The following is a 60,948-nucleotide window of genomic DNA, read 5'->3' on the forward strand; positions in this document are numbered from 1 at the left end:
GTAAGGAAACAAAATGACCTTTTTGGCACCTTTTCAAACTAGAATTTGACTTTTTAAGTCGCTGTAAGTTGTTCTGTTTGAAAAATTGTGAAGCAGATATCGAGTAAATAAGCAACTTTCTCATTGAAAATGTAACAATATCCTCATTAGATATTTAATCCATGTAAATGAATTTAGCTCAGATACTTTAGCTGAGTCGTACTGACTCAATATTTTTAGATTATATCAAATCAATGCTTTTACTAAATGTTAAACATTTAAACTATAGCTTTTATAACATTGTACCGTTTTATTTTGTTCAAATTTAGTTAATTTCTTTGATACATTATAAACAAAATCACATCACTTTGTTGGCATCATTTTTAAGGAGCTCTTGGTCACTTTTTAGGGCGTTCAAACGCCTGATTTTAGTCTTCTTTGGGTATTTTGTGCAGAAAATATTGGTCCAAATTAGACTGCAATGAGCTGATGGTGATGATGATGATGTTCATTGAAAGTATAGAGGGTATGCACCTGTGCAGGAACAGCACTGAAACGAGCTCGTTGCTAAATCTAATACAATGGAGCTTTTCTGTTATGACATCATTTTTTAAAAATACGTTTTCATGCATAAAAGAAAACGAATACTTCACTCCACGAGACATTTCAGGTATAAAAAACAGACTAAAGAGTATTTAAAATGTACTTTATGTGCCACAAATATCTTGTGTGTTTGGAACCTCGAGGATCTAAACGCCTAAATCTAAACATATCAATGCATCTGCAAGAACACATTACACAGCACTTAGAAAGGGAACACAAGGACCTTTACCTGGCCATGCTTTTATACTTTTGATTTTTCATTTAGGGAAAATGATCTGAAATGTTTTTACACGCACACAGAAGATTTCAACTTAATAAATTATCACCAAGGCACAAAGACTGAAAGTAGCAGAAATCACTTTTTACTGATGTGCTCTAAGTGTCATTAGTGTCACTGACCTTGTTACTACATTCATGTCACACTATATATATACAATCTACTATACTTTGCTGTAACTCAGTGGTTCCCAAACCTTTTTGCTGGCCCCCCTTTGTTTTACAAGAAAAATGTTCGCCCCTCGCCCCCCCGCGCGTGCACACGCACACGCACAAACACGCCCTCCAACCACACGCACCCATATTTTGCTCCATTGCGGTTTATTTCACACCTCAAACATTTAGTAAACAGTTAAACAAATACAAGTAAATAAATTACAGGTAGTAAGAAAATAAACTACTAACTCTTTTACGCTGCGTCCACACCTACACTTTTGAAAACGCAGCTGTTTCGTCCACGTAAACGGCGTTTCAAATTTTTTAAAACTCCTTTTTTGCGTTTCCGTGTGGACGAGGAATACAGAGTTCGTCACGCAACGTCAAAGGTATGTGCCTTTATTCACGTCACGCTGTGCGCCACGTTATTGTTTACAGAAGATGAACTGCAGAATGATAGAAAGTCAGATTAACAGTATTTTGTCTCTATCTGCAGGTTTTACACGCAGTTACTGTCCCTCTATTACAAAGGCAGAGGCGTCACGTGTGATTATTTTACTGTAGTTGTTTTTTCCTGTGTAATAATGTTCAACATTACTGTCAATACATTTTTCAAAAATGCCTCTCTGTGCAAAATGGGTTTAAAAACATAAACAGCTGTGGGATCCTGTTTGTCTGTGATTTAAACCGAGGGAACAAATCGCTGCAGGATCAGCCTGATGTTATTTGTATCCTGTAACTTTACTGTATAAAGAGCAAACATCTCCAAAATGTCAGGAGTAGTTAGTCATTACAACAAGTGTTTGTGAACTAAAAATCAAGAATGTGGGATACTGTTTGTCCGTGATTTAAACAGCCCAGCGCTGCTCCTGACGAAGGGAAACCAATCCTGCAGGGAGACCTACCTCTGCACCTGTGCAGGTGAAACCAAAGGGCAGATATGCTTCACCATATTTTCTAGTCTTTGGCTTAGAATGAAGTTGGTTTGGAAACATATTCAGCGACGCTTCATCTCCTGCTTTGCGTTTCTGTGGGCGCCCCGTGCTAGCAGTGTCCAAGCGTCCCCCCCCTTTCATACCCCCCTGCAATGGCTCTGCGCCCCACACTTTGGGAAGGACTGCTGTAACTAAACGTTACACGCTTTGAAGGTAACGCTTCAGGTGTGTAGCATCTGTTAAAATAACTCAAACATGGATGAGCAGTAAGCTTTACATGTGCAGCCGTGTTCTCGAGGACACAGAACCTCTGTGCTGGATTTGTGATCATACTCGATGCCTTCACACTACACAAATAGATTTTTGTTACTATTTCAGATTAACAGAATTTACGATACTGTTCAAAGCTTTCGTCCATTGATGGAGTTACTTGTTACATAGAATCGATATCAGAAATGCAACTGCTTAACAAGCTAAACAACCCAGTAACAAAGCCTTGATACTGAAACCACCAAGTCACCACCAAATAAAGATCTTGCAACTGTACAATAAAGACATGTAGGATTTTTTATACTGTTAAAGCTGAAACATCAGCTTCAGCAGTTTCCCCAGAGCTTTAACAAGCTGGTCAGTCTCTCATAGACAACCTATACCATATTCACTGCTTATATATACTAGAGGTGGGAATCACCGTACATCCCACGATACGATATTATCACGATACTTAACGCACAATACGATATTATTGCAATTTTTTAAATATTTTGCGATATTCAGATTCTGTACATAAAGGTAAACTTTATCAATATTCATTTTCTCTAATATCAAAGTCTCACACTCAGTCTTTCTCTCATTTCAGTTTGATTGTTGACAAACTGAACGGTTTGTATTACAGTCTAGTCCAACTTAACTGAATCAACCATCTGGTACAATTATAGCTATTCTGAACTATGCAGTTTATGAAAACTATGCAGCCCCTTCAGCAACTGAAGAATTTGAAAGTAAATTAAAACAAAATATAATTTTACATTAAATAAAAAAGTTTTAAACTTAATTAAAATAAAACATGTCTTAAATTAAAATAAGTAAACTGTCATGTTTATTAAACACATTTGGACAGTGAAGGAATGTCAGGATTCTTGCTCAGAAAAAGGATCAACATGCTCTGAAGTCAGAGCACAAAAACCTTTTTTGTAACAAAATATTGATTTCTGCTGTCCCTGTATCCATACATTATTAGCAAACAAAATATCACGATGCTACACAGTATCCATTTTTCCCCCCACCCCTAATATATACTGTACTAAAAATTAATATTAAGTAGTAACCAGTAATATTAATGTAAATGTGACTCACGGCACTCCAGCAGATGAGGTGGTTGGTGTCTGGGTCCTCAACCAGGGTCCACAGCTTAGTTAGAAAGGCTGGGACATTACTGGTGTAGCTGCCATCCACACCAACCGCACCTGGAGACTCCTGCATAATGGCACCTGTCCGCTTCCAAGGCCTCTCACGAGGGAACAGAGTGTGTGAATGTATAAGGGTGAGTGTGTGTTTGTCTATATATGTGCACGCTCCCAGACTAGTCCATGTTTGAGAAACTCCTCTTCTGATGATCCCTTACTGATAATCCCAAGGTTGTCTCAGTGTCTTCGAGTCCATCTCAGTCAGCCGTGCGTCTCACCGCGTGCTTCGTTTGTTTAAGTGTTTTTAAAATCTTCCTTCACCCTGTTTTTCTCCTCCACTCTCCTCTCACTGTCCTCAGTACCACATCATCCATCCAGCTGAAAGCCATCACAGAAGGTCCATGTCAGCACACACACACACGCACAATCCCGCCCCCCACCCCGGCCTCCCGCCCAGTCGAACAATACAACATCCACACAAAAGCTTCAATAACACAGCGCTGTCCTACCATCAAAAGGCTACTGGTAAAAGTGAACAGCGTGCAGTGTGCCTTTATGTCAGCCAGAAAAGACAGAATTGATTCATTTGTGAGCATATCTTAAATATCTTTGTGTCATTATTAAGTACACGTGTAACTCTTGTACAGTAAAACCACAGCAACAGACCAAGTTTTTAATCATCTGAGTGAATCACAAACGAAGGATGACTCGTGTCAGATATCTATCACTGCGGGTTTCATCTCAAGAGATTAAGTCCTTCTGTCTTTAAGTTCCAAAATCAGGCCAAATTTTTAAAAGTACACAAAAAATTATTAGCAGTTCACCAGCAGATTCCTATTTGACAAATGAGGAAGCACGCTCAGGCTCCCCAGAGCAGCCAATCATTCACCTCTAAACTATAATGTTGACCAAGCAGTAATGTCCAGGGCAGAAATATGAAGCCTACACAAAAGTGTCAGAAACTGCTGCTTTTTTTTTTTTTTCTTTGGCTCTCGGAGGAGGCGGACGCACTTTTTCTCCTCTCCCTTATCTTCCCTGCTTATGCCCTTGTCTAGTCTCGTGGTTTTTTTGTATTTTCCCTGGAACACTCTCTCACAGTCTGTTCTCTAAAACCTAAAAGAGGAATTATGGATTGAATCAACTGGTCCCTGAATGCAATTGACACCCCTTTCTCAACGAGAAGTTTGGGCTTGGGTGAGCCTGAGTGCTGAAGATATCTACCTATTTGGAACCATGGTAACAGGGTTCTGGCTGATCGGAGCTGGCTTGGCCCTGACTTATCGAAGAATTAAGAAAGCGGAACCGGCTGTTCAAACCCCCACAAGGCTGCCCGCTGGGATTGGAACGATGGGAGAGGCGTGAGTTTCTCAAAATGGGCTCTTTGAGTCAGCACGGATAAGATCTTGGAGAGGCTACGGCTGCTGTGAATACTCAGAATAAGATCTCTGACTGCAGACTGGATACATCTCGGAAGGGCTAGCCCGGAATAAGATCTCTGGGCGCAAAATTGGATGACATCTCGGGGAGGCACACTGCCGTGAGTTCTCTGAAATCGGCTCCTTGAGCACAAGAAATGACAACATCACAGAACGCAAGTATGGAGAAGCTCGCGGCTCTCCAACGGGAGATTAAGAGACCAGTGTTGGACTGTAGAACTGCTTTGAAATTCATATGAGCTGTTCGCACTAAAGTAAAAAAATAACATCACTTCATGTGGATACCCTCTCGGCGCCAGCTACAAGGCCGGAGCTGAACAAAACACCCTGATAACGACTGTGTTTAGTCTGTTCCTTCCCATTCCATGCAAGGCCACCTGGGTTGGCTGGAAGACTGTTTACTTAGCCTGGCAGGGCGAAGGACACTGTCTCAGCTGAACTATGGACACGCACACACATACATATACTGATACTGATAAGCACTCACCGACGCATCACCCTCCCTACTCCGGATCCAACGCCACCTCCAACGCTTACCTCCCCTCTGATGTGGACATCGGGTCAGTTGGAGGCGCAGTCGAAGATTGCAGCGGTCCCAGATCAGCTGTACACACTGGAACTCTTTCCCATGTTGCTGTCTGTGTTTATTGTGCTATGGTGTGTTGATATCTGTGCATTCCTGTATTATCCTTCTGTGTTACACATTTCGATGTTTTTTCCTCGCTACCTAGCCTGACCTGTCTCCCCAATGTGATGTTTGTGTATTGTATGTACGGTCGGCAAGGTCTGTCATCTCGGTTGTGGGCAAAAGACCTGCAACTGACAAATAAAGGCTATCTCATCTCATCTCATCATCTCATCATCTCACAAGTGTAGTCAACAGCTTTCTGCTAAACTTAGAAGTTTTTATGTGTGTGTGGGTTGCACACACACAGTTTATGAATGCAGCTTCCTACCCAGACTGCTAGCCGTAGTGGATAGCTTAGCACTCCATCCTCCTGTCCACATATAAATGGTAGTTTTATCTTTGTTTTGTATCTGAGTTTGTAGAATAAAGAACAGACTCATTAACTGATCAGTCACAGGTCAAAGGTCTTGACTATATTTGGTAACTTTTATCTCCAAAACCTCCAAAAAACAAAAAGTGCAGAGTCTACAAACTAATAGAAGACATCTTAGTGATCATGTCCTTCTTTCATGTTGAGGATGTAAAGGATACATTTGTTAATGCTCAAAGACTATTAGCTATTGTTTATTTCAACTTCACACCAATAACCTTGCAACAACCCACATGTAGCATTTTGTGAAACTGAAGGACAATGAAGGTAGCCTGTAATTTTCTGGTGGTTAGTGAGAACCAGAGAGACCATTTGACATCTTTTGTGCACCAGCACAGAAAGCACGAAGGCTCCTGGTCTAACAAACTCTCCACTGACACTGAGGAAGTTTTCAGGGTCAGTTTCCACTGCCCCTCCTCAAAAAGCACCGATGACAGGTTGGGGATGACGATGGTTCCCTAAAGAATACCAAGATGACCCTCATCACCTCACATATGCTTTCATACATTTTCCAATGCTGTAAATACACGTTATTGTAAAAACGATAACTGCTGCCCTCACTTTTCTCTCAGCTGTTTAGCACAGCAGTAACATTATGTCAAATGTTTTATTCAAGAAAATTATTTCTGTTTCTTTCATATTTAGCTTGGCTATCGAGTACGCCATTAACTCAGTGTCTTTAGTAGTGCGGTGAAAAATGCTGAGGGGAACAATATTAGTCATCCTCTGGACCTCGTGAATAACAGCCTGCATGACAAATATGACACTATGTTGTTACCACATCAAAGAAACAGCAGCATCCTTTTATAATACATTATTTCAGACTATGTAAATATTCAGGCTACATTTATTGTACCTGTTTGTCTTATTGGTGACTTTAAAGCAATGACAGGTTAATAGTCTCTCTAAATAAAGAATAAAGTTGAATCTACCTGCACACAGAACATCTTCAAAACTAGCTTGATCCTTCCCATCCACAGCTATGTCTATTTCCTGCTGACAATGCTCGGAGAAACACAGTTATCATTAAGCCGTGTATACAACCACAATTCCAAAGACGTTAGTAGCTGGACCTGGTGTCAACTTGTCCTGGCTGACCGACGTCTGTTATGGCCTCAAAATACTAATTACAGGCCAATTAAAGGAGGTTAGTTAATGAGCAGATCTCCTTGCTTTGCATTTGAATGCTATGTTGGTGGTGTCCGTCCGTCCATCCATCCGTCCGTCCGTCCGTCCATCCATCCGTCCATCCATCCATCCATCCGTCCATCCATCCATCCATCCATCCATCCGTCCATCCATCCATCCATCTGTCCGTCCATCTATCCATTCATCCATCCATCCATCCGTCCGTCCATCCATCCATCCATCCATCCATCCATCCATCCATCTATCCGTCCGTCCATCCATCCATCCGTCCATCCATCCATCCATCATCTATCCATCCGTCCATCCATCCATCCATCCGTCCGTCCGTCCGTCCGTCCATCCATCCAACCATCCATCCGTCCATCCATCCATCCGTCCGTCCATCCATCCATCCATCATCTATCCATCCGTCCATCCATCCATCCATCCATCCATCCGTCCGTCCGTCCATCCATCCATCCATCATCTATCCATCCGTCCATCCATCCATCCAACCATCCATCCGTCCATCCATCCGTCCATCCATCCATCCATCATCTATCCATCCGTCCATCCATCCGTCCGTCCATCCATCCATCAATCCGTCCATCCATCCATCCATCCATCCATCTATCCATCCGTCCATCCATCCGTCCGTCCGTCCGTCCGTCCGTCCATCTATCCATTCATCCATCCATCCGTCCGTCCATCTATCCATTCATCCATCCATCCGTCCGTCCATCCATCAATCCATCCGTCCATCCATCCATCCATCCATCCGTCCATCCATCCGTCCGTCCATCTGTCCATCCATCCGTCCATCCATCCATCCGTCCGTCCGTCCATCCATCCATCCGTCCGTCCATCCGTCCATCCATCCGTCCATCCATCCATCCATCCATCCGTCCATCCATCCATCCATCCATCCATCCATCCATCCATCCATCCATCCATCCATCTTCTTCCACTTATCCGGGGTGGGGTCATGGGGGCAGCAGCATACACAGAGAAGCCCAGACCTCCCTCTCCTCAGCCACCCCCTCCAGCTTGTCCGGGGGAACACCAAGGCATTCCCAGGCCAGCCGAGAGATATAATCTCTCCAGTGTGTCTTGGGTCTGCCCTGGGGCCTCCTCCTGGTGGGACATACCCGGAACACCTCACCCAGGAGGCATCCTCATCAGATGCTCGAACCACCTCAACTGGCTCCTTTCGATGTGGAGGAGCAGCTCTATCCCGAGTCCCCATCTCTAAGGCAGAGGCCAGAAACCCTTCAGAGGAAGCTCATTTCTGCCGCTTGTATCCGCGATCTCGTTCTTTCAGTCACCATCCACAGCTCAAACTGTAGGTGAGGGTGGGGACGTAGATTAACTGGTAAATTGAGAACTTTGCTTTTACACTCAGCTCTCTCTTCACCACAGTGGACCAGCACACATCACCAATCAGTCTGTCAACGGCCCGCTCCCTTCTCCCGCACTCAACAAAACCCTGAGATACTTAAACTCCTCCACTCCAGGCAGGAACCCATTCCTGACCCAGAGTGGGCACTCCACTCCTTTCCGGCTGAGAACCATGGCCCCGGATTTGGAGGTGCTGATTCTCCTTATCGTCTACATATTTTGTAAATCTGGTTTTCATATCAGCCGGTACACAGTGAATCCTTGCAGGTGCAGGTCTTTGTAGCTATTTTTGAACACCTTTCACCACGATTGTTTTAATCGATAAAGAACAGTACTGAACGTTTACAAGACTGCTTATCTATGAGGCAGTACCCATACATGTTTTTATGTTGTATACATACTGCAAAGCTTTTATAGACAAATTATGAATATTTAACTTGTATTTGGAGAAATTTAACACTTGGAGAATTTAACACATGCTAACAAAAAGCTATTTAAATAGCTCTTTACCATGTTTACCAAGCGTGATACCTCAAACTCACACACATCCCATCATCCCTGCAGGATTAGAGCTCTGCTGCCCGTATTATCACTACGACTCCCCCTACCCACCACATCACCCCTATCCTGAAGCAGCTTCACTGGCTAGCGGTTAAACTTTGCATTAATTTTAAAATACTCCTTTATACTCTATTATAAGGCTATTCATACCATACCTCTCTGATTTGGTACAGATCTCCATCCCATCCCGGTGCCTCAGATCCTCCTCTTCTCTTTTTCTTTCTGTTCCTTCCTTTCGTCTTCCTTTCACCATGGGGGGCAGGGCTTTCAGTCGCTCTGCCCCTCGACTTCCCTATCCCCCAACCTCAGAAGCATCAGTTCATTCCCTCTTTTTAAGTCCACCCTCAAAGCCCACCTGTTCAAGATAGCCTTCTCTATATAACTTCTTCATGCTCTTAAACATTTTTTTATTATTGTGTTTATTTCCTGTTTTTATGGCTGTATTGTTTGTTCTGTACAGTGTCCTTGGGTGTTTTGAAAGACACTTTTAAATAAAATGTATTGTTATTATTATTTATTATTATTAAGATGTCGTTAGTTTTGCAGGTCACAGAGCATCAAACATGCAGCTAATCCTTGGCTAAACGAGACACTGTATAAAAAGCACCTCGCGATAATTCATCAGGTAGAGGATTGCAACAAGCATGGTGTTTGCAGGTGGGTCAGTTCCAGCATAGTGAAGGTGCGCAGTGAAAGCTGGTCTTCAGAAAACAACGAGCCGTCGTTTTGATGAACAGACGAGTCATCTATAAATGACGTGGTTTACCGGGAACTTTGCTCTTTTTGTTCTCTGTCAACTTCTCCAAATCTCTTTCATGGGCGATCAGGAAAAAAGCTTTGATGAGCTGTTTCTGCACCGTGTGTCATGCTGACATGGATGTTTTTAAACACATGGATAAAACTGACTCACACTTAATACTGCAGGTGCTGTATTGTTGATCCTGTGTTGCATCATACTACGTTCAGTAAAATAACAGAATTTTGGGCCTTTTTCTTGCTTTTGGGGGAAATGTTTGAAAATATATGGAGAGCTAACACTCAGTGTCATTTGTGCCTGATTCAAATGGGCCTCAATGTGGTCACATGTGGTCACCTCAACATTTCAATTTCAAGTGACATCATTTTCATTTTTAATACGAACATTTTCCTGGTTTGAATGAGAATATTTGATTAATATAGTGGTTATACATGATTATTGATCATCTAAGGAAGAGGTTTCACCTGTCAGCTCCTTCACTTCTACAGGAGTAGATCATCAAACATATGACAGCTTTGCTATTGTCTCTGCATTAAAACATAAAATAAGGATTATTTGCAAAACTTTTGCAAATCAAAACTTTCCAAAACAAAGCCTGAAATACTTGAAGGTTTCCGGGAAAGGCAGCGGCAAGGTGCGCACCACAGGAATGTACTCATGAGTCTGTACAGATGAAAACAGTGATGAAATGTAATTTTACTGTTATGGTGTGACCTTGTTTGCAGATTGTATTTATTCTGCATAATATCAGTGACAGCATGATATTCAGAGGCGTCACTATGAAAGCAGCTCACCGTGCCCCAGCGATTAATTCGGATGTCTCATGAAAAAGACGAACTTTCTGTTCTTGATGAATTCATCCTCGTTGCTCAGCAAACAGAACTTGGCAGATGATGTTTGAGGCTCCAGTGTGGAACAGCAGCTGAAGGTCTGTGGTCCTACCTGGAGAAACAATGTGAACAGACGTTTTTAGACACAAACGTCATTAAAAACAGAGCAACAAAAACAATTAGTTACTCACTGCTGGAGAAAAGCATACCAACGCTTTCCTGCAGAAGCTTCACAGCGTGCTGCATTTCTCCGAGAATCCTCTGCTCCATGGACTGTTTCCCCAGACCAAAGTTTCTCAGGGTCATCAGGCTGAAGCGTCTGTGCTCCAACCGGGACTGTAATCTGCTGAAGCCACTCCTGGAGGATGAGCTACATGCAAATATGGAAACTTTTATCCCTTTAAACACTGGAAGTCCCAGGCTTTTCTAACCCAAGTCAGCCAAGTGGAAGCTAAATTGGCTAGTCGTTTAGCATCAATTCATATGTAAATTAGGTTGTTACCTGAGAAGTGGGGGAGTGGGGGTGTGTGAATGATTGCTGATTTCTAACTGCCAACAGCCTCTTTGTTTGTGTGTGGGGGTGGGGAGCTGTGAACTTCCTTTTGTGTAGAGGCGATGCAATTGTCATCTTGCGGGGGGTTACTAGGGTTCCATCACTACATGACTGCTGGTCAGCAAACCTGGGAAACCCACAGTATAACCCTAACCCTGCAGTATATTGCAAGTAAACCTGACAAGTTTGGGATCAAGTTTTGGGTGGCTTGCGACCTAAAATCCAAGTACATTTGCGATGTCTTCCCATATCTTGGCAAGGACCCCAATCGTCCCAGTGGGGAGAGACTGTCTGAAAATGTAGTGATGAGGCTGATGGAACCATTCCTAGACAAGGGCAGAAATGTTACCACGGACAATTTCTTCACATCGCTTTCACTTGCACAAAAACTTCTTAGACGGAAAACCACCATCCTCGGCTCACTCTCATATGGCTGGGAAGAAGGCAAGAAAAGAACAGTTGCTTTGGACACAACCCTCCACACCTAGCCCTGGAAAAAGAGCCATGTGTCAGGTCAAACACAAATGCAAGAACAATCATGCAACTGTGCGATGTGTTCACTGCTACAGATACACATGTGGTAAATGCAGACTACAGATACCATGGCAGTGCCAGGATAGTGAGTGATTGCTGAAAATGTTGAAATGTACTCACTCACTTTTTATTATTATTTGTAAATCTGTGTACAAATGGTTGTTTTTTGTTTTTTTGTACTGTTTTTATCAATAAATTTCAGCAACAAAAGAAATACACCCATGTGTGTTGATGTCTCCCTAAGATGGCAAACTGAAACACAAGTTTCCTTGTGGCCCAGGAAACTAACCACTCCAAGTGGCTCAGCATGGCCCCACCTTATTTACATAACAAAAGCAGCAGTTCACAGGTGAACACAGTATATTACTTAAAAGCCTACCAGCCATTTGGCTGGTAGGTAGAAAGGTAGAAAAGCCAAATGGCTGCTCTCTGGGACTCAAGCACATCACCTGTTGTTCTCACTACTACCACCAGATGGTGCCAGTGTACGGAGTTTTGACATTCAGCATTTACTTTGTTCACAGTATGTCAAAGGAAAATTGTTTTTATATAATGTGATCAGCTTCATGAAATGTGCTTTTTTAGGATCACTAAGCAACCAAATGTCTACGTGACTTTTGATATGAAGTCTTTTGTGATAAACGACTAACAGCTTCCTCTTTTCTGAAAGAACATGCAGACTTAGAAAAGGAGAAGCTCAGCTCTGAGTTCTTAGAGTAACTTTGTTACCTTTGTACACACACGCACACACACACACACACACACAGACACACAGTCAAGTATAAATAAAGCACGCAGACAGTGATGAGACGCAGGTCGTGCGTCCATGAGTGCCCTCGCGAGTGAAAGACAACTGCAGTGTTTGTGTTTTCTAACTCAGGTGTCTCAAGCTGAAGAACTGCGGGGTGATTCTTAGAAATCTCCTGTCACAGTATTTACATCACGTTCATGTCACCACAGAAAGTATTCCCACTTAATTAATTTTAATCTTGCACTCCAACCACATGCAGACTAATATGTCTGCATTACATTTCCAGTGGCCACTGTTATCTGATGCAACTCTGAGACCCGAGGCTGTCATTGTGCTCTTACTCCTTTCCCATTAAAATAACAAACAGAGGACCAAAGCTGTTACAGTTTCACAGTTTAGTGGTTTACACATTCACCTCACAAGCAAAAGTTATGCAGCTCAGTTCTAGGAAGAGACACGAATCCCTTGGGAGCTGTATCAGGAAGAGGATCTGGTGTAAAACTTGAGACGAGATGAAACATGTCTGCGGGGGCTGCATAAAGAGACAGAAAGTCACAGAAAGCTATCGTTGTGCAGCATGATTGTACATTAGGTGTTGTGGTCTGCCAGAGAAGTCAGCAGCTTTGTGGATCAGGGCCTCCTTTAAGGCCCAACGATAACAACCGCAGGCCTGGGACCAATTAAAGGCTGTAGATGTTCCCATCGTGTTCAGCCAGCTGGGGGAGATAAAGTGGCATGTTTTATAAAAATAGGGTACAAAATTCAGATTCAGTGCAATTATGAGACACTGTAACAAGTTGATTTTAAAAAGTTATCGTCATCGTAAACAAACGAGTGACCTTGTTTGGACTAAAATCACCTCACAGCACCTCTGCAGAGCATTTTTATTCTTTTAAGTTAGATTTCTTTGATAAATAACTGACCATCAGGTCACAGAGCCAAGCCCCCTCTGTTCTGTGAGGAGCTCAGCTCATCAGCTCGAGCAGACAAACAGCCGAGTGAAATAACTACCATGAAGAAAAAAAACTTTGGAATATTCAACTCTATTTATAACTCTATATCTCTATTTTCATTCATCTTTTAAGATATTTATTCAACAAATGAGTATCTAGACTAAAAACAGTCATTTCCCTCATTAAACTGTATGCAGCTTACCGAATTTCCCAGAGGAACCCACCGGAGGGATTAATAAAGTTTTATCTAATCCAATCTAATATTTTATTTTTAGAGAGAAAGGAAAACAAAAACTAACACCAGGAAACAATTAAAGATGCAGGAATCTCAGACAAACCTATCAGTGTGTACATCAATGAATGCATATATGAAAAAAATTGTAGAATTGTTTTATATATTTAAAATATTAGAAATGATATTAAACTTTACCCTCTCTAGGCCAGCAATAGGCTTATCCAGATCCTGTTTTGGCTTCCTGTTAAATCCAGAATTCAAAATCCTGCTCCTCACATACAAGGTCTTAAATAATCAGGCCCCATCTTATCTTAATGACCTTGTAGTACCATATCACCCTATTAGAGCACTTCGCTCTCGCTCTGCAGGCCTACTTGTTGTTCCTAGAGTATTTAAAAGTAGAATGGGAGGGAGAGCCTTCAGTTTTCAGGCCCCTCTTCTGTGGAACCAGCTTCCAGTTTGGATTCAGGAGACAGACACTATCTCTACTTTCAAGATTAGGCTTCAAACTTTCCTTTTTGCTAAAGCATATAGTTAGGGCTGGACCAGGTGACCCTGAATCCTCCCTTAGTTATGCTGCAATAGATGTAGGCTGCCGGGGGATTCCCATGATGCATTTAGTTTTTCCTTTCCAGTCACCTTTCTCACTCACTATGTGTTAACAGACCTCTCTGCATTGAATCATATCTGTTATTAACCTCTGTCTCTCTTCCACAGCATGTCTTTATCCTGTCTTCCTTCTCTCACCCCAACCAATCACAGCAGATGGCCCCGCCCCTCCCTGAGCCTGGTTCTGCTGGAGGTTTCTTCCTGTTAAAAGGGAGTTTTTCCTTCCCACTGTCGCCAAAGTGCTTGCTCATAGGGGTCATATGATTGTTGGGTTTTTCTCTGTATCTATGAAGCGCCTTGAGGCGACTTTTGTTGTGATTTGGCGCTATATAAATAAAATAGAATAGAATTGAATTGAGATCCAGCAGGTTTCCAAAGACGGGGATTGGTTGCAGGCCTGTAGGGAAATTATTGGGTCTGTATGCTGAAAAAAGCAGCAGGAGAAGCAACAACAATATCAGAGCAACAGATGCAAACATGGTGATGCTGTGATTCACCGTATTCTGTTTCATCGGGCCTTTGTACACCCTAACCTTAACCCTTCACTGTACAAACACAGACAACCTTTGCACAGTCGTGGGGCCTGCAGAGGCACTGATCGGGTTAGTCATTTGTTCGACACCGACTTGATCTACGCATGTCTGTGCCATCATAGGCAAGCAAATGTCTGCTATTGCTGTTGCCACAGAACATAATGGTACCTATGATGCCTACTTCACTTTTAATTTAATATATAGAAATGCAAATATTTAAAATCGTACTTTTTGTTTTAATGTTTAACTGACAAAAGTTAAAAAAAAGAAAAACAATGGATGCCTGTATTAGGACTGTTTTTACAACTTCAGATATTTATTCTTGGCTTTGCATGATTCACAATATTGGAAAAATACTGCATTTCAAGCCATCTTTTTAAAAATGTTGTAGTGGAGCAGCTCCGCCCACTTTCCTTTGATTGGCTGCTCCTCGGAAATCAAAGGTTTGAATATTATGTGGGTGGGCGTGATGCAGAGACGGTCGCATCAATGGGATCCATTTTTCCCCAAGCTATTTGTGATTAGTTAGAGCTGGTAAAACTGTAAATGTCTCATTATATAGGCAGAGGATGTCTGGGCTTCTTTGTGCCGCTCTCCACAGACTCCGCCCCCACAACCTGAACCTGGATGAGCTGTAAAAATGGATGGATGGATACCATCACATAAAAATATATAAGCTTTCTGTAATTAGTATTTAGAATATTTCTGTATTTTTAAGAGACAGTAAATTAAAATACATGTTGTAGATTTAACATAATTTTCATTTTTAAGGACAAACATGTTGAATAAATAGTATTAAATAATAATAAATACATAAATAAATAAATAATAAATAGAAATAAATAGTATTAAACATGAAAAGATAATGAAATACGTATGTACTACAATAAAAATCTTTAATCCACGTTTAAGGTAAGAAAATGAAATATGAGCCCATAAAAATGTCAAAATACAAAACAAGAAACTACAACCGAAAGTTATTATTATTATATCAAGTGAAAAAACTGATGTTTTTTTATTTGTATTTATAATAACTTCTAACTTAAACTTAAAAATTAAAACTCTAACTTAAAATTAAAAATTGTCTGTTAACCCATTTTAAGTTAAAGTGTTTCTTACCATCAAAATCTATAACGACCTGTAATTCGGGCTGATGTAAAGAATATACATGAGTTTTTAAATCTGGGACAGTTGTAAATGAGTTTCTGTTAATGTCTGAAAACCAGGGAGATCTGCTGAATAACTAAAATTAATTGTCACAAAAGACGACCTCAAAAAGAGTCTGCATAACAATGAGTGTAAAACCACACACACAAATCTGGGTTGTAATGGATTTATTGTTTCTCACTTCTTTATTAACACAATGATGGGTGTGATTCACATCCACACTTTTTTTTTTCCAAATTAGATGTTGGACGACTGTTGGTCAGGTTTTTTTATAGCTCCAAATCACACAAAGCGTTGCCTCAGGGTAGACCCTGCAGTATTTGGGAAAATCTAATACATAGTTTAGAGACTAATTAAGGATCAAACCCTATGTTGGGATAGGTGCACTCACCCAATTTATGTATATTTTACTTTTGTGACTGTTGACTTTAAGGCAGCAGAAATTTATTTTCATTCAATTCTAAGCGTGACTCTATTTTTATCACTGAGCTGCAGCGTCTGCACGCCATCTCATTGTGGTGTCCTGAGTTGGATCTTCATGCTAAACGGTTTGGGAGTTAAGGTGATCCCGTAGACCGGAGTGAAGTCTGGTTCTCCTGCGTCCTCGGGCCAGATGAACTGATATCTCCTCAGCAGAGTCACCAGGATGAGGAAGAGCTCCATACGAGCCAGACCCTCTCCGAGACACACCCGAGGACCTGAGACATTAAAACAGGTCTCAGTACCATGTAGAACACATATTTGATCAACCCTGTCTCTGCTGCTGTATTTGTCTATGCTCTTGTACCTGCAGAGAAAGGCATGAAGGCCTCTGGTTTAACAAACTCTCCTTGGTCATTTAGGAAGTTTTCTGGGTTGAATTCATGAGGGAATTTCCACTGTCCGTCCTCGCTGAGCACTGAGGTCAGATTCTGGATAATTACTGTACCCTGAAAAAACACCAAAACAATAAAAGACATTAAGAAAACTCTTCATTGCCTCTGTTCCTAAAACCTATGTAGCCGGTTGCCTCTTACCTTGGGAATGGAATATCCCATCAGCTCTGTGTCCCTGGTGGTGCAGTGGGCGACGCTGAGAGGAACAGTGTTGGCAACCCTCTGGGCTTCATGAATCACTGCCTGGATTAAGACATTTATGTAGTATAGAGCAAAAATATTTATTTTATTTATTTATAACAATGAACCATAACTGGGAAACCCAGCAGCTTGTAACTAAATGAACTTAAACACAAACCATCAACATAAATGAAAACTCAAAACGCTGGCTCGATCATGACAATACTACAGCGACATAACCAGTCGAAATGTTCAGTCTGCAATACCCTGCATATGTTGTATGATTCGTACCTGCACGTAGGGCATATTTTGTCTATCTTCAAAACAGGCGCGGTCCTTCCCGTCTAACACTCGGTCTATCTCGTGCTGACATCGTTCTGTGGGAGATGTTGCATCATACAATGTGTTGTAAAGAAAGTCAAAAACAAATGTTACATAACAAACAACAGTTAATGCTATTTAAAGAGACAATGAAAATTAGTAATGTGGTAAATGTCACGAGTGATGAACTAAACATAGGATTAGACAAGTTATTAATAATGGGTGCTTTTCATTTGCTGTAATTAGGGATGCCGGTATCGGTGCATCCCTATCGGTATCGGTGCATCCCTATCGGTATCGGTGCATCCGATACCGATACCGGTGTCGGTGCCGGTACCGGTACCGATACCGGTATCGGCCTCGATACCACATTTTCTAAAGTACTCGTACTCGTTAAAAGTCCCCCAATACCGAGGACCGATACCACGGTCTGAGACCTGTCTATGTTAGAGCGGCATGTAAGGGGTTAATCACAGGCGCCGAGTGCCCGCCCCCAGGCGCCGAGTGCCCGCCCCCAGGCCCCGGCTGCAGCTCAGAGCTGAGAGAAGGGCAGGCGAGACAAGTCAGCCGTGTGGAAATATTTCAAAGTGAACGAAGACGCGAAAACAAAGGCGGACTGCAAATTGTGCTCAGCGAAATTGTCCAGAGGCTCTAAAGGTAGCGCATTTAACACAAGTTATTTAATCAAGCACCAAAATCCCAACACGACAACGAGTACAAAGAGTTTACCCACGCTTATTTACCCACGCTTATTTACCCACGCTTATTTACCCACGCTTATTAGCACAGAGGAGCATAGCTGATGCTACAGCAGTGGGACGGAAAATAGTTGGGCATTTTAAACATTCTGCCTTAGCCTACTCCCGCCTCGAGGACATTCAGGGACAGCTCAACCAGCCAATAAAGAGACTGCAGCAGGATGTACAGACGCGCTGGAACAGCACGTATTACATGCTCCATCTTCGCCCCCTTTGAGGAACTAACTAAAAAAGTGAGCAGCTACGACGCACTAGCCTCTGATGTCATCCCAGCTGTGACTGTGCTAGTGAGACTTCTAAACAGAGAAACAGACGAACAAATTTAAAATTAAATTTAGTTTTTTATAATTATTTATTCTGTAATATGTTGCATACAACATGCTTTTCATTTTAAATAAATGTTCTTAATTCCAAACTAGTCCCTTGTTTGTTTGTTTTTTGTTAAATTATAGGACTAAAGCTGTTACCTGTAAATTTAAATCATGTTTTTATTAAGTACTCGGTATCGGTATCGGCGAGTACTGAAATGCAAGTACTCGTACTTGTACTCGTTTCCAAAAAAAGTGGTATCGGTGCATCCCTAGCCGTAATTGTTTTTCGACACCCTAACATGAACAAAAACAAACAAGCTTGATTATTAGTAACATACACAGTACAATGTGCAGTGAAATGTTTTTGTGTCCGTGCTTTAGACGGGCTGCAGACGTAGCCGCGCCATTCCAGGGTTTTTGGTTAGCATGAGGGGTCTAGCCAGGACCCTTACTGGATACTGGGTGGGAAAGACGTGTAGTCTTACCCACCCAGTATCCAGCTGCTACAAGTGGACAAATTCATATGTAATTTCACAGGCTTAAAGACCATTTCCAGCTACTTCTAAGTATACCTTATTAGGTTCTAACATGGGAATTGTTGCATATTATTAAAAGATTGTGAAAGCACAGCTCTGGCAGGGACTCTTTTTGTTCACAGTAAAAAGCAAAATCTTGGATCAAAATCAAATGTTTTGTTTTAGTCTAGAGTACAAAAACATCTCGAGTGCACAAACTAATATCCAGTGGACAGATAACGCAAATAAAACAAAAATTTTACTATAAATGTGCCAACAAGTTGAATTTTTCTTGATTATAAATGAGTACGGGGGGAGTCGTATTACCTTGTATGTGTGGATAGTTCATCAGGTAAAGAAAACCAGTAAGAAGCGTGTTAGAGGTGGTGTCAGTCCCAGCGAAGTGAAGATTCAGCAAGTAAATAATGAGCTCTTCTTCTGAAAATGAAGACTCTTCATCAACTCTCTAAAAATGCAGAGAGTGATAATTGTAAGAAACATTCAAGCAAGACAAAAATGTATCTCATCATTCATATAAGAGTATGAGTGTTATACTTGTGTAACAAGATACTGAGTAAATACTGAGAATGTCCATTTATTTATTGCTTTCCTTTTCACGCTCACACACCTTCTCCAGTTCATCCAGGTAGCAGTCAAGGAAGTCTCGTGGCTCTCCGGGAACTCGGGTCTCTCTGTGCTCGCTCACCATGCGACGTGAAAGATTCTTATAAATCTAAAACATGCAATTCTTCATTCGTACTTTTCGCTTTTCACTGACAGTGTGCATGCGTATGTTTCTATCTTTATTGTACAAACGTGTGGTAAGAATGATCTTCAACATTACCTCCATTTTCTTAAAGGCCTTTTGGAAGGGCAGTGGCAGGTTACGTATTATAGGAAAAGAGTCATACAGCTGCAGAAAAACAACCAAACAACAAAATTGGTGGAAGAAGACGTATTGCTGAAGATAACTTTTAAGATTTTTATTTGACTGGCAAAACTATATTGGATGGACGGTCAACAAGTCGATACAAAGTCCATTCTGACTTCTAAACAATAAGAATATAGCAGCGATTCCACAGTGGATTTTGATCTTGAAGACGTTTCACCTTCAGCTCTAGACTGAGCTGAAGACTGTAGCCATGTTGGCATGCTCCAGGAAGTCTCACAGACCTGTTAGGAAACTGTAAACACTTTGCCTCGATAGCATTGGTGTCAGTTTTACTCACCGTGGCCCACGGTCCATTGATTATCTTTGAAACCTCGTTAAAGATTCCAACAAACAGTTTGATTAACTCATCATCGTACGTGTAGCGTCTAGCAAACAGAACCTGGCAGATGATGTTGGAGGCTGCATTATGAAACATAACCCTAGGGCTCATTGTTTTACCTGTAGGAGACATAATGAAACAAGACAGCACTGTACGAGAGTACAAATCACTATTCTGCAACCAACAGCACCGTGCAAAACTGGTGCGTGAACCCATCGATGAACATACCAATGTTCTTTTCCAGGGTACTGATGATGTGTTTGATCTCGTCATGAATTCTCTCCTCCATTGAATTCTTTCCCAGACCAAAGTTCCTCAAAGTCGTCAAACCAAAGCGACGCTGTTCCCTCCACTTAGAGCCATAATCTGCCATAATGACTCCTACAACAGGTTGAGCAACATAAAGAAGAAAGAACTCAAAAATGTTCCCTGTTCCAAAGCTCTCCAACCTCTTGGCCTAAAAGTGAACAATTGATCCTCACAGTGTAGTTTAAAGTCAGTAAAACATCAGCAACATCAACTTTCCCAGGTAGGAAACATAAACCACTGTGAGTCTGTTTCGCTTGTTTTGATGCACGCGAAAGTCACGACAGGGGCACTGGAGAAGCAGCAACAAAACACCCACCAAAACGTACATTTGACTCTGAGTCGCAATTAGAATTTCTGATAAAGATGATTTTACTATTATTCCATTATACCGCATATAACATGATGTAAATTCTACCTTTCCCATCAACGAGCTCATTAACGAACAAGCCTTGAGGTCGTCCAGCAAAATCAGCAGCCTTGGTCACCATAGCCTCCTTCATGGCCTTTACACCATTGATGACTACAGCTGGTTCGCGCCCCAGGAAAATACTGTAGACATCTCCATAAGACTTCCTCAGCTGGGAGGAAACAAAATGACAAGTTTGAAATCCATGCGTCACACCCTCAGATGAATATTACATTTTGAAGGGGCTTTAAACATATTTACCGACCAGAGGAATTAACATTTTATATGGTCTAAAGCAGCTATGAAAAAAGGATTCTGGTTTTTAATTAAATTCAATTAAATGTAATTTATGTCCTTAATATTTTTCTACTGTGACCTGAAAATAGGACCCTGTGTACGCATCCTGGTAGACACAGCTTGTGGCATATTAGTAAAGCTATATTGACAAATTATACTCAATAAAATAATTGATTTTTTGAAGCGTTTACTGCTCTTTTATTATTTTATATAAGGAAACATAAAGATAACCCCCTTCACACATACAGAAAAACTCTGTTAGCAAATACTGACTTATCAAGAAGGTAAAGTCCAATCTGTCCAGTGACTTGCAGTTTTGGCTGGGTAAATGCCAACTGTGCAGAGAGTCAGTTTTATCCCAACAACATATTAGGCAATCACAGTAAAAAGGTAAGATCAGTACTGTTAAGTGCCTGTATGTGAATGGCCCATTTTTCCTTTCTTAAAATGATAAAACAACACAATTCAACAAACAACATTTTTATTACCTTCTCAAAATCTTTCAAGGGGTTCTCTAGGCTCAGGTGAAAAATGCTGCCCAGTAGGGGCACGTTAAGAGGTCCTGGTGGAAAGTTCTTGGGCCTCCGGGATTTGAAATGAAGGATGGCGATCCAAATGAAGACCCATAGCAGCACAAGTGAAGCAAACATGTTGAGACAGATAGGAATGCACTGAAAAAAGAGTAGTGTACATGGTTAGCCTCTTTTAAAGGGGTAGTTCAGTCGTTGGCCCTCCCTTTTCTGTTTGTGTACTTTCCATGCCCATATGGAAAAGATATTGTGGAGATACAGAAATTCTTTTATTGCTGCCATATAATCTGCATCATTATAATTGCATTAATAACAATCTTTACAGCATTATTTCATCTAATAATATTTCTCACAGTATAGATATTGCATTAAAGTTGTGTATTGAAGATGTTCATTTGAGGATCCTTCCATTATGTTAACTTTTTTACAGGTACAGCGAGAAGTATTTCATACACGTTGCATATTTGTGCTTATTTCGAGTTGATGTTCGGTTCATTAAGGGTCTTAAGCTTCACTGGCGTGACTGTCCAGGTGATACATGCTGAGGGAAACTAGAACATAGAAGGATAACTGCAATGGATGCTTACAATACATATAACACATGTAATCTAGGAATGTGTCAGGCCTGAGGCCTTAACTCATTTGGTGTCTCACTATATTTTACTCTACTTGGCAACAGATGACCAGAGTCAATAATTAGCCCCAGAGACCCTGAAGGCTTGAAGTTTATTACCTTGTATGGAAGATGTTACAGAAAAGAGAAGTTCTATGTCTGTTTATAGCCATTAAAGATGTACAAGATGTACGATTAACTGTGACTAATGTCTGGAACCTATTTTAATCTGTAATTGACGCCATGGGTGGGGCGCGTACCCCACTGCTTTATAAGTGTCCACAACTGGACATTGACCATCTACCAAGACTTGGGACCTTGGTTTAAAAATAGGTTGTGATCAGAGGATCATTTTGGGAGACACTTATTTGTGAGAAAAAGAGTAATACCGGACGCAGAGGTCCGAGGAGTTGACATATGATTTAAGAGAACTCAAGCCAGCCGTGAGCTTGAGCGTAACAGTAAAGTGAGCCGCTCCCGATCGTTTACTCTTGCTGTCCTGTGAACAACATCAGCGTGGTGTTAATTGTTTGCTGTTTTCGCGATCGCGTCGCGCATGAGACAATCACCAAGTAAACTCGCGACATTTTTAAACTTTTTGTTGTTCAACAGCATCAAGACTGACAGAGTGTGTTTGAGATAACCTCACAAGTGTCACAGGTGACACATTTGGCGTGTTTTTGCTGGTTTGTCGGTAGCAGCTCCTGAAACGCAAGACTGCCACACATCTGTTCGACCAACACCAGTAGATCTAAACAGTAGATCTGGAACAGCGGAAGGAAATCAAGGTTCACTGTGTTGAAGAAACTCTGATAATATTACTGCAGGTTATGAGAGATGATTAAAGCATTACCTGTGTCTGTGGAGACCCGCTGTGGTCCGTAAAAAAGCCGTGTTTCTGTTGATATTTCCTCAAAGTCTGCGGACCGTTGAGGTCTCACAAAAGACGTGCAGCTGTGTTGATACCCGGATTCGCTGTGACGTAAGAAACTGTCTGAAATGATTTAAGTGCAGCTGGAAGCAGGTTATGTGTGTGTGAGGCTTTAAAGTCTCTTTTCTTTTCTCTTCTTTCTGGTTAAGAAAGTGTGCAGTTAAAACTTTGGGTGCGGTCACTTGTCCTTTTGATTTTAACATAACAGGTTGATAATGATACTGCATGGGGTGTAGTAATTTCATTTTATTCGGGATAAAAAGGCATGCTCATTTCGGGATCTTGCCAAATTGAAATTTCACGCATAAGGGATTTTCTTTACATGAGATGCACATGTTACGCTGAAACGCCAGAAACCCCTTATGGTTTTACACTGTCTGCAGAAATAAGTGAATCAGATTTAGAAAACTTTTTGTTCCGCTGCTCCATTATATTTCGTTGCCTCGTTGAATACTGTGCAAGGACAGGACAGGACGCACGAGAGGCGGAGAGGGCGGTTTCCACTTTTTGTGACCGCATATTTGTTGATTTTGAAATTCAGTATCACTGGACAGGGTAAATTATTTGTGTTTCTGACACCGGAGTTATTTTAAATAAGCAAGAAACGCAGTAATAAATGACGGTGTGAACATCCTCCTGATTTAGAGAAGTTATAGAGTGTGTTACCTTGTCTTTAAGAGACTCGACGCAGTAAATGAGCAGGGCTCTTTTGCGCACAATTGATCCGAGAACTTTCACTGGTTTTACCTTCTCTATTTTGCAGACACCTGTCACTCGTGGGGAGCCCGGAGAGGTGTTAGTGGCGGTGTTGGTTTGTTGTGAAACATCTGATAGAGAGTTTGATTTTTCTAGAGCAGAGATTTTAACTCAATCAGAGTTTCCCAGCTTCCTGGCTGATTGTGTAGAACTGCGTGAAGGCTTAGCTCAAGTTACAAGATGTACCATTAATTGCGACTAATGTCTGGAACCTATTTTAATCTGTAATTGACGCCATGGGGGGGGGGGGGGGGGGCTGTACCCGACTGCTTTACAAGTGTCCACAACATGTATTTTTGTCAGAGGACATACGCTGATGTTTTCTCCTGTGTGTTAATAAACTCATCGTTTGATTGCACTTTTCTGGGGCCTCCGTGGTTTGTCTCACTGCTCTACACTGATCGATTTCGCGACGATATATATAAATCTTATAAAGTTTCTGTCTTGTGTGAAACTTGTATGAAAAGGATACAAGAGTAAAAACAGATATAAGATCCCTAGAAAAATTATATAAATGAAACTTGTATGTTTTGGATACTTATTAAAACAATATATGAAAGTGGCCACGAGTAAATCATATGAGCCTTGATTCACTATATGAAGTAGGCCACATCTTATGCAGGTCTTTTCCATATGGGTGTCTAGTAAGTAGCAGATCCTCAAACTCATTTTTGAAGACCCATTGGAATTCTGTTAGAATGATTAAGTAAAGCTGGGTTTTTTTTTAATTATTTTTATATACACATTTCAGCTCATTATAATGGATTGGATTTATATAGTTATATAGTTGTAGCCACAGCTGCCCTGGGGCAGACTGCCATATCGCGCCATCGGCCCCTCTTGCCAACACCAGCAGGCGGTAGGGTAAAGTGTCTTGCCCCAGGACACAACGACCAGGACAGAGAGCCCGGGGATCGAGCCGGCGACCTTCCGGTTACAGAAAAAAGCTGGCGTGTTTTTGAGGGTCGGGATCCTCATTCAGCGCTACGACTGAATTGAAATATTGAGACTGACGTAGAGCACAGAGCGTCTTCTTGCAGCATGCTTACACATCACACTGGTTAACAGTCAGGATGATATTTTCTGGGCCAAGGAAGTCCGAACAGAATGTCCAGAACTTAGATAATAAATAGAATCAGTAGGATGATATTAATTAATCAAGACTAGGCAGGGAGGTGTTTTCTTTTCTGTCTCTGTCATTCCAGGAAAAGGAGGAGATCCGAGGTCGAATGTGAATGGTAAATGGCCTGCATTTATATAGCACTTTACTCAGTCCTTAAGGACCCCAAAGCGCTTTACACTACATTCAGTCATTCACCCACGTATTCACACATTGGCGATGGCAGCTACATTGTAGCCACAGCTGCCCTGGGGCGCACTGACACTGACACTGACTGGCGCCACCGGGCCCTCTGACCACCACCAGTAGGCAAACACGGGGTTAGTATCTTGCCCAAGGATATTTGGCAGCCTGGGATCGAACCACCGACGTTCTGATTAGTGGCTGACCTGCTCTGCTCTGTCACCAAATAGCGAAAATACAAAATACAAAAAGTACTTACGAGTCAAATCAGATCAGAATTAGAACAAAATAACTAACCAAAAGACACAACCCTTTAACCCTGGTTCATAGATTATTTAATCTGAGTTTTAAAGTGACTTCCTGTCATGAAACAGCTGTGTGACGCAGGCAGGTTAGGATCCAAGTGCAGAATCACAGGACAGAGAAACTCAAACAGCTTTACTGACAGAGTGCTGGAGATACAATACTAAGCTAACCTAAACTGGAATACAGAACATAAACACAACATACAGAGAAACATGCAGGGAAAGAGAGAGATAGCGATGCAGGACAGACATAAATACACACAGGAGGGTAACGAGGGAAGTGGAGACGCACGGGGAACACAGCTGACACAAATGAACAAACACACCAAACACGGGGCTGTCAAAATAAAACAGGAAACAGTGAGAAGTGATGACAGGACGTGGAACACAAGGAGAGGAACACGGGAACAGAAAAGGGAAACAGAACACAAGGGCTGTATCCCAATTCAGGGTCTGCAGCCTTAACGGTCCACAAGGGCCACGTACTTAAAGACCGCTAAGGCCGGAAGTGCGAGGCTTGTGAAATGGGATGGTCTAGCCTCCGTCATACTGCCCAGGTTGCCTAGCAACCATGATACTAACAGCTGGAAACGTTTCAGCTTTGTTTGACAGAAATGAAGGAGAAAATCTTTTGTTCATTTGTTTGTTTCTACATGAGCTTTGATCATTCTCTGATTAAGCTCAGCTATTGGACGGCGTATATTTTAAAGTAAAGGCTTTAAAACCAAGTTAGTACAAACGTCACTAATGTCACATAACTTTGCCGACATGTGGCCAACAGTAATGTTTTAATGTTCTTCGTTATTAAACATTTACACAAAAATAAGTGACATAATATTCAGTACTTACTTAAAGTTTACTCTTTTTTTTTCGGCAAAATTATCCACACCCACCGCCGCGCTGTGCATTCTGGGATATGTTGGGCCACGAAGTCTACACCGCCACGTCCTTAAATTCAGGGAAATGAAGGACGCATTTGAGGGCCGCATTTCGAGCAGCCTTTGAATTGGGACAGCCTTCGTCGCGTCGCTGTGACGTAATCGGCCTTAAAATGCGGCCTTTAAGGCTGCAGACCCTGAATTGGGATACAGCCCAGGACACTGAACACAGAGAGAGGGACACAGAGGACCGAGACAGAAGGAGGACCTGGATGTAAAAGAAACTAACATGGAATAAACTCAGGATTACAAAATCCTGAGTTTATAAACCATGATTTTAAAGAAAAATGACGTAGAAACACCATCCATCCATCCATCCATCTTCATCCGCTTTATCCGGGGCCGGGTCGCGGGGGCAGCAGCCTAAGCAAAGAGGCCCAGACCTCCCTCTCCCCAGCCACCTCCTCCAGCTCATCCGGGGGAACACCAAGGCGTTCCCAGGCCAGCCGAGAGATATAATCTCTCCAGCGTGTCCTGGGTCTGCCCCGGGGCCTCCTCCCGGTGGGACATGCCTGGAACACCTCACCCAGGAGGCACCCAGGGGGCATCCTTACCAGATGCCCAAACCACCTCAGCTGGCTCCTTTCGATGTGGAGCAGCACCGGCTCTACTCTGAGCCCCTCCCGGATGGCCGAACTTCTCACCCTATCTCTAAGGGAGATGCCAGCCACCCTTCGGAGGAAGCTCATTTCCGCCGCTTGTATCCGCGATCTCATCCTTTCGGTCACTACCCACAGCTCGTGGCCATAGGTGAGGGTAGGGACGTAGATCGACCGGTAAATTGAGAGCTTCGCTTTTACACTCAGCTCCCTCTTCACCACGACGGACCGGTGCAGCGTCTGCATTACTGCAGCTGCAGCCCCAATCCGTCTGTCGATCTCCGGCTCCCTTCTCCCATCACTCGCGAACAAGACCCCGAGATACTTGAACTCCTCCACTTGGGGCAGGACCTCATCCCCGACCCGGAGTGGGCACTCCACCCTTTTCCGGCTGAGAACCATGGCCTCAGATTTGGAGGTGCTGATCCTCATTCCCGCTGCTTCACACTCGGCTGCGAACCGCCCCAGTGCGAGCTGGAGGCCCTCACCCGATGAAGCCAACAGAACCACATCATCCGCAAAGATCAGAGATGAGATCCTGAGGCCACCAAAGCGAAAGCCCTCCGCCACTTGGCTGCGCCTAGAAATCCTGTCCATAAAAATTATGAACAGAACCGGTGACAAAGGGCAGCCCTGGCGGAGCCCATCACCCACCGGGAACGAGTCCGACTTATTGCCGGCAATGCGAACCAAGCTCTTGCAACGGTTGTATAGGGATCAAATGGCCCGTAGCAATGGGCCAGACACCCCATACTCCCGCAACACCTCCCACAGGACACCCCGAGGGACACGGTCGAATGCCTTCTCCAAGTCCACAAAACACATGTAGACTGGTTGGGCAAACTCCCATGCACCCTCAAGTATCCTCGAGAGGATGAAGAGCTGGTCCAGTGTTCCGCGACCAGGACGAAAACCGCATTGTTCCTCCTGCATCAGAGGTTCGACTAGCGGACGAACTCTCCTTTCCAGCACCCTGGCATAGACTTTCCCGGGGAGGCTGAGGAGTGTGATCCCCCTGTAGTTGGAACACACCCTCCGGTCCCCCTTCTTAAAGATGGGGACCACCACCCCGGTCTGCCAATCCACGGGTACTGCCCCTGATCTCCACGCAACATTGCAGAGGCGTGTCAGCCAGGACAGCCCTACAACGTCCAGAGCCTTCAGGAACTCGGGGCGGACCTCATCAACACCAGGGGCTCTGCCACCAAGGAGTTGTTTAACTGCCTCAGTGACCTCGCCCCCAGAAATTGGCGGGTCATTCCCCTCATCCCCAGACTCTGCTTCCTCCTTGGAAGACGCGTCAGTGGGATTGAGGAGGTCCTCGAAGTATTCCTTCCACCGCCTGACAATTTTCTCAGTCGACGTCAGCAGCGCTCCGCCAGCACTATACACAGTGCAGGTAGAGCACCGCTTTCCCCTCCTGAGACGCCTGACGGTTTGCCAGAACCTCTTCGAGGCAGTCCGAAAGTCTTTTTCCATGGCCTCTCCGAACTCCTCCCACACCCGAGTTTTTGCTTCAGCCACTGCCCGAGCCGCATTCCGCTTGGCCTGTCGATACCTGTCGGCTGCCTCCGGAGTCCCACAGGCTAACCAAGCCCGATAGGACTCCTTCTTCAGCCTGGTGGCTCCCTTCACCTCTGGTGTCCACCATTTGGTTCGGGGATTACCACCACGGCAGGCACCAACCACCTTGCGGCCGCAGCTCAATGCAGCAGCTTCGGCAATGGAGGCGCTGAACATGGTCCATTCGGACTCGATGTCCCCCGCCTCCCTCGGAATGCTGTTGAAGCTCTGCCGGAGGTGTGCGTTGAAGATCTCGCGGACTGGGGCCTCTGCTAGTCGTTCCCAGCACACCCTCACTACGCGTTTAGGTGCACCAGGTCTGTCCAGCGTCCTCCCCCGCCACCTGATCCAACTCACCACCAGGTGGTGATCAGTTGACAGCTCAGCCCCTCTCTTTACCCGAGTGTCCAGAACATATGGTCGCAGGTCTGGTGATACGATTACAAAATCGATCATCGACCTACGGCCTAGAGCGTCCTGGTGCCACGTGCACTTATGGACACTCTTATGTTCGAACAAGGTGTTCGTTATGGCCAAACTGTGATTAGCACAGAAGTCCAATAACAAAGCACCGCTCGGGTTCAGATCAGGGAGGCCGTTCCTCCCAATCACGCCCCTCCAGGTCTCGCTGTCGTTACCCACGTGAGCATTGAAGTCTCCCAGCAGGACAACAGAGTCTCCAGGTGGAGCACCTTCCAGCACCCCCCCCAGGGACTCTAAGAAGGCTGGGTACTCCGAACTGCCACTCGGCGCATAAGCGCAGATGACAGTCAGGACCCGTTCCCCGACCCTAAGGCGCAGGGAACAAACCCTCTCGTCCACCGGGAAAAACCCCAACGTACCGGCAGCAAGCCGAGGGGATATTAGAATACCCACCCCAGCCCGCCGCCTCTCACCAGGGGCAACTCCAGACTGTGACAGAGTCCAGCCCCTCTCCAGGAGACTGGTTCCAGAGCCCAAGCCGTGCGTAGAGGTGAGCCCGACTATATCTAGCCGGTACCTCTCAACCTCACGCACTAACTCAGGCTCCTTCCCCACCAGAGAGGTGACATTCCATGTCCCTATTGCCAGTCTTGGCAGCCGGGGGTCAGTCCGCCAGGGCCTCCGCTCCTGGCCGCCACCCGGCACACAATGCACCCGACCCCTATGGCACCTCCTGCGGGTGGTGGGCCTGCGGGAGGATGGGCCCATGTCTCCTCTTCGGGCTGTGCCCGGCCGGGCCCCATGGACTAAGGCCCGGCCACCAGACGCTCGCCCTCGGGCACCCTCCCCGGGCCTGGCTCCAGGGCGGGGCCCCGGTAACCCTATCCCGGGCAGGGTAAACTGTTCCCTCGGTGTTTTTTTCATAGGGGTCTTCTGAATCGCTCTTTGTCTGGTCCCTCACCCAGGACCAATTTACCATGGGAGACCCTACCAGGGGGCAAAAGCCCCCAGACAACATAGCCCCTGGGATCCCTGGGACACACAAACCCCTCCACCACGATAAGGTTGCGATTCACGGAGGAGGACGTAGAAACACAAGAAACTCAAAATGCTGGGTCAAAAGGACCGAGAACCATGACACTTCCATGCTGACTGTTATCACTTACAGACTAACTATCGTTGATGTGAACTACAAAGTTGTAAAGTTTAAGTCGATGGTTTCTCAGTGGATGTGGTAACCATTGGTTTGGGTTTTAACCCTTTAAGACCTACCATAGAACCAAGTCCGCCAGAGCTTATATTATATTTTTACATGCTGTGGAGCCATTTTTGGGAGCATTTCAAGTTGCTATACATCAATACAACCATTACAGCCTAAATTTTAATAATATGCATGCATTAAGTGCATAGTAATTACATAAATTGCAAAAAAGTGCAATAAACTACAAAAAAATTGAAAATCGTTTTTGTTTTTTAACATATATTTCTAGTTAGAGAAATTTAAGAGGCTTATCCCTCAAAACTGTAAATACAAAAAAGTTGCACAAAATAGTTTTCCACCACAGGAAATTTATTTTGAGTGTCTTCATAGTTTTATTTTTGAAATACACCAATTTTTATATACTGCAGGAAAAACGAAAATAAATATTATAATGCAAATTTGCAAAAAAGCAGCATATGCATCAAAAGAAACTATTTCCAGCAGTGCAATATGAGTCCTAAGCATCCCAGAAACCACACAGAAAGTCAAACATAGCTTTTAAAAACACCAGTATAGGCTCATGAGGCCTCGATGGTAAAAAACTACATTTCCGCAAAAATGACGTCACTTCCGGTTTCGGGCAGGTCATGGTGGACATGCGATAGTTCATGCTGATGGACGTAGGAAGTGTTATGAACAGCTGATCGGATCAGCAAAGCGTGTTTCTGGAATATTATGTTTTTGTTGCTGCAAGTGCTTTTTATGCAGTTTTTGCAAAGCTATATGTGGAAGGAAACTGTGACCGAGGACAAGCTGATGGCATAAGATGTAAGTACAACTCCTCCGGTTTCATATGCAAAAAAAATTATTGCGCTAGCTCACGTGGTTGCAGAGCTACCGGGATTTAAAAATAGTTACGCAAAACAGAGCGTGCCCACTCCGACCAGTTTTAAAGGGTTAAAGAGCATTCATTATTTAACTGGTTGTTTGTAGCCCTGATGTTGCTGGACACGTCCTTTATGTGGAAGAAAGTGATTCAGACAGAAGCAAGACAAAAATGAGTTCTGGAGACTGCTTCATGGATAATAACAGTAGTCATTAAACGTTTCACTGCCATGCCCCCTCAAAAGCTCCACAAATGTTTTGGGACAAAAAATAAACAAAATCAAATAAAAATGACTCAGCAAGAACGTACGGGGATCTTTCCTTTATTTTTTCCTACACAAATCGTACAGATATACATATCCTGCATAAATTATTCTCATTCAACTTAGTTGTTCTCATTATTCCCCTTGTCATCAATGCTCATGTCCCACAGTGGCTCCATGTCCCACAGCTTGAGAGCCGCTGTGCTGATGCACATCTCAGTGAAACCTGCCCAGCAGAACATGTTTCTTATCTTAAAAAGTCTTTTCTTAAACGTGAAAGAAGATTTTATAAAATAGGACATGTTCTACAAAGTCTCACTGTTTTTTCAGTAATCATAGGACATCAACCAACCAACCATGAATGAATAAAGGACAATAATTTTAATGAAAATAAAATTAGACTAAATTGTTTCTTTCTCCTTCTATGATGCACATTGGCTCACTGTGGCATTCTGAGTTGAACCTTCATGTCATAAGGTTTGGGAGTCATGGTGATGCCGTAGACTGGAGTGAAGTCTGGTTCTCCTGCGTCCTCGGGCCAGATGAACTTGAACTTCCTCAGCAGAGTCACCATGATGAGGAAGAGCTCCATGCGAGCCAGACCCTCTCCGAGACACACCCGAGGACCTGAGGCATTACAAGACACTTCAAAGTTATCAAAAACAAACAGATTTACCCAACATCCCTGCTACTGTGGAAACAGGGGCATGTCCATATGTGGATTCATAGTTTTCTTAGGTCTTTGGTCTACTAACTACGGCATATTTTACATGCTATAAAAGACAAAAAGGAAAAAAAGCCTTCATGTTTGACACAGTGACATCTGCTCTGATGCTTCTACCTATTATTAAGTCTCACAAGTGTTAACTTTATTATGATACCAAGATATTTTACACCAAGTTTGTAATCATAGAGAAATAATCAATTAATTTGGGGCATGCATATTTCAAGCAGGGTTTACAGGTCAATCGGCCCTGTCTGTGTCAGTCAGCGTGTTTGTGCTCATGTACCTGCAGAGAAAGGCATGAAGGCCTCTGGTTTAACAAACTCTCCTTTGGAGTGTGGAGGGAGGTTAGGAGTCTTCTCTCACCCTCGTTCTCTGCGGTCTGCTGGAGCAGGGGGGCTAGGAGGAAGAGTTGGCCGTCCGACTGGGGTCCGGAATGTGGGGCCTCCCTGCTGCTGCGGAGTCGGGGGCGGTCTGCTTCTCCCCACCGCAGGGAAAAAGGGTAACACAACCTGGGTCTGGGTGCAGTTCCCCCCCCCAGGGGCAAGGGTACCTAGACCCGGTTTGTAGAGTACGCTTGGGGAGTGTGATTGTGTGTACAGCGTCTCTTTATGTCTGTCTCCACGTTGGTTAAGTGTGGAGTAAGTGCATATGAGAGCATGAGGGTGGGAATGGATGTTTGTATCTGTGTGTGCCTGTTTGTCTGTGTATATATGTCAGGTTGGGTATCAGACGCCACCTCTCTGAGGACAGCTCAGGCCCTCCAAGGTTTGGAGGCCTATCTCCCCCCACCACTTCCCCTGCCGGGGGCGGACTCCCTCAGACATCGGTGCGTTGGTGGTTCTTTGTGTCCGGGGGTGGGCGTCCGGGTGCACACCGGCTCACTCCTTGGCGGCTGCTTATCGGGGCCTGGAGCCTGGGGCTCGCTTGGGCCACTTCGGAGGTGGGGTGCCCCCGGCCTCTCGGCCTGGGGCTCGGTCACTCAGGCACAGCTGGCTGCCGGCGGAGCTCACGGGCACGTCGCTGCAACCCCCCCTGGCTTCTGCTCCGTGGCTACTGGGTGACCCCTCATCTGGGACTCTCCTCAGCTCTTTCTGGGACAGTGGCACGGCTGCCCCTCTGTTGGTCTTCCTTGGTCTCTTGTGTTCTGGGGGCCTCTGGATGTCTGGGGTTTTGATCTCCTCCATACCTGCTTCATGCCCTGGAGGACGGGGCAGTGGCCCCCCACACCCTCTAGCAGATCATTACATGAGGGAACCTTTTAAGAAAACAAGCGCGTCCATGCTCACAGGTGTACACACGGGTGATCACACACACAAACTACACCCTTTTTGGCTCCTACCTCAATGCACACTGTGCTGTCGATCTTACGTGCTGCACAATAATGTTTAATATTTAGTATTTACTGTCATATTCCCATATATCATTGTGATGTTGTTTATTGTATTACTCTCGTTTTCTTCTGCTCGTTTTCTTTTTTCTTTCTCAACAGGTGATCCAGGTGATCGATACATGTATTTTTTTTTTTTTTTTTTTTTTTTTGCTTATTCTGTTTTTTGCCCTTCTCCCCCGTCCCTCTTCTCAACTGTTTTTCTTTCCCTCTTTCTTTCTCCCTTTTCTTTCCCCCAGTCAAGTCTGTCCCGTATTCAGCAAATGAAAATAAAATAAAGAATAAAAGGTGAATCAAATGGACCATTACGGCAAAGCTGGGATGGTCAATTTGGTAAAGAAAATCCGTTGGGCATCTTTCTTCGCCTTTAGACAATAATTCTGATGGCAAAAGAGCCAAACGGGACAGGCAAAAAAAAAACAAAAAAAAAACAAACAACAAACTCTCCTTTGTCATCGAGGAAGTTTTCAGGGTTGAATTCATGAGGGAATTTCCACTGTCCCTCCTCGCTGAGCACTGAGGTCAGATTCTCGATGATCACTGTATCCTGAGAAGAAAACAAATGCAAAGACAAGTCCATTAAGGATGCTCTTGACTTTATTGTATCTAATGTTAAAAATTATTTAATCAGTCGTCCCTTACCTTGGGAATTGAATATCCCATGAGCTCTGTGTCTCTGTTGGTGCAGTGGAAGATACTGAGAGGGACAGTGTTGGCAACTCTCTGTATTTCATGAATCACAGCCTGGATGAAGAGATTATCTGTGCTTTATCTTTGTCTGAGCAGAGACCTTTTTTATTCAGAGGGCTCTCTTCACTGTTACTTAATATGGAACTGATCTGAACACAGTAACAAATCCTGATAAAAAGCCATATCAGTCTAATTTCCTCATTAAAACAGATCGTTACCTGTTGTTATTAATTAACCTGCAATCACATGAAAACTACTTTGTCTGCACACACCAGTGTTCTGCAAGAACAACACCCAGCGGAGTTTGTCCAAGTACTCCATGTGTTTTTTATCACACAGCAGCATTACTACATGTTATGCGTTACGTTAAAACATGTTGTTTGCATAAATAATGTTCCTTCTAATACTCATTACAAATAACTATTCAAAGCATGGAAAAGGTTATGATGATACTCCTTTACCATGAAATGCTTCTTTTATGGTCCGTAGATCAAGTCTACATCAAGTCAGACCAATTCCTTCAGTAAAAGCAGAGCTGCCATGGTTTCCTGAATAATGCTGTTTATGTGCATCTTCTAATTCGTTTTGTAGTTTTAAGATTTTGGATCTGTTGCCAAGACAACCAGACCATGAAATCTTTTGCTTCTTTTGAAGAAGAAAACAACATATATACACGACCAAACACAACAAGCAAACACAAACAAGAAGAATGACCTCTGACACAGGTCTCGGGAACAGTCACCATTTCTGATAATCTTTAATAAAATGATGTTTACCAGGAATCAGTATCAGGTGTGATTCATCTGATGTTAGCTGGGCTCTTGTTAACCACCCGACAACTCTGAGATGTTTCGAGGAAAGGTTGTGCTTTGCTGAGTTGGCTTGATTAGCCATGAAGAAAAGACTAGATGGTCAGATGGATTGTTGTCGGTATACACATACTTCCATTGTCTTACTCTTGTGAACTGTTTGATCTGTTCTTTTCAAACCATAGATGGCCGCCGCTGGAGATCGGCCATTACCAAACACATGGACCTTCATCTGAAACTCAAGGTTGAGGTCACAAAACCACAAGACACAGAAATAAAACCAAAATAATACCACAAGAACAAGTACTTTGGGATTGGATGTTTGCTTTTTGTTTTGATGAACCGATGTATTTTTTCATAAGTGACTCCTTAGCAATTTGTCTGTCTTCTTCTGTCCGTAACGACAACAATAAGTCAGAGAAAGGTGGTGGGTTGTCCTTTTGCTGTTCTAATTGTAATTTGGTTAGTATAGTGTTATCCCAACACCCACGACAAAACTGCTTCAGCAGATGTTTATCCATGTCAGCAGCTGCAAGTCCTCCTTGCTTTACAACAGTGCTGAGGGTTAGCTGCAGTCTTTGGAGGTAAGCGGATGGTCGTTCACCTGGATTTTGGAGAATATTTAAATATTGAGCATACAATTCTTCACCATCTTGCACTGTTCCAAAAGCTGAGTCAAGTACACTAAGGATGACTGCAGGCAATGTGTTGGGACTTAGACCTTTAACCAAATCAGCAGCAGGTGACAACAGGCTCTCTATGATACGTCTGGTGACGTATAGAGCTGACAAACTGGGGTCGGCGAGCAGTAGCTCAATTTGGGAACGCCATGATTCAAAATCTGCTTCACTACTTGGCTTAGGAATCCTTCCTGAAAAAGCACGGAGACGTAGTGAAGTTGTGGCGCTTATGTCTGGGTTTCGGACCACATGCTCAACAACAACCCTTTGTATTTGTGTTGGGTTGAGATCATGTGCTGTGAGTGATACTCTTGGAGCTGGTCCAGTCTGGCTCTGACGAGGTCGTGCCCCCTGCTGGTCAGTGGAAACCTGTCTGGCAGGAGGTGAAGACAGTTTCTGCCGCTCCAGTTCCCTTTCTTCTTCCTCTACGCCAATGTCCTCGTCTGCTCCATTTTCCTCATCATATTCACTTTTTCCATTATCACCTGCTCCTGCGTCATGCAAATGTTGACCAATCTGCCCCATTACTGTCTTCAAGACATCTTCAAACCGGTGCCCGCTACGATCAGCAATATGCTTGAGCTCCTTGAGGTAATTGGGAGGGGGACTGCTGCTGTCCTCTGTGGCGGCGTACTCACAGGCCAAAGCTGTGACGCGGAAGACAAGGTCGGCAACAAGTTTAGAACAGTGGGTGTAAGGCAGAAGCGGCTCTAGAGTTGTAAAAGCAGAGGTATCCACAAACTCAGCGATCAGGTTTTTAAAGAAAGTACTCGCAGGATCATTTACGTAAAAATGACGCTTAAGATTACCATAAGTACGCAAGTAATCAAGTATTTCGTTATCAGCTTTTGTGTTAGACACACCGGAGATCATCACAGACTGTGATATATTTATGCCGGAAAGTGCAACTGAATCCATTTCTGATTTTCAACTAAAACGAAGCAATTAAGTAAAGAAAAGTTGTGTTCGTGACCCCAAAATATTCACACACAAAGGCTCCTGGCTGGCTCGCCACTTGTAACGCGGTCGCAGGACCAGGGCGCCTGACTGCAGCTACATAGACAATGAGCTCTCAGAAGTAGTCTCGACTATGGAGCCTGAGTGTGTGAAGAAAACACAGGAAACCAAAAGTAGAGCTCAAAAATATATATATATTGTGTTTGTTATGATAAATATAGAGACAGATATACAAAAAAAATATATGTATAATATATCACAAACAAAATAACGCAAACAATACAAAACAGCTTATCATGTTCCAAAAGGAGGTGGGACGAGGTTTAGTCCAGCATGAGATTTGGTTCAGTTCCATGGACCTGTGATAGGTCACAACAGCTTTTGTAATTCAGTCCATAGGTTTATGATTCCTACCGCAACATAGCGGTGGTCGGGTGGCTCGCCATCCCGCGCTGATCAGGGCTGATCGCGGGGAAAAAAAAACCTGACCTAAACAAGGTCAAAAACATAAATTATCATTCACAGAAGAAAATGAAACGGCATTCTACTGCTGTGACAAAATAAATACATAACTCCATAAATAACAAAGTCAAGTAATTAATGCCATGTGTCATACAACAATCAATACCATCTTCTCTTATAACGAATCTCATTCAAAATACTATTATAGAAAAACATTATCATGGGTCCCATCAAAGTATATCAGCAATAAAGCTAATAAACATTATCCAACATTATCACAACATTATCAAATATCTTTACAAAACTCATTTAATCACAGATGTTGCGCAACAGATTCAATAATCTAAATGGATTTTAACTCAATGCAAAATCTCATAGGCCGTTTTGGCATTTCATCAGAAAAGTAACAAAAAACATCCAAAACGGACAAAACTACAGAAATCAAATCACTCGTTCAACTCTAGATACGTTAATTCAAAATTCGGCCATAGTAGAATAAACAAAGACAACAATATTCAATGAATAAAACCAGTAATTCAACTTACTGTCGCTAGCCTAGCATCAGCTTACCGGCATTTTAGGATGTGCGACCGCCGCTCCGCATTTACAGTGATTGCGACCGAACAAAACAAACAAATAACTCACCGTTGAGTCGATTGTGAGGTAGTGTAAAGATGAATGAATCGGCCGGGTTATTGCACGCTGTCAACTAGTATGCAATGTAAAATTTGTCAATATCTGACAAGTACGCCAACCACAGGGACAACAGCAGCCGGGGAAGCAGGGAAGATGCAGCTGATTGACCCGGAAGTTATATGGGGTTCATTCCCGCCACAATAAAGGGACTAGCGGAAGTGGGAACAGAAGTCACCGTGGTTACACATGACTACTGCGGATGACAGACACCAAACCTTGGTAAGTACCAGCATTCTTTACCATGTAAGAAGAATCTGGTTGACCATTGCAGGGCATCTTTTCCATGAACTGTACACAGTGGTCTTCCATCTCTGGCTTCCTTCCTACACCAAAGAGACATGAGACGTTTGAGGTCTTGCTTCCTGTTGTAATAGCTGACACTGTCTCGGTGACTGAAATGGGAGAGGGGCCACCCAACTGTCAGATCGATCCTTGACGAATTCATATGCAAAGAAAAAGCTTCTTTTCAAATGAAAATGTGTCTAACTGTTCTTCCCCACTCGGCGACACACCCGCTGGGGGTCAAACTCTGGTAATTGGTGATTCTGTTCTCAGACACGTGAAGCTAGAGACACCGGCAACCATAGTCAATTGTCTTCCAGGGGCCAGAGCAGGCGACATTGAAGGAAATTTAAAACTGCTGGCTAAGGGTAAACGTAAATTCAGTAAAATCATAATTCACGTCGGCAGTAATGACACCCGGTTACGCCAATCGGAGGTCACTAAAATCAATATTGAATCGTTGTGCAACTTTGCCAAAACAATGTGGGACTCTGTAGTTTTCTCTGGTCCCCTCCCCAATCAGACCAGGAGTGACATGTTTAGCTGCATGTTCTCCTTAAATTCCTGGCTGTCTGAGTGGTGTCCCAGAAACGATGTGGGCTTCATAGATAATTGGCAAACCTTCTGGAGGAAACCTGGTCTTGTTAGGAGAGACGGCATCCATCCCACTTTGGATGGAGCAGCTCTCATTTCTAGAAACATGGACAAATTTATTAAACCCCCCAAAATATGACTATCCAGAGTTGGGACCAGGAAGCAGAGTTGCAGTCTTACACGCCTCTCTGCAGCTTCTCTCCTCCCGCTACCCCCCCCCCCCCCCCCCAAAAAAAACCCATCTCCATAGAGACTGTGTCAGCTCCCAAAAAGACAAAAAACAAACTAAAAACCAGCAACAAACAACTTAAACATAAACAATTACAAAGAAAGAACAATACAGTATCCACATCTGAACCAAAGAGTAAAACAGTGAAATGTCGATTATTAAATATTAGGTCTCTCTCCTCCAAGTATCTGTTAGTACATGACTTAATAATTGATCAACAAATTGATTTACTCTGCCTTACAGAAACCTGGTTGCAGCAGGATGATTATGTTAGTTTAAATGAGTCAACACCCCCGAGTCATTCTAACTACCAGAAACCTCGAAGCACAGGCCGAGGGGGAGGTGTGGCAGCAATTTTTCACACCAGCCTATTAATCAACCAAAGACCCACACAGACCTTTAATTCATTTGAAAGCCTGATGCTTAACATTGTCCACCCCAGCTGTGAAACTCAGAAACCAGTCTTACTTGTTATCATGTATCGTCCACCTGGGCCTTACACAGAGTTTCTGTTTGATTTCTCAGACTTTTTATCTGATTTAGTTCTGAGCTCAGATAAAATAATTATTGTGGGTGATTTTAACATCCATGTAGATGCTAAAAATGACAGCCTCAATATGGCATTTAATCTGTTATTAGACTCAACTGGCTTCTCTCAAAATGTAAAAGAACCCACCCACCACTTTAATCACACTCTAGATCTTGTTTTAACATATGGCATAGAAACTGAACATTTAACAGTGTTTCCTGAAAACCCTCTCCTGTCTGATCATTTCCTGATAACATTTACATTTACAATAATTGATTGCACAGCAGTGGAGAGTAGACTTTATCACATTAGATGTCTTTCTGAAAGCGCTGTAACTGTCAGGGGTTGCTGAGGCGAGGAAGAAGGAACCCAAACGCAGGACTCGCAGGTAGGTGAAGCTGGGTGATTTATTGTCGATGGAGTGAACACACAGAACAGAGGAAGGACATGGCTGGCTGGCTGGACGACTGACTGAATGAATGAAGGACGGACTGACTGACTGGCTGACCGAACACAGGCGGAAACAACAACATAACCTCAATGACACGACAAAGAACGAGTAGAAACAGAAGACTTAAATACACAGACTGATGAGGATGATAATGAGAGACCGGTGAGTACACAGCTGAACATAATCTGGCTAGTGGCACGAGACGAGCTGACACAGGAACAAACAGGAAGTGAAACAGGCAGTGGCAAAATAAACTGAACATGAACAAAACTAAAAGCACTGGGTCGATGACCCAGGAACCCTGACAGTACCACCCCCTCCAAAGGCCGGCACCCGACGGCCAAAAAGAAAGAAAAACCAGAACAGGGCGGGCGGAGGGGGCCCAGGACGGAGGGACGGAGTCCAAAACAGAAACAGTTCAGGTGGGCGGCCACGTGGCCGGCGGCTGAGACGAGACAGTTCAGGCGGGCGGCCGCGTGGCCGGCGGCCGAGACGAGACAGTTCAGGCGGGCGGCCGCGAAGAAGGCGGCCGAGACGAGGAAGACGGCGGCGGCCGCTGAGCTGGTCCGGTGGGCGGCCGCGAGGAAGGCGGCGGCAGCGGCGAGGAAGACGGCGGCGGCCGCTGAGCTGGTCCGGTGGGCGGCCGTGAGGAAGGCGGCGGCGGCCGCGAGGAAGACGGCGGCGGCCGCTGAGCTGGTCCGGTGGGCGGCCGCGAGGAAGGCGGTTGCGGCGGCCGCGAGGAAGACTGCGGCGGCCGCTGAGCAGGTCCGGTGGGCGGCCGCGCCGGCGATGACGTCCAGAGCGTGGCTGGGGCGACGGTGCGGCAGCCGCAGGACCAGGCGAAGCAGAGGCTGACGCCGAGGCTGAGGCTGGCCCAGGCGAAGCGGAGGCCGAGGCTGGCCCAGGCGAAGCTGAAGCCGAAGCTGAGGCTGGCCCAGGCGAAGCTGAAGCCGAAGCTGAGGCTGAGTCTGGACCAGGCGAAGCTGAAGCCGAGTCTGAGGCTGAGTCTGGACCAGGCGAAGCTGAAGCCGAGTCTGAGTCTGAGTCTGGACCAGGCGAAGCTGAAGCCGAGTCTGAGGCTGAGTCTGGACCAGGCGAAGCTGAAGCCGAAGCTGAGGCTGAGTCTGGACCAGGCGAAGCTGAAGCCGAAGCTGAGGCTGGACCTGGCGAAGCTGAAGCCGAAGCTGAGGCTGGACCTGGCGAAGCTGAAGCCGAGTCTGAGGCTGAGGCTGGACCAGGCGAAGCAGACGCCGAAGCTGAGGCTGAGGCTGGACCAGGCGAAGCAGAAGCTGAAGCTGAAGCTGAGGCTGGACCAGGCGAAGCAGAAGCTGAAGCTGAGGCTGGACCAGGCGAAGCAGAAGCTGAAGCTGAGGCTGAGTCTGACCCAGGCGAAGCAGAAGCTAAGTCTGAGGCTGAGTCTGACCCAGGCGAAGCAGAAGCTGAAGCTGAGTCTGAGGCTGGCCCAGGCGAAGCAGAAGCAGAAGCTGAGGCTGAGGCTGGACCAGGCGACGGCACGGGAGCCGGGGGTGACGGAGCCACAGCTTTAGGGCCAGCGGGCGCGGAAGCCCCTGGCTGGAGACAGGCAGGGCCAGCGGGCACGGAAGCCCCTGGCTGGAGACAGGCAGGGCCAGCGGGCGCGGAGGCCCCTGGCTGGAGACAGGCAGGGCCAGCGGGCGCGGAGGCCCCTGGCTGGAGACAGGCAGGGCCAGCGGGCGCGGAGGCCCCTGGCTGGAGACAGGCCGGGCCAGCGGGCGCGGAGGCCCCTGGCTGGAGACAGGCCGGGCCAGCGGGCGCGGAGGCCCCTGGCTGGAGACAGGCCGGGCCAGCGGGCGCGGAGGCCCCTAGCTGGAGACAGGCCGGGCCAGCGGGCGCGGAGGCCCCTGGCTGGAGAGCGTGAAAGACTGGATCAGGAGGTGGATGAAGAGGTGAAGTAGTAGGTGAACCAGTTAGCTCTTCCAAGCCTCTAGGGTGGCCAGGCTGGATTGAGGCTGCCCTCAGCCTGGGTGCTGGGACAGGCACGGGAGGTGGCTGGACACCAGTCACCCCCACCCGGGAAACAAGAGCGGATGTGGAGGTAGGCTGCGTCGCGGCTGCCCTCCTCCTGGGAGCTGGTACTGGTGTGGGTGTAGGCCGGGCCCTAGACATCTGAGGTGATGAAATGGCTGAGGAGGAAGGCCGAATCTGGGCTGCCGTGCTGGTGGGAAATGGCTGAGTGACGGGTGTGGAAATAGTGACCGGGTGTGTGATACTGGCAGGTTTATCTGGGATTAGTCTGTTTCTTCTGCCACCACGATTTACAGTCTTTGCGGGAGCACAGCAGAAAAAATCTTCCCAGTCTACATCATCCAGGAGGGAAACTCCCCATGAATCGGTGATGAGTCCCTTAGTTAATCTGGGTGAAGTGTCAAATGAGGAGGGTGGAAAACAGTTACCGGAACCCACCACCGGGAGTTGTTGAAAATAGTCCATGTTATGGCGGCGTGTGCGCCGCTTTCTCCGGGAAGAGGTAAACAGCTGAGCCTCTGGCGCGGTAGCCTCCATGGAGCCGAGGTGGGAGGCGTAGCCGCGGTGCCTTGGCGAAGGTGGAGGTCCGGCGAACGAGGCGGCGGGTGTGTGAAAGAGGAGCGGAGCGGCGAGAGAGGGAGCGGCCGAAACGCGGCATGAAACGTCCGCTCTCCGCGGCAAATGCTCCGGGGCAGGTGAGGCAGCAGGTGGGGGAACGCGGCGTCTCAGAGGCCCGCCCAGAGCCAGGCGAGTCCCCTCGAAGACGTGCTCTCTCTCCGAGAAGAGCCGCTGTTTTCCCCTGACCACCTCTGCCCAACGGGAAAGCGCTGCCTCCTGCCACTCGTAGAGGTCCGAGTCCGCTGGGTTCCAATCGTGTCTTCGTGGCACGGGTCGTGTCATTCTGTCAGGGGTTGCTGAGCGAGGAAGAAGGAACCCAAACGCAGGACTCGCAGGTAGGTGAAGCTGGGTGATTTATTGTCGATGGAGTGAACACACAGAACAGAGGAAGGACATGGCTGGCTGGCTGGACGACTGACTGAATGAATGAAGGACGGACTGACTGACTGGCTGACCGAACACAGGCGGAAACAACAACATAACCTCAATGACACGACAAAGAACGAGTAGAAACAGAAGACTTAAATACACAGACTGATGAGGATGATAATGAGAGACCGGTGAGTACACAGCTGAACATAATCTGGCTAGTGGCACGAGACGAGCTGACACAGGAACAAACAGGAAGTGAAACAGGCAGTGGCAAAATAAACTGAACATGAACAAAACTGAAAGCACTGGGTCGATGACCCAGGAACCCTGACAGTAACTAAGTTTAAGAATATAATCCACCCACTGTTATCATCTTCAATGCCCTGTACCAACATAGAGCAGAGCAGCTATCTGAACGCTACCCCAACAGAGGTCGATCATCTTGTTAATAATTTCACCTCCTCACTATGTACGACTCTGGATACTGTAGCTCCGGTGAAAACTAATGTCACGGTTCTGGGTCAGTTTGACCCAGTATTTTGAGTTGTCATGTTTTGGTGTGTTTTTGCATTTTGGATTCTTTTCTTAATATGATTATGAATGTTTCAGTTATTCTTGTTTAGGGAGTTGTTCGTAGGCTTTGTGTTCTCATGTTTTTGCAGGTTTAGTTCAAGTTCCATGTGTCATTTTCTGTCTGTCTCTCAGTGTTGAGTCAAATTTAGAGGATCATCATTTAGCCTGGAGAAATAGTTTGCTGCTTTATAAGAAAGCCCTCCGCAAAGCCAGAACATCTTACTGTTCGTCACTGATTGAAGAAAATAAGAACAACCCCAGGTTTCTCTTCAGCACTGTAGCCAGGCTGACAAACAGTCAGAGCTCTTTTGAGCCAACCATCCCTTTAACGTTAACTAGTAATGACTTCATGGTGAGGATGACTCCGAGTACAGACAGTGGACTCTGGACTTTGTAGAACCACCTGCTGATCAATGCCGGGAAAACCAAGGAGTTGGTGGTGAACTTCCGGAGACGCAGACCCACCACAATGGCACCGGTCAGGGAGTGGACATTGAGATAGTGGACTCTTATAGGTACCTGGGTGTTCATCTGAATAATAAACTGGACTGGAGCCACAACACTGATGCTCTTTACAGGAAGGGTCAGAGCAGACTCTCCCTGCTGAGGCGGCTGAGGTCATTTGGAGTACAGGGAGCGCTTTTAAAGACCTTCTATGACTCTGTGGTGGCATCTGTCATTTTTTACAGTGTTGTATGTTGGAGCAGCAGTTTATCGGCAGCTGAGAGGAAGAGGTTGGATAAACTCATCAGGAAGGCCAGCTCTGTTCTGGGATGCACCCTGGACCCAGGGCAGGTGGTGAGAGACAGAAGGACTCTGGCCAAATGTCACGGTCGGGCGGACTACGCACGGTAATTCGGCGTGCCCGTGTGGCGTGCTGGCTAGACCCAAACGCGGGGAAGGCTAGCGATGGGTTGGAACAGACACGCAGTTAATCTAGTAACGATCAGTGCACGAAGCGTGGCTTCGGACTGGCGTTACAGAAAAAGAATCGAGAGGAAAAACACTCACGGTTGCTGAATCAGACGGACACTGACGTCGGCAAAGAGTTGGAGCTTCTGACATGAGGAGAACGATGTCTGAGCGGCGAACAGGTGGGTGACGTCTCTCTTTTAAACCCGGCCCCGTAATCAGCTGGCGATCAGCTGATCACCGGCTGACACCAAAATAACATCTCTGATGGACAGAGTCTCCCACCCCATGCATGTAAATGTTGCTGAACTGCAGAGCTCCTTCAGTGACAGACTGCTGCATCCTCGATGCATGAATGAGTGTTTCTGCAGCTCCTTCCTCCCTGCAGCTGTCAGACTGTGCAATCAAAACTGCTCCCAACAATCATAGATGTTTACATCTGCGTTGTAACTGCAATAATTTAATCAACCGATTCACACTACAACCTGGGTTTGCCTCTTATCTGTAGTTAATTTTTTATTTAATTTAATAACTGTACAGTACTCTGTTTATAGTAACCATTATCCTTGTAAATATGTAAGAAAAAAAAACTGTGTATGTTTCTGTTCTGTGTCCTGTGTACTGTTTGTTCATATATGTGTCTTTCTGGCTGCTGTTACAACCAAATTTCCCCTTGTGGGACAATTAAAGGATTATTCTATTCTATTCTATTGTATTATCTATTATATTCAAAATGATGATAACAGTTCTTGCTGATCGGAGCTGGCTTGGCCCTGACTTATCGAAGAATTAAGGAAGCGGAACCGGCTGTTCAAACCCCCACAAGGCTGCCTGCTGGGATTGAAACGATGGGACGAGGCGTGAGTTCTCAAAATGGGCTCATTGAGTGCAGCATGGATAAGATCTTGGAGAAGCTTACGGCTGCCGTGAACACTCAGAATAAGACCTCTGAGTGCAAATTGGATTACATCTCGGAGAAGCTCACTGAGTTCTCAGAAATCGGCTCTTTGAGCACAAGAATGACAACATCACAGAGTGCAAGTTTGATAACATCATGGAGAAGCTCGCGGCTCTCCAACGGGAGATTGAGAGACCAGTGTTGGACTGCTAGAACAGCTTTGAAATTCACATGAGTTGTTCGCACTAAAGTAAAAACCACCATCACTTGATGCGGATACCCCCTGTGGCGCCAGCTGTGGTCTCAAGGGTGGAGCTGAACAACAACACCCTGATAACAGACTGTGCTTTGACTGTTCTTCCTATCCTACGCAAGGCCACCTGTGTTGGCTGGAAGACTGTTTACTTAGCCTGGCAGGGCGAAGGACACTGTCTCAGCTGAACTCTGGACACACACAGACATATTCACAGACATATATACACATGCAGATGTACACTCATCCCCCCTCCCCCTCTAAATGCCTTCGACGCTTATTCCCCTTCCGATGCTGACAGTGGATCAAGGAGACCAGCGCTTATGCTGCAGGCCCGGATGTACTGTCTAAATCAGCTGTCTCTCACCCTTTACCCACCCCTGTTGCTTGCCATGTGTTTCTTTGGTGTATTTAGAGTTTTTTCATGTGCAGAGGTGTTTTTTTCTGTTCTCAAACTGATCTCCCTGTTGGAGCTCAGTCTGGGGGGAGTTATTTTTTTCTCCTTATCTTTCCTCATGTTGTGCTTTTCCATGGTATACCTCTCTGACCTGTCTTCCCCATGTGATGTTTGTGTAACGTATGTCTGGTGGGAAGGGTAAGACGGCGCTGGCATGGCTGGCAGCCTTAACCCAATTTCCCTCGGGATGAATAAAGTATGATCAATCAATTAATCAATAACAGTGGAGTTCAGTTTTTTTCTCTTTCACCTCCAGCACTTACCTTTGGCCTCCAAAGCTCGCTTACTTACCTTTGGTATTCCAACTTCTTGTTAATCAATACGTGACACTGATTAGGGCTGTTCGATATAACAGTATATATCGGATGACGATATGAAAACGTCTATCGTTTCATATTACGCTATCGTCTGTTTCGTGGTGTTGCAAAATAAACTTTTTATGGTGATGGTCACTGTAGAGGCTATATTAATTTCTTAAAGTTGTCTTTTTTTCTTATATTTAAAATAACCACACTACAGATGGACAAGCGACTGTTTTAATGCGTTGTCATTAGCAACAACAACGGTAAACCCACCGTGTGACTCCGCTGTCCGCTTGTGTATTTTCCACATAAACCTTTCACAATAAAGCTGAAGAGCCTGTTGAGGTTTTTCAAAATAAACTGGAATGATGACAACAAACATTATTCTCAAACATCAAATTTCAGAATATGCATCAAACAAATGACCTCAAATAAAAACATAAAGTAAGAGTAAATGGCACTTAGAGTCACCGTGGATGCAGGCACAGAGAATACCAGTATGACCAGTAAAGATGAGGCAGAACCAAGTAGCTCCAAACAGAAGTACAAGTCCAAACAAATCCAAACTTATTCCTAAATGAGTGGCTACCTCTGTAGCATGGACATGGTTTGGTTATGAAAAGTGTGACATAGACCAGAGAACTGTACGATGCAAGTTATGCAGGAAACCGGCCCCCACCTCAGACTCAAACACGGCAAACCTCTTCTACCACCTACGCAAGAGTCATGTGAAAGAGTGTGGAGAGAGTTTATGGATGAGAAGCAAAAAAGAGCCGTCAGGTGCTCAAAATAAACCTTAGACTCAAACATTAGAACAGCAGCACGCCGTGTAGTAAATACATAGAAGATGGCGGCCGTTAAAACTTATGTCTAAAAATGTATAGTTTAATGCATCGGTCAAAACACTCGACTCCAGGTACACGACACCCAGCTGAACCCGCAAGTCAAGTTGCCCGAGATTCACAGAAAGTGTAAAATTTTTGTGAAATATATTGTTGTCGGGAGGATAAATGTCTTATATCAGGATATGAGATTTTGGTCATAACACGGATTAATCTGCATTTATCTGGAGGTGGTTGAGTCAGAATGACTCACTTGAGGCTTCTCCTCACTTACCTTTCACCAGGGGCGATTTTAGCACAGTTTTGGAGGTGCTTCAGCACCCCCAAAATGAATCAAAGCACCCCCAAAGATGTCTTACTTTTTTTGAAAATATTTGCTGTTTGTGGGACACACTACTAAAAGTATAAAAAGCGTACAGTACTTAATTGAGATGGAACATTTTAACAACAAAAGTATAGATAACCCCTCCCCCCTCCCAAAATGGTTTGTTCCAGCTCGGCTCTCTCCTACTTGCTTTAGCACCGTTGCGTTGCTACCAGAGCATGGTGGCTGAGACGCAGCGGAGCAGAGGGGGAAGTGCCTGGCTTAAAACAGGACATATTAGCTGCATTTAACTTTCAGTTACTCTTTATATAGTTTGGTAGGAGTCAGACCATGTTTCTTTTTAACTGAAAAACATTACACCAGGTAACCTGCTGTGTTGAAAATAGGGCTGCCACGATTAGTCCTAGTCACGATTACGTCGACGATCAAAATCATCGACCACTGATTTAATAGTCGATGTGTCGTTTGAAGCTTTGTAAGATCACAAAAGACACAGGAACAAGTAGTAGAATTTAAGAGTGTAATAACGGACTGAAACAGAAGATGGCAGCACTGCATGTACAAGGATGCCAGCTGCCGTTAAACCCCGAAGAAGAAGAAGGAGCTGTGTGCCAGAATTCATAGCGCAGCCCAGCTCAGTTTTCAACAATGGCGGCAGCTAGTTAGTTTTAATATTACTCTTATTATTCTTTCTGGGTCACAAAATAAACGTTTAGCATATTTTCAGGCGAGAATGTAGCTGTGTAAACCTCAAATATCTGCTCAGTTTATCAAGACACCACATATTTTCAAAAGCGCTCCGACGTTTTCGGAGACGTCTGTTACCCACTAGCTCAATAGCTAGCCGGGGGCAAGGCTCACTAGAGCCCGTGAGAACACCGGACTCAGGCAAATCGTTTTCAAACCCACCGCCGTCTTTCACTACTCAGGTTAAACATGATATATAAGTCACTTAGATAACTTAAAAATGTTATTGTTTGGCTTTTTTTTAGTATTTTATTTGTTCCTGAGTAAATCGGTTAGGCTGAGAATAAAGTTATAGTTTTTACACAGCTGAATAAACGTCAAGCAGACAGCTGATTATCAGAAGTGTGAGATGCTCGAGAATATACTCCGGTGTCCCGTTATATTTTAGATAACAATGAGTTTATTAAACTTCACCGAAACAATCTGCAAGTTTCATTCAAATTTAATAAACTATCATCTTGTCTTTATTTTTAGTTAGCGCATACCTTAAACACTTAGAGCTGTAAGCTAATGATAGTTATATGAGAGCAGATGCATGCTGGTGCAATAAGCTGTACGCTGTACATCCAATGGATGATGATCTGATTAGTCGACTAATTGCAAAAATAATCGGTGACTAGTCGACTATCAAAATAATCGTTTGTGGCAGCCCTAGTTGAAAACGTGTTTTCCGACGATGTTTGCTCTGTGGTAAAATTAGCGATATTTGACTGCCCTGTTGATCTCATTGAAATGTATACAGCCTATTTAAAATCTAAAACTTAACATTGTCCGTAGCCTGCTGTTGTTACCACTGTCCTGTTTGAAATGTAATGAGAGAAACTGGTTATTTTGCCATATGTGCATGTGCCGATATTGAACCCAAGGTACTAACTAGCTAACTGACTGGATGCCCATTAACCTTATAACTCCTGTTGTGTGTGTGTGTGTGTACAGATTGTCAGTCCAAAGAGGGAGAGAAGAAAAAAGGGGAACATGAGGACAAAGTATAAGATCAGGAAGTACCAGGTAAGAAAACAGACAGGGAGTACTAACAGGCAAAACAGTAACTGTTTAACTGGCAAAGAAAAAGAAAGACAAACAACTAATACAAACAACTCATACAATCTGGAAGTTGTGTTCCCCCTTTATTAAAACTGCTATACAGAATCTGCAAAACAAACTGGTTTGTCAGCCCTGGCACTGCATTACCACATTGAGCTTCAGTCAGAGGAAGTCACGGTTGCCAAAGACTTTATAAAGCTCAAGAGTGAGGCTGGTGCCATTCCAGATATGTTAACATTGTACAATCTTCTGGATAATCAGATCTTCCCCAAACTGAAAACTGTTATTCAGGTTGCCCTAACAAACCCAGTTAGCAGCTGTAGCTGTGAAAGGTCTTTTAGTGTCTTGAGTCAGCTCCATACCTGGCTGAGAAGGACCATGGGTCAAAGCAGACTCCAGCACCTGGCTGTGATGTCAGTTGAGAAAGAGATGCTTGAGAGACTTGACCACCAAAATGCGATAGACAGATTTACCAACCTCAAGGTGAGGCAACATAGGTTAAAAGAAAAGAAAAAATCTGCAGAGCCATAGTAGTATCTGCAGTAAAGATATTTTCATACATTGTATACATTGTACCAAAGGCCAAGTGTCTCCATTTTCTAATAATATTTTGTATATTTCAAGGACTCTTCTATTTTTGGAGTGTATTTTTTATGTATCTGTATTGTATTATACATACACTTTAGAAGTGAATCTCTGTCCAAAAAATGCACTCAGTTTACTTTTTACTCACTATGAGCATCATTTATCATTTTCCCCAGTAATTAAGGTTAGGATATGTATTTTTTTTAAAAATTCCAATCCATTCTTCTTTGGCAGCATTTTAATAACCTTGATCAGATTTGATGGTTTTGTTACAGACTTTTCAAAAAAGTGTTTTGCTATTCTTTCACAAATGTGGGATTAAATTGTGTTAAAATGTACAAAACAGTGATGTCATGTTTTGTGACGAGGACTCAGGCACAGAGAGACTTGATGAATTTAAGAAACTTATGATTTAATAAAGAAATTTGCAGACTTGCACAGAGAGGGTAAAATTATGATGACTGATAATGGAGATGAAGACAACAGACGATGAGGACAGGGAGGAACAGGGGTTTAAATGCACCAAGGAGGCAGTCAGACAGAACTCGGGACAACTGGAGGCATTTAGGGATGCAGGGACTGAGAGAGATGGGGAAGAAGTCTCATTGTGATGAGTAAAGTTTACCTTGCCTGGATGGGCAGCTCTCTGGGTGCTCAGCACCCCCAAAGCTCTGATCCTAGAATCGCCCCTGCCTTTCACACAGAACAAAAAGTAAACACCTTGCTTTCAGCAGCATGATAACGCCATATCACAAAACTCAGATAATCTCAAATCAGTTTTTTGAACGTGATGTGGGGCCAACAAATCTGCAGCTACTGCATGATGCTTTCCTGCCAGTACGGACCAGAATCTGTCAGAAGTGTTGCAGGCACTTTGTTGAGTCTATTTCTGAGGGCAAAAATGGGTTAAATTTGGTAACATTGAGGTGTACCTAATAAAGTGTCTGGAGAGTAAGTAAGTAAAATTTATTTATATAGCACATTTCACAGATAAAAATCACAAAGTGCTTTACAATAAGATCAGACATACAAGTTAAAATTAATTAAAAGCCTGTTTGTATAAAAATGTCTTCACCTGCTTTTTAAAGGAGTCAGTACACTGTAAAATCTAATTAGTTCCCAGAACTCAAAAAAATTGAGGAAACTCGTTGCCAACATGAGTGCTGGTCCCGAACCTCAAAGACAGTAAGAAGCAAGCAGAGGGAGAAAAAGCAGAACATTTTTCAGAAACCGATTTGATCCTTAATGGCTGTGCAATTATTGTAACATAGAGTTTGCTTATGTTGTTAAATAAAGTCTAGATTTGACATTAATATATGCCACAGATGTTCAAAAGCTGCCACAAAGCATGAAAAAAAAAAAGACGTCTCTGAAAACGTCAGAACATTTTTGCAAATATGTGATGTCTTGATAAATCGAACAGATATTTGAACTTTACACAGCTACATTCTCGCCTGAAAATATCTTAAAAGTTTATTTTGTGACTCAGAAAAAGTAATAAGTTTTTTAGCTGCGCTCTTCCGCCATTGCAGCGCTTACACGGGCTCTGACAACCGGCTGACAAATGCGACCCTCCTTTTCCCCAGACTACCCTTTCTGGGTCACAAAATAACCTTTTAAGATATTTTCAGGCGAGAATGTAGCTGTGTAATGCTCAAATATCTACTTAATTTATCAAAATATCACATATTTGCAAAAATGCTTCCACGTTTTCGGAGAGCTCTGTTATCCACCAGCGCAATAGCTGACCTGGAGGTCAAGGCTCGATAGAGTCCCCGAGCACAGCTAACTCCTGGCTTATTGTTTTCAACCCCCCAGCGGCAGCAGCAACGCTAGGCTAACACTAACTAGCTAGCAAGATTATAAACCTGGTACTAAACTAAGAGAAGCCACAAAGTTTGAATAAGAGTAAACATTTACTCACCAAGTCAGTGTATCAGGTAAAGATTCACAGCAATGAAAACAATAATATCTTGAGCTGACGCTTCTCCAGGTTTGCTCAACATATTCCATAACAAATGCTGGCACCATGAACATGCGGACTGATCCGAGAGGGAGGAGGACGGTAGTGACGTGGCATTTTCAAAACACATCTTTCATCCTTCCGCACTGAGAAGCAAAACTTCCAGCTTACTTAGTTTTTCTAAGTTAAGACAATTCAAATAAACTGAGTTTATCAGCGTTTTTGCATAAAAAGTACTTGTAACTTATTTAAATTGAGTTCTAATAACAAATTGATAAAAACTGAGCAAAGGCAGAGCTGAGCTAACCTTTTCTGGCAGGTCATCCAGCTACTCCTCTTTTTGCAGTCCAATTGATTCTGCCATGTTGATTTCAGTTTTGCTGCTATGGCTTTGCATTTTCTTTATCATCCTTCAACTCAAGTCCCGAAGACCAAAGAACTTTCCACCAGGACCCCCAATCCTGCCCCTACTGGGAAACATTTTACAGCTGAGACTGGAGAACCCCTTAAAGGACTTTGAGAGAGTAAGAAAACACTTGCAATGAAAGCTATTTTCTTTAAATAGGCTATTTTATGGCACAGATGTAACGACTGTTATTAGTATTTAAATGGGTCTGTTAAGTTACAAAGACATATGATCATCACTATGCTTTTCCTAACATTAACAGATTCCATCATTGCTATAGGTTAAAAACTACAAATGTAAAACAATGGTTGTAAAAATTAATATACTTTTTAAAGCACTGAAAATCTTGCAATATAATGGCACAGGTAACCAATCCTGCGTTCCTTTATGTGATTGCATAACACAATGTCTGCATAGAGTGCACTAGCTACACACTTTGGTGTATCCATCCCATATTCCAAGTCATACATTTTATTATTTGGATTGTTTTGAAATCAAATCAGATTTGGAGATGTGTAATTAAATCTGTTAATCTGTACAAAGGTTTGTGAGTCTGTGCAGGGATCTGCAGACGGGTATTCAGAATGTTCAGTGTATAAATCGGATTTTTTAAATGTGTAAATAATCATTTAAGTGTACATAGAGATTAATAGCAGAAAAACATTGTTGGAAGCACTGAAAATACAAGTAAGTCATCAGTCATAAATCACCCAGCAATTTAATAACTTTTGCCATAGCAGATCTGCAAATGTACGTAGCTTTAAGGTTATACTGTGAGTTTCAAGCACGTTACCGTCGCTTCTACTGTAGTTAGATATCAGTTCCTCCACTGAGCTTTTTTTTTTTAGCTAGCTACTTTATTATTTTGTCATTTCTGTCAGATGATGTAAGAGCTTGCTTAGGTGAACCATAAGTTGAACAAGTTATGGGTAACATTTTATTTTTTGCAAAAAGTTCCAAGTGGCAGGGACCGCTCAGTAGGTAGAGTGGTGGCCCCATGATCGTAAGGTCGGGGGTTCGACTCCACTGAACAGCTACCCTGAGCAAGGTACCGTCCCTACACACTGCTCCCCGGGCTGCATTGGTGGCTGCCCACTGCTTCACTGGGTGAATGGGTCAAATGCAGAGGAGTAACACATACACACAAGTACTAGCTACTTATGACACCTACTGAAAAAACCTTCAACATCTACTTACAGTGAACAGAGCACATCCGTTGTGGTCTGTCCATCTGAGCTTGCCTTACGTTGACACAGCCGACTAATACCACGCTTAAGGACTGTATTACAGCCTTACAAAGTATGACGTTAGACAAATCTCCATGCACATTTGCACATAGCAACAATTGTCTGTATTTTCAGTGCTTCCAGTAAGACTCAGATACGCTACATCCAGATGAGCAGAATCACATTTTGAGGTTTCCTTAACTGGATGATTGAACCCACATCAAGATTTGATGAAAATATCCATCTGAATTTGTCATAAAATAATTGCAAACACTTGTTATTTTCTCTGCCAGCTGAGGAAGTCCTATGGAGATGTCTACAGCATCTACATCGGTCTCAAACCGGCTGTAATCATCAATGGGATGAAGGCAATCAAAGAAGCTATAGTGACAAAGGCTACTGATTTTGCTGGACGACCCCAAGACTTGTTTGTCAGTGATATCACCAAGAGGAAAGGTACAATAAACATTACATGTAATATAAGACATATGTCATGTGATATGTCCCCAAATCCCAACAACTGTTCACTCATATAAAGCACCTTGAGGCGACTGTTGTTGTGATTTGGTGCTATATACATTTTTTGTTTTAATGAATTGAATTCAATGCGATGTTAGGTAGGACTACAAAAAAGACGTGAATTTGTATTCACACATTCAAATTAAAATTCCACCAAAAGAGAAAAAAAGATCACAAAATGTTGCCAGTTTACTTAAGAGGAGGCAAAGTTCAGCTCTGTCCTGCAGGATAACCACATGAATTTCCTAGGTTCTCTCCTCTTTGTGCTACTAAACTTGTTATAGGGGTCCTTATGGCTGATTACGGCTCTAGTTGGAAGGAACATCGTCGCTTTGCTTTGACCACTTTGCGGAACTTTGGTCTGGGGAAGAACTCAATGGAGGACAGGATTCATAAGGAGATGAAACACATCATTAGTACCCTGGAAGAGAGTGTTGGTAGGTCCATCTGTGCATCCATAGCTAAATTGGGTAGTGCTTTTTTTCCTGTCACGTTATTGTGCATTATTTCACAATTCTGTGCTGTTACATTATTTCTTGCACAGGTAAAACCATGAGTCCTCGAGTTATGTTCCACAATGCGGCCTCCAATATCATCTGTCAAGTCCTTTTTGCCACACGCTATGAGTATGATCATGCGTTAATACAATTTATTGTCCGATGCTTTACTGAGAATACCAAGATAATCAATGGACCATGGGCTATGGTGAGTAAAAGCACCTTTCTTAGTCTATAACAATGATAGCTGCTTTATGTGTCACAACCTCTGTGGAGTCTGTAGAGTTTCAAGAGGAACTAAGATCCAGAATGAAGATGCAGAAAACGCCAACAAAAGACAAAATGTCCCAGAAACGCAAAATCATTCATTTGAATTTTCAATTTCATGCTCCTAACTTTGTGGGAACAGTTTGGGGACGGCCCATTCCTGTTCCAACATGACTGTGTACCAGTGCACAAAGCAAGTCTATAATGGATGATGAGTCAGTTTGCTGCAGAAGAAGCTGACTGGACTAAACAGAGTCCTGACCTCAACCTGACACAATCCTTTTTGGATGAATTAGACTGGAGACTGTAAGCCAGACCTTCTCGTCCATCATCAGTCAAAAATGGCCAAAATTGCCACGAACACTCTCGTGAACCGTGTCGAAAGCTTTCCAAAAAGAGTTGAAGCTGCCATAGATGAAGAGGGTGATTCAACATGATCTTAAACCCTTTGGGTTAATAATTGGATTTCACTCATATGCTTGTGCAGCCAGATGAACGAATACTACCCACTACAGGGTGGCTGTAGCTCAGGTGGCAGACAGGTCAGCCACTAATCAGAAGGTCGGTGGTTCGATCGCAGGCTGCCTCCTGGCTGCCTCCTGGCTGCATGCCAAATATCCTTGGGCAAGATACTAACCCCATGTTTGCCTACTGTATTTTTTGCCTTGTAATCGGAAGGTTGCCAGTTCGAGCCCCGGCTCGGACAGTCTCGTTTGTTGTGTCCTTGGGCAGGACACTTCACCCGTTGCCTACTGGTGGTGGTCAGAGGGCCCGGTGGCGCCTGTGTCCGGTAGCCTCGCCTCTGTCAGTGCGCCCCAGGGTGGCTGTGGCTACAATGTAGCTTGCCATCGCCAGTGTGTGAATGCGTGTGTGAATGACTGAATGTAGTCTAAAGTGCTTTGGGGTCTTTAAGGACCAGAAAAGCGTTATACAAAATGCAGGCCATTTACTTCTGGCAATATAGTGTATATCAGACAGAAACTGAAAACCTAAGCAAGACAAACGATTAAAGTAATTAGCAGATTAAAACTGAAAATCAATCAATCAATCAATCTTTATTTATAAAGCACTTTTCATACAAGGATGTAGCACAAAGTGCTTTACATGGTTAAAAGCAGCCCACCCCACCCTGCCCTCCAACTCGCTCCCCACACTCTCATTAACATAGACGATCATGGACACATACCCCCCCCCCCCCCCGCACACACACACACACACACACACACACTTAAAGAGTAAAATTGGGCTGGGCACACATGAGCCAGGTGAGGAAACACTATCACGGGGAGCCGGTCGGGCAGCAGGAGGGAGGCAAAGAAGCCCCCCAGCCAGGCTGAGAGGACCCACAGAGCCCCAGCAGCCACGGTCGATCACAGCCCCGGTGCAGAGAGCACCCTCCGAGGAAACACTGGAGATATGACACAATAGGATATATACAGGGTAAAAAGATAAAATAAATAAGAACGGGATACTATATAAATATAGAGTAAGAAGATAAAAAATGAATAAGCATAAAATAAATAAACGTTAGGTGAAAGCTAAATTAAATAAAATAAATAATAAATAAAAAGGTGGTCTTGAGCCTGTTCTTAAAAACATGTACGTTCTCTGTGGCCCTGAGCTCCTCCGGCTGGCTGTTCCACAGACGAGGACCATACCACTGAAACGCTGCCTCTCCATGAGCATGTGTCCTGACTTTAGGGACAATCAAAAGGCCAGTACCAGAGGACCTCAAGGTCCACGAGGGTTCATATGGTAGAAGCAGATCTGAGAGATAAGAAGGCCCAAGACCATTAAGACATTTAAAAACCAATAAAAGAACTTTAAAATCGATCCTGAAACACACGGGGAGCCAGTGCAGCAAATCTAAAACCGGTGTAATGTGGGCCCGCCCTCTGGTCTTCGTCAGCACACGAGCTGCAGAGTTTTGTAAAAGTTGTAAAGGTGAAATATTCTTTTTGGGGAGACCAGAGAGCAGAACAGTAATCAATGCGATTGGTAATAAAAGCATGCATCAACATCTCCGTGTTGGCCCGAGAGAGAATAGGCCGGACTCTGGCTATATTTTTTAGATGATAAAATCCAATTTTGGTTACATGTTTAATATGTGGGATAAAATCAAGCTCAGAGTCAAAAATAACACCCAGGTTTTTCACTTGTAGCGAAGGACATAGTGAAAATGCAGTTCATGTTGTCCTTTTTAGCGGTTGGAAATACTGAGGATCTTTTATCAGGTACAACTGAAGCTCAAAGGAAAACTGAAGACTTCTCTTTATTTACAGCTGTATGACTCTCTTCCTTTAATTCGTTACCTGCCGCTGCCTTTCAGGAAGGTCTTCAACAATGCTGAGGTAATACAACGAAAACACTAACTACAAGGACATACTCTATGTACTTTATTTGTTGAAAGCAAATTGTAAGAAATGAAGAATCCCTTGTATTTTTTAGGCTTTAGAAAATCTTGTAGCTGATTTTGTGAGGGAGCACAAGAAGACCAGAGTCCCGGGAGAGGCACGCGACTTTATTGACTGCTATTTGGATGAACTGGAAAAGGTGTGTGTAAAAGGAGCAGTTTACAATGTCATATATTAGAATTTATATAAATACAGGTTGCAGTTTAATGAATTAAAAACTAATCAATTTGAATTCATTCTAACACAACTCTTTAAAATGAGATTCATAGTTTTAATACAGAAAGGTGAACATACGTGTGGCTGTAACCGTTCCTTCTCTCGTACTGTGTCTGTCACTTTCTTTTCCATTTATAACTTTTTCTTAGAGAGGCAACGATGGTTCTTCATTTTCAGAAACGCAGCTCCTTAGGTACACCTTGGATCTTTACGTTGCTGGGACTGACACTACATCCAACACCCTGCTTACTGGTTTTCTTTATCTTGTGAACTACCCACACATACAAGGTAAACCTGCACATATGACTTGGCTTTTTGTTACCAGCTCTTGTTCTCTTGTACCATAAAGTCATGCACACTGCTGTGCTGTATACTAAGGCCCTTAATGTAAAACAGCCATTTTTGCAAATGATTTGTTGATGTTTAGGTCCAATATAGTGGACTGCATACACAGTACAGCTACAGGGGCTGCTCGTCCATGGAAACCCATGTCACGAAGCTGCCGATTTATAGTTTTAATTAGGGATGCAATGATACCAATTTTTTCAAATCGATACGATACCGATACTTGGATCTGAGTACTTGCCGATACTGAGTACAAAAACCGATACTTCTACCACACACACACACACACACACACACACGCAATAAATTGGAAGACAGGTTTTATTTTATTCTCTGCCGATAAAAAATTGAATCGTAATAAAAATGACCACAAAAAAATTTAAAGTGAAAAATAAGCACTTCTGTTAAATTATTGAGAGTATCCACATTGTAATTTTACAAAATATCACTGAACTATTGGCACTGTCTCGAGCTTTCAGAATAATAAATAAACACTTCTGTTTGGAATAAAATAAATACAAATTAGGTTTGAGAATAAAATAAACTTTTAAATTGTTGCAGAGTGTCCAATTTCATATCGCGGCTCGAGCATGCTGAGAAGACGGCTATGTTTTCCACGACCGGCATTGGCTGGTCATCCAGAGAAATCAAATGAGTCAGAGCCTCTGTTATTTTAACTGCCTGTGGATTTTCTCTTGACATTTTTCATCGCTTTTCCAAAACCTGAGTTAAAGTTGGCTGTTCCACACTGCTGACATTTTGTTTAGCCTAGCTACAGCAGCCTCCAGTTTCTCTTTTTTATCTGGAGCTGCCAGTCTCACTCGTCTAACCCTGTGCCTGTTTAGCGCGGGATGTCCCCCTAGTGGCCAATCTAAAAAACTACAACAGAAATGACAAGCCACCCTCTGATTAATGAAATAAGTTGGTATCGGTTCATGGTATCGATTAACTTTTACGAGTATGAGTACACACACATTTTACAGTATCGGCCCCGATGCATCCCTAGTTTTAATGCCAATGGTAATGCCAGAGGAGGACGGCTCTGCATTGTCATTGATTCAGCAGAGCATTAGCAAGTTTAATGCACTGTGTGCCTCCGCATTCAGCAAACCCACTGTAAGTTAATATGGTCTGTCACTTTGTGGCTGACTTTAGTTGATTGGAGTACCACACTCTGATTCAGTGTGCTCTGTGTAACAACTCATTCTTTCACAGATGTTCGTAAAGGCACATTGCATGGCTACGTGCTTAATTTGTTACATCTGTGGCAAAGACACTGAAAACACCACAATATTAAGCATTGTGGTCAAATACTTGTCCATATAGTGTATATCAAATGTTGTATGCCTACAAAGTTACTTTTCTAAAATCATAGTTATATCACTGGTTATGGTGTACTGCAAAGTGTTTGTGTTGTCCTGTTCTAACAGAACAATGTCAGGAGGAGATAGACCGAGTGCTGGAAGGGAAAGATCAGGCCAGTTTTGAGGACAGACACAAGATGCCCTACATGCAGGTATTTTTCTTTTACTTACATTTAAGGTGTTTGGTTGTGAGTGCCGTGTTTGTTAGATGGTGACACAAAACCATGTAAAGTTTAGAAATAATTTATAAATGAGTAAAAATGAAACGGTAACTCTATTTGTAGCTGTGTCGATTCTTCTCAGAGACTCAAACCAAAGCACAGACGGTCAAACAACAGCTGCTCTGTGGAACTGCAGATCCACTGGATTATTCGTCAAAATATTGCTCAAAGTATATATGCAATGTTTTTATGGCTGAATTTGACAGCATGCATGTATTCTGCTCTAAGTCAAAGAAATATCTTGTCTTCATCCAGGCTGTGATTCACGAGATACAGAGAGTTGCCAACACTGTTCCTCTCAGTGTCTTCCACTGCACCACTAAAGACACAGAGCTGATGGGTTATTCCATTCCCAAGGTAAGGGCCAACTGGTTAAATAGGTAGAGGCAATAAAGTGACGAGCATCCTTAATGGTTTTGAGGTTGATTTCGTCCTCAGGGAACAATGATCATCGAGAATCTGACCTCAGTGCTCAGCGAGGAGGGACAGTGGAAATTCCCTCATGAATTCAACCCTGAAAACTTCCTCGATGACAAAGGAGAGTTTGTTAAACCAGAGGCCTTCATGCCTTTCTCTGCAGGTACATGAAAACACGATTCACATACCGACATAGTTGATTAAATCTTCTGTCGTAGATGATACTGAGATATTTTTTTCAACGTCTCAGGTCCTCGGGTGTGTCTCGGGGAGGGTCTGGCTCGCATGGAGCTCTTCCTCATCATGGTGACTCTGCTGAGGAAGTTCAAGTTCATCTGGCCCGAGGACGCAGGAGAACCAGACTTCACTCCAGTCTATGGGCTCACTCTGACTCCCAAACCTTACTGCATGAAAGTCCAACTCAGAACGCCACAGTGAGGCGGTGTGCAGATGGACATTAACTAGCAGTTAGTCCTGGTCAGAAGTTATCTGGGAAACTTTTATCCATTTCTTATTTCTACTGCATTGGTGAAATATGAAATAAACGTATGAAACTCACATTTGTTTCTTGTATTTCACACTTTCCACAGTTTGAATCAGCTTCTTTTATTTTCAGGCTGTTCTTTATTTGTTAGCTCATGACTCCATAAAGAGATTAAAGATTGTTTCTGGCCCAACAACATAAAACTTCAAACAAACATTTCACCTCAGTCATTTTCTTAGTTACATTTGATTTGGCTTTTCACTAAGTTGTTTTTAAGCTTGGTCTATTTACCACAATATAACTGAGCTTTTGTCAGTTATTAGTACCACACCATGATCATTATGATCATTAAAGGCCTCGAAGAATTTCTCAAAGAATCTCTTTAAACTCAATATCAGACACTTAGAGGATCAAAAAAAAGTATGAAAATATGATTATTTCAAATTTCAAACGTGAAACATTGAAGATTTGAACTTGCATTAAATCTACTGAAACCCTGTTGTGGAAGTTTTCCCTTAAATAAAGCCTGCAGACGAGCGGTGAGCGGTAGCTAACATTCTTTCATCCAACCACACAAAGAACAGAAAAGCAAGCTTGTGGAGAGCCTACATGACCGCGGGGCAGACGGTCAGCAGAGTCTCTCTGAGTCTAGCATGGCTCTCAGTTAAATACCTTCTTCAGGAACAAAATGCAGTACACAGCTGTTTCACACCTTAAGGTTCACACTCCCTTGCTACCTCCCAGAGTCCTCGAAGAGACAAAAGACTCTTCCT

The 60,948-nt window shown here is 43.8% G+C and overlaps 4 protein-coding genes across 4 annotated transcripts in view; 1 reads left to right on the top strand and 3 right to left on the bottom strand.

Annotated features, from left to right (window-relative positions):
* hsf4 (heat shock transcription factor 4) overlaps nucleotides 1–3,431 on the bottom strand; it is a 20,779-nt gene extending 17,348 nt beyond the window's left edge. Inside the window, exon 1 of the mRNA XM_087842772.1 lies at nucleotides 3,306–3,431. Within this exon, the coding sequence (XP_087698898.1) occupies nucleotides 3,306–3,431 (126 nt within the window). The remainder of the gene's footprint in view (nucleotides 1–3,305) is intronic.
* Nucleotides 3,432–16,014: 12,583 nt separating this feature from the next.
* Nucleotides 16,015–21,793, bottom strand: LOC102783232 (cytochrome P450 2J6-like). The gene is made up of 11 exons (XM_087842776.1): nucleotides 21,590–21,793; nucleotides 20,814–20,976; nucleotides 20,318–20,470; nucleotides 20,048–20,208; nucleotides 19,663–19,731; nucleotides 19,447–19,551; nucleotides 19,146–19,284; nucleotides 17,205–17,290; nucleotides 16,875–16,976; nucleotides 16,646–16,787; nucleotides 16,015–16,556 (listed from the first exon to the last, which is right to left on the bottom strand). The coding sequence occupies exons 1-11, from the start codon at nucleotides 21,749–21,751 to the stop codon at nucleotides 16,369–16,371; spliced, it is 1,470 nt and encodes a 489-aa protein (XP_087698902.1). The 5' UTR covers nucleotides 21,752–21,793; the 3' UTR covers nucleotides 16,015–16,368.
* A 9,984-nt stretch (nucleotides 21,794–31,777) lies between these two features.
* Nucleotides 31,778–34,700, bottom strand: LOC102791242 (cytochrome P450 2D9-like). The gene is made up of 4 exons (XM_087842777.1): nucleotides 34,168–34,700; nucleotides 33,962–34,072; nucleotides 32,422–32,452; nucleotides 31,778–32,038 (listed from the first exon to the last, which is right to left on the bottom strand). Exons 1-4 carry the CDS (start codon nucleotides 34,186–34,188, stop codon nucleotides 31,851–31,853), a joined length of 351 nt encoding a protein of 116 aa, XP_087698903.1. The 5' UTR covers nucleotides 34,189–34,700; the 3' UTR covers nucleotides 31,778–31,850.
* Nucleotides 34,701–37,415: 2,715 nt separating this feature from the next.
* Nucleotides 37,416–60,243, top strand: LOC148101884 (cytochrome P450 2F2-like). The gene is made up of 13 exons (XM_087842775.1): nucleotides 37,416–38,038; nucleotides 49,144–49,215; nucleotides 52,222–52,323; nucleotides 53,725–53,887; nucleotides 54,235–54,387; nucleotides 54,495–54,655; nucleotides 56,997–57,065; nucleotides 57,163–57,267; nucleotides 57,494–57,632; nucleotides 59,120–59,205; nucleotides 59,530–59,631; nucleotides 59,713–59,854; nucleotides 59,942–60,243. The coding sequence occupies exons 1-13, from the start codon at nucleotides 38,006–38,008 to the stop codon at nucleotides 60,127–60,129; spliced, it is 1,515 nt and encodes a 504-aa protein (XP_087698901.1). The 5' UTR covers nucleotides 37,416–38,005; the 3' UTR covers nucleotides 60,130–60,243.
* The last annotated feature ends 705 nt before the right edge of the window (nucleotides 60,244–60,948 follow it).

Source organism: Neolamprologus brichardi, chromosome 7 (genome assembly GCF_056152115.1).
Source record: "Neolamprologus brichardi isolate AB-2024 chromosome 7, ASM5615211v1, whole genome shotgun sequence".
NCBI classification, from domain to species: domain Eukaryota; kingdom Metazoa; phylum Chordata; class Actinopteri; order Cichliformes; family Cichlidae; genus Neolamprologus; species Neolamprologus brichardi.

Excerpts from the sequence above, each read along its gene's own strand:
- LOC102783232 (XM_087842776.1), bottom strand. The coding sequence starts at position 21,751 with ATGTTTGCTTCACTTGTGCTGCTATGGGTCTTCATTTGGATCGCCATC. Across the intron at positions 20,977-21,589 it reads CCTTGAAAGATTTTGAGAAG|CTGAGGAAGTCTTATGGAGA; the intron begins GTAATAAAAATG and ends GTTTCCTCCCAG. Across the intron at positions 19,732-20,047 it reads TCAATGGACCGTGGGCCACG|CTGTATGACTCTTTTCCTAT; the intron begins GTGAGTAAAACT and ends GTTTTTCTGCAG.
- LOC102791242 (XM_087842777.1), bottom strand. The coding sequence starts at position 34,188 with ATGGGATATTCAATTCCCAAG. Across the intron at positions 34,073-34,167 it reads TGGGATATTCAATTCCCAAG|GATACAGTGATCATCGAGAA; the intron begins GTAAGGGACGAC and ends TTTTCTTCTCAG. Across the intron at positions 32,453-33,961 it reads ATGACAAAGGAGAGTTTGTT|AAACCAGAGGCCTTCATGCC; the intron begins GTTTGTTTTTTT and ends GGAGAGTTTGTT.
- LOC148101884 (XM_087842775.1), top strand. The coding sequence starts at position 38,006 with ATGACTACTGCGGATGACAGACACCAAACCTTG. Across the intron at positions 49,216-52,221 it reads ATAAGATCAGGAAGTACCAG|TCCCGAAGACCAAAGAACTT; the intron begins GTAAGAAAACAG and ends CTTCAACTCAAG. Across the intron at positions 52,324-53,724 it reads CCTTAAAGGACTTTGAGAGA|CTGAGGAAGTCCTATGGAGA; the intron begins GTAAGAAAACAC and ends TTTCTCTGCCAG.